This window comes from Homo sapiens, chromosome 9 (assembly GCF_000001405.40).
Source record: "Homo sapiens chromosome 9, GRCh38.p14 Primary Assembly".
Classification (NCBI taxonomy): domain Eukaryota; kingdom Metazoa; phylum Chordata; class Mammalia; order Primates; family Hominidae; genus Homo; species Homo sapiens.
Genome location: NC_000009.12, coordinates 126,851,450 through 126,920,979, shown reverse-complemented (window position 1 = coordinate 126,920,979; position 69,530 = coordinate 126,851,450). Strand labels below are relative to the sequence as shown.

The following is a 69,530-nucleotide window of genomic DNA, read 5'->3' as shown; positions in this document are numbered from 1 at the left end:
ATCAGTAAACCAAGACTCAGAGCTGGGAAGACACCTGCCCATGGTCACACAGGTTGTCTGTGACAGAGGCAGGATTTGAACCCGGGTCTGCCTGGCCCCGAGCCTGAAACTGCTTGGCCACTTCATGAGAGGTTCTCTGTTATGGCCAATCGCCTTCAGTCACCTTCTGTTTGTGGGTGACTTCTCCACTGACTGTGAGATCCCAAAGGGCAGGGACAAAGCTTCATCTGCATGTGTCCAGCATCCATTACAAGGTTGAGCCCAAAGCAAGAGCCCAGCAAGGCAGGTTAATGAATGCCCACCTGAAGAAAGTCAAGTGTATTCTCTGCCACGAAAGGAGGCCCAGAAACACTCCTCACAGAAGCCAATCCAACCAACTCTTCCCCCGAGTTAAAATCTATGAGCCACCTACTCAGCTCCTTTGGCCTGCACCTCCACAACTCCAGCCCAAGGCAAGGGAGAGCAGCCATACTTCTGTGGAAAGGAGAGGTGAGTTTCAGCAAGCATGAGCAGCTCATTCCAGACTTGTCCATTTTTCTGCTTCCTCATCTTGACTTTCAGCATCTGCAACAAATATTTCCTTCTTCCCCATCCCTAAGATTTTTTAGGACAAGTATCATCAGCCATACCCAAAGCCTACACCTAGCATATAGCACAGCACATGCCTGTCTCAGAGTCAGCACTCAAATATTTGGGGAGTGAAGAAGTAGAGTCCAGAGAATGGGTTTCACCAGAGACCTGGTGACGTATAAATAAGAATTTGCCACCACTTAGTAGTATGATTTGTCTAAGCACAGGTCCATCACACTATTCAACAAGAGCCTACCCTGTGTCAAGCTCTGGAGACCCAGCAGCAAAGAAAGCAGGAGACTTTCCCTGTGCAGAGTAGAGACACAGGCAAAAAGTCACACATGCAATAACATGATGTGTGCTCTGATCCAGGTACACACAGAATGAAAGTCAAGGGAGTACAAATAGGAGGGTGCCTGGAAAAATTAAGTAGGTTTCACAAAGGAGGGAAAATTTGAGCTGAGGAGGCATTCCAAACCACCCCAGGGAGAAGTCACTGTTCCCTGCCTCTGTGATCTCACACAATGCTCGCCTCCCACGACCTGGCCCACTATACTGTTTGGTAATCAATGGCTTGTGCGCCGATCTCCACACACAGCATGTGAGCACCTCAAAGGCAAGGACTTTAGGTATTCTCCATGGCTCACCCTTAATTGTCCAGTAAATATCTGCTCACAAAGAATAGAATCTATTTCAGATTATTAATAACATAGCAGCTCATCCTTCTTAAGCACCTACTATGACCTGCTATTGCTGTATGTACTTTGCATAGCATGATCTCCCTTCCTCCGCACAAAAACCCCCAAAGACAGATCCTATTATCATTATCTATTTTACAGATATGGAAACTAAGATGCAAAAAGATTAGATAAATTGTTCCAAGTCACACAGCCAGTAAGTGACAGAGCTGGACTTTGAATCAAGGCCTGAATGGAAAATCAGTTCTCAATTACCAGTGAACAAATCTCTTTTCCTTTCTCTTTCTGTACTCCGCCTTGCATCCAGATACATGGATTGCCCTTTAATCTACTGTTCACTGGGACCAAGGCCACTTTTTTTCCTAGGACAAAGGATGTCTCTTGTTAGTCTTCTAAACAATGACTGCTAACCAATACTGAGTAAACATCATTGGGGTGTGGGGGGTGGAGGTACAAAATTATGCTTATATCAGTCAAAAACATTTATTAAGAAGGAACTGTATATACTAACTGACACATTTTCCAATGCTAGAACAATGTCCAAAGTAAATCAAGTGGATACATGAAGCACCAATGAGTATGTATAAAATGCTATTCTTTGTGTAAGAGAAAGAATATATAATAAACAAGAAACTGGTAACAGTGGCTGCCTCTAGGGAAAAGGACTAGGAACTGTCAACTTGAGGCAAGAAAGACACTTACAACTTATTCCCTCACTAGCCTTAAAAAAAATCCATGTGTGGGCCCGGTGCGGTGGCTCACGCCTATAATCCCAGCACTTTGGGAGGCCGAGGCAGGCGGATCACCTGAGGTCTGCAGTTCAAGACCAGCCTGACCAACATGGAGAAACCCCCTCTACTAAAAATACAAAATTAGCCAGGCGTGGTGGGGCATGCCTGTAATCCCAGCTACTCTGGAGGCTGAGGCAGGAGAATGGCTTGAACCCGGGAGGCGGAGGTTGCTGTGAGCCAAGATCGCGCCATTGCACTCCAGCCTGGGCAACAAGAGTGAAACTCTGTCTCAAAAAAAAAAAAAAAATCCATGTGTGATTTTTTTTTTACTTCCTCAAAATATAAAATAAAAACTATACTTGCTAGACGTGGTGGCTCATGCCTGTAATCTCAGCACTTTGGGAGGCCGATGCGGGGATCACTTGAGCCCAGGAGTTCGAGACCAGCCTGGGCAACATAGTGAGACTCCCATCTCTACAAAAAATTTAAAAATTAGCCAGGTGTTGTGGCGCAGTACTTGGGAGGCTACGGTGGGAGGATCATTTGAGCCTGGGAGGTCAAGGCTGCAGTGAGCCGTGACTGTGCCACTGCACTCCAATCTGGCTAACAGAGGGAGACCCTGTCTCTTAAAAAAAGTTTTAAACGATATTCAAAGAAACCATTTATTACTGGGCCTTTCCCAAATGCTTACATACGTACGATTGCAACCATGAAGAATTATGTATGTTTACGAACAAAAATTGAATGAATTTAATGTGTGATGAAATGAAACCATGCAACAACTTTTGTCTTTTATGTTGAAGTTCACTAATTTTACTAATGTTACAATATTTTTGTGCAATAAATAAAATGTATGTTAAGGGTACAGAAACCATATGCATAAAAGTAGCAGGGACAACTTGCCACACCTTCTTTCCAGTCAAAGTCCTTCATCTGTTCTTTCAACAAGCATTCGGTGAGCACCTACTATGGCCAGGCAAGGTGCTAGACAGATATTTTTAAAAGAAGAACTAAACAAGAGGTCATTAGTTTCCTCCCTCCTGCCTTTGAAGAAAAGATGACGGCATGCTAACCAGAAGGCTAGAGCTCGAAGGACTCTTGGTGATCACATAGTCTAACACCCTCCTCACTCAGCTAAGAAACCCAAGGTCTGGAGACAGGAAGGGATTTGTTCAAGGTTACATAAAAAATAGAGGCCTCAGAATTCCCTGTCCTGCTCTCCTTGCATGTTACATGCTGTTCTGAGTAGCTTGTGTTGAAAGATGGGCAGGCAGTGAGAGACAGAACAGGACCCTAACCAGGTGGATCAGGTGCCTTCTCCCCTCCCGTCTCATTTATTCTTCATAACAACCTCACAAGGTGGGCATGGTTATCCTTGCTTTACAAATAAAGAAACCAAAGCTCTGTGAAGCTAAGGAAGTAGTGCTGGTTCACTCAGCAGGAGGTGGCAGCCTGCAGTTTCAAACAGACCTGACTGACTTCCAAGTCTGAGCTCTTACCCTCCATACTGAAAAGGAAAATCCATTTCAAGAGGTGGGCCATATCACAGAGCCTCACATGCAGTATTTTTCATTAATGAAGTATTTCTCTCCACCCTGAATGTTGCTAATCCCCTCATTATTCAACACATGTTCTAGGTCTTCTTTGCCACCAAGTTTGAGCTTTCCTTCTAACCCAAAGAGCATGATGGTCACTCAGACAGCAGCAGTCTCTGAGAGCCATTAACACCGCTTCTGCCAAGACAGAGTGGGAGAACTCTCACATGCTGCTTCTAGATCCTCTGGGACCTGCCACACAAGCACAGGCACCAGTAAGGGCCTAATCCCCTCAATGCTACTGGGTCACCACTGCACCAACTAGTGGTAATGAGGGAGGCCAGCACCATGGTTCCTGGCCCCTAAAGTCCCACAGCTTCTACAGTGAAAAAAAAAAAATTCAGGTTAGTAGAGAAGGCTCCACCTACCTTCACTTCTGTCCATGCAACGAAGGTAGGAGGCATTACAGTTTGGACTGGTCAACTACCAGTGAGCAGAGGCACTGGGCTTTGAAAGGTCACATATATGGGTATACAACACTCTTCTGAAATTCAGAAAAAGCCCTGTCATCCTGCTTCCTTCTCCCCGCCCCTGTGGGTACACAGTGGAGTCAGGCATTGCCTTCTTTTGGGGGTCTTCTTTTGGGGATTTTTGTGTGTTTTGAGATGGAAAAGTCTCACTCCATCGCCCAGGGTGGAGTGCAGTGGCACGATCTCGGCTCACTGCAACCTCCGCCTCCCACGTTCAAGCAATTCTCGGCCTCAGCCTCCTGAGTAGCTGAGATTACAGGTGCCCGCCACCATGCCCGGCTGACTTTTGTATTTTTTAGTAGAGAGGGGGTTTCACCATGTTGGCCAGGCTGGTCTCGGACTCCTGACCTCAAATGATCCACCCGCCTTGGCCTCCCAAAGTGCTGGGATTACAAGCGTGAGCCACCGCGCCCGACCCTCTTGGAATGTGGTAAAATCGGGGTCTGTACTTGGATGGGGGCAGAGGGACTTCCATAGCCTCAGGCCTGAGCTTTATGTTCCAGCTCAGAGTCCTCACCGGGGTTGGGGTCTAAAGGTCAGCAAACAAATGTTCTGCTGCTTCCACTTGCCACTGCTCCCTGCGTTGCAGCAGCTCCCTCAGAGGCCTCGCAGAGAGAAGCAGTCACGATCCAAGACACGGCTGAGTCTTTTGGGAACTCCCAACAAAACCTCATCCCAAACTGCGAAAAGACAGTGGTCTAGTCTCACCTCTTAACTAGAAACAAACCCTCTCTTCTTTAGACTCTCCAGTCCCTGAATCCAACCTGCCCATCGGCACAAGAAAAAGGAAACTCATAACTTTATCCAGCGATTTGCTCAGTAGGCACTGTTTCATCCTATCCTCACCAGGCCCCTGGGAGGCACACAGGCAGGTACTAACATGCTCATTTTGCAACGGAGGAAACAGGTGAAAAACTCTCCCAGGTAGCATAGTCAAAAGCTTCTGAATTCTCATCCCTGCTCTCCCCACTTAACAGGCTGCCATTTCAGTCTTTTTGAGACGCACTGCTGAGATCTACAGCAGCTTCTGGTACCAGTGGCCAGCAAGCCAGGACCCCTCCCAAGCCTCATACTACTCTTCAAGCACACACATTTTTCAACAACCGATCATCCAATGACAACCAACCCCCCGCCCCCCGCATCCTGGCAAGCCCCTTCAATAGCAACAGGAAAGCCCCTGAGGTGCGAAAAACAGCGCGCCCCACTTAGGGCGCGGCGTAGCATAGGGGAGGCAACCGGCCAGTAACCAGGGCAGCTGAGCTCCAAGCCCGAGTCAGCAGAGGCACAGGCAGGCCCGGACGGCCCTTCTAGCGGCAGCCCCGGATGCCCCCAGAATCCTCAGGGAGCCCAAAGCCCCCGCTCCCACCCAAGCACCCCTGGGCAGCGGAGAGGGCGGCCTTTCCTTCTCGGGCGACCACTCACCCTCGCCTGCTCCTCACCTGGGGCCCTGCTTCCGTACCGCAGCCACCCGGGCCCCGCCCCCCACCGCTGCAGGTCCCCGGGCCCCGCCCCCCGCACCTGTGCTTTCCTTGGGTCCAGCGCGGGCCGCACCCCACAGCCCCGCCCACGGCAGCCCCGCCGGCCCCGCCCCCCGCACCTGCAGCCGCGGCGCCCCGCCCAACTGCCCCCCCGGCCCCGCCCCCCGCGCCCGCGCCTCTTCCCCGCCGTCCTTCACGCTCCCGGGGACCAGCGCGCCCCTGGCCCCGGACCCCAGAACCCCCGGACCCCGGCCAGGCCCCGGCGCCGGGCACCCGCAGGCACGGCCCCGGCCCCGCCTCCCGCACCGAGGCCCCTCCCCGGCTTCGGCGGCCCTCGGGGTCCCGCCCCCCACACCTGCAGCTCCCTCAGGCCCGGCCTCAGGGCCCGCCCCGCCCCGCCCCGCCCCGTCGGCCGCGCCTCTCACCGCCGCTCTCCCCGCCGCCGCAGTCCCGGCCGGTCACCTTGACGCGGGCCGCAGTGGCTGCCGCCGCTTCCTCATGGCCCTGGGAGCGGCCCAGCGGCAGCGGCGCCTTCGCTTGGAGGCCGGGGCCACGCCGAGCCGGGCCGGGGCCGGGCCAGGCGCAGCTGGAGCGCGGGCAGACGCGGGAGCGGAGCCGGTGCCCAGCCGCAGTAGGAACCGTCCGCTCCAGGGCCTGAGCGGCGGGCCTCTCATCCAATCGGCGCGCGGCACCAGAACAGCCCCCCAACCAGCTCGTTGTAGGGGCGGAGACACGCAAATCGGCCGGCTGGTCGTACCAGTGCGCAGCCGCTGCATCCGCGGTCCTCCCGGGCCTCGGCCTCCGAGCTCATCTGCAGACGCCCTCCCCGCCCGCAGGGATGCTGCGCTGCCAGCACACCCGGCCCGCCGCCCGCCACGCCCATCCCCTGCCTAGAAATAGCCGCGCATCTTATTCCCCACACGGCCGTCCAGGCCTCACCCGATATCCCCCGTAAATCCCTACCTGGGATTTATCGTTTTCAACAAAAATGGTTTTGTGAGCGAGACATCGCCTTAGTGCCCATTCTTCACAGCTGGGAGGTAGGCACAGAGCCCAGAACGTCAGAGCCAGAAGAAACCTCGGAGTTCCTGGCGGGGCGGGGGGGGGGGCGGTCTCATCCATTTTACAGCTGGGCAGAGTTAGGCCCAACGAGGTGAAGGGACTTGCCCAAGACCACACAGGAGCAAAGCTGGGGAATGAGCCCGGATCCTGTCTCTCTGCTCCCACATCTTTACTCTGTGCCAGGCACGGTGAGGTGGGCACAGAGGTTAAGTCATTTAGCTAGAGTCGCAGGGATAATAAATTGCAAAGACAATTGAAGCCAGGTCTGTGAATCCCTGGAAATCTGGAACCACAGCAAAACTCCGTTCTGCCTCCCACAGACAGGAGGTACTATGACCTGCCCTACTCCGAAAGATTCTTGGACAAATAGAACATCATTCTGACAATCTTCAAAGTAATTTTGCAGTAATATGAATGAATATGGAATGATTGGTTATTATGCTTCCCAAAGCTTATGAAAGGAAAAAAGAAACAAACAAAAAAGAATATAAATAGAGTCAGTAGAAGTTAAACCACCTGTGTCTTAAAAGACCTCTGGGAGAAGTTTCTGCTATTTTGTATTAAGAAAACGGTAATCATCGAAGAAGGTGCTTAATTATTTTGCATAAAGAGAACAAGAGCCTGGCGAGTTGGCTCATGCCTGTAATCCCAGCACTTTGGGAAGCCAAAGCGGGAGGATTGCTTGAGTTCAGAAGTGTGAGACCAGCCTGGGCAACATGGCCAGACCCTGTCTCTAATAACAATACAAAAATTAGCGAGGCGTGGTGGCGCAGACTGTAGTCCCAGCTACTCAGGAGAGTGAGATGGGAGTATCACTTGAGCCCGGGAGGTCAAGGCTGCAGTGAGCCTCAAGTGATGGCGCCACTGCACTCCAGCCTGGATGACAGAGCGATACCCTGTCTCAAAAAAGAGAGAGAGACCATCCTGGCTAACATGGTGAAAACCTGTCTCTACTAAAAATACAAAAAATTAGCCGGGCGTGGTGCGGACGCCTGTAGTCCCAGCTACTCGGGAGGCTGAGGCAGGAGAACGGCGTGAACTTGGGAGGCGGTGCTTGCAGTGAGCTGAGATCGCACCACTGCACTCCAGCCTGGGCGACAGAGCGAGACTTCGTCCCAAAAAAAAAAAAGAAGAGAGAGAGAGAACAAGAGACAGTGTAGTGCAATGGTTCTGCCCTGGCTCTGCCACCAGCAAGCTGTGTACATGTGAGCAAGTTACTTAGCATATCTATGTGCCTCCGTTTCTTTCTTTTTTTTTTTTTTTTTTTTTGAGACGGAGTCTTGCTCTGTTGCCCAGGCTGGAGTGCAGTGGCACGATCTTGGCTCACTGCAACCTCCGTCTCCCAGGTTCAAGCAATTCTCCTGCCTCAGCCTCCCAAGTAGCTGGGATTACAGACGCCAGACACACCATGCTCAGCTAATTTTTGTATTTTAGTAGAGATGGGTTTTCACCATGTTAGCCAGGTTGGTCGCGAACTCCTGACCTCAGGTGATCTGCCTACCTTGGCCTCCCAAAGTGCTGGGATTACAGGCTTGAGCCACCGCGCCCAACCTGCCTCGGTTTCTTTATTGAAAGATGAGAATGATAAAAGTAGCAACCTCTTTAGACAGGCTGTTGGCAGGAATTAATGAGATGATACATGGAAGAGTGCCTGGCACCTAACAGGACCTCAATAAACATTGGCTACTATTATATTTACCTGTGTGACTTTGGGCAAGCACAGAAGTGTGTGCAATGTACGCTTGCTAAATGGCATCTATACTTTTATTATGCTTATGCATACTTTCTAAGTTTTTTCAATGAACACAGATTCTTTTGTGATATATTAGAAGTTATTATAAACCCAATTTTAAAATGAGGAAAGGTCATTTAATATTGATTCTTGATGCTTCCAGAAGGATGTATTCATTCTTTCTACAAATATCTAATGGTTCTCTGCTATGCGCCAAGTGCTACTGTAAATGCTGAGAAAACAGCAGTGAATAAAAGAGACAAAAATTCTTGTCCTCGTGGAGTTGACATTCTAGTGGGGTAAGGCAGCTATTAAAATCAATATTTACAGTAGTAGGCTAGATAGAGAAAAGTGCTATGGGAGTAAAATGAAGCAAGGAAGAAGGGAGTTCAACGTTAAAGAAGACAGAAAAGTTTAGATGGTGATAAGCGAGAAATAATAGGTTTCTTAAAGCAATAAAGCCAAGTGCAGTCTGAGAAAGAGAGAGAGAGAGAAGGATCTGAATAGACATTTCTCCAAAGAAGATACACAGTGGTCAATAAGCACATGAAAAAGTGCTCAATATCATTAGCCATTAGGAAAATGCAAATCAAAACCACAATGAGATACCACTTCACACCCATTAGGATGGCTACAACAAATAAGATAGACAATAACAAGTGTTGATGAGAAGGTGAAGAGAATAGAACCCTTGGCTGGGCGTGGTGGCTCACGCCTGTCTCCCAAGGTGGGTGGATCACCTGCGGTCAGGAGTTCAAGACCAGCCTGGCCAACATGGTGAAACCCCATCTCTACTAAAAATACAAAAAAATTAGCTGGGTGTGGTGGCAAGTGGCTATAATCCCAGCTGAGGCAAGAAAATCACTCGAACCTGGGAAGTGGAGGTTGCAGTGAGCTGAGATGGCGCCATTGCACTCCAGTCTGGAGGACAAGAGTGAAACTCCCTCTCAAAAAAAAAAAAAAAAAGAGAGAGAGAGAATGGAACCCTTATACACTGCTGGTGGAAATATAAAATGGTACAACCACTTTAGAAAACATAGAGTTAGCATATGACTCAATCACTCCACTCCTACTTACCACCCAAGAAGAAATGGACACAACATGTCTGCACAAAAACTTGTAGACAGGTGTTCACGGCAGCATCATTCACAATATCAAAAAATGTGAATAACCCAAATGTCTATCAAGTGATGAATAGATAAATAAAATATGGTTTGTCTATACAAGGAAATGAAGTACTGATGCATGCTACGACATGGATGAAACTTAAAAACATGCTAAGCGAAAGAAGCTAGACCACGTATTATATGATCCCTTTTATATGAAATGTCCGTAATAAGCAAATCTATAGAGATGGAGGGTAGACAAAGTGGCTGTCTAAGGCTGAAGGAGAGGAGGATTTAGGGGCAACAACTTAGGAGTTTCTTTGGAAGAGGATGAAAGTGTTCTAAAATTAATTGTGGTGATGGTTGTAAAACTCTGAATATACTAAAAGCCATTGAATTATACTCTCGCTCTTTTTTTTTCTTTTTTTCTCTTTCTTTTTCTTTTCTTTCTTTTTTTTTTTTTTTTTTAACAGTCTCACTCTGTTGTGCAGGCTGGAGTGCAGTGGCACGATCTCAGCTCACTGCAGCTTCTGCCTCCTGGGTTCGAGCAATTCTCCTGCCTCAGCCTCCTGAGTAGCTGGGACTGCAGGTGTATGCCACCACACCTGGCTAATTTCTGTATTTTTGTAGAGACAGGGTTTCGCCTTGTTGGCAGTCTGGTTCTGAACTCCTGACCTCAAGTGATCTGCCCGCCTCGGCCTCCCAAAATGCTGGGATTACAGGCATGAGCCACCATGTCTGGCCGAATTATACTCTCTAAGTGGGTTAATTATATCTCAATAAAGCTTTTTTTTTTTTTTTTTTTTGAGACGGAGTCTCATTCTGTTGCCCAGGCTGGAGTGAGGTGGCACAATCTCGGCTCACTGCAACCTCCGCCTCCCGGGTTCAAGTGATTCTCCTGCCTCAGCCTCCCAAGTAGCTGGGACTATAGGTGGGTGCCACCACACCCGGCTAATGTTTTGTATTTTTAGTAGAGACAGGGCCAGGGTGGTCTCGATCTCCTGACCTCATGATCCGCCCGACTCGGCCTCCTAAAGTACTGGGATTATAGGTGTGAGCTACCACACCTGGCCAATAAAGCTATTTTTTAAAGTTATTGTTGGCCAGGCGCAGTGGCTCACACCTGTAATTCCAGCACTTTGGGAGGCCAAAGCAGGCAGATCAACTGAGGTCAGAAGTTTGAAACCAGCCTGCCCAACATGGCAAAACCCCGTCTCTACTAAAAATACAAAAATTAGCTAGGTACAGTGATACATGCCTGTAGTCCCAGCTACTTGGGAGGCTGAGGCAGGAGAATCACTTGAACCCAGGAGGTGGAGGCTGCAGTGAGCCAAGATCACACACCACTGCACTCCAGCCTGGGCAATACAGTGAGACTCCATCTCAAAAAATAAATAAATAAATAAAATGAAGTTATTGTAAAGTCTGGTCAATCCCATCATTCCCATGCTTAAATATGTGTAACAGGATGTGGAGAGGATCTTAGCTGTGCCCACTAGAGTTCACTGTCAAAGTGTGATGTGCTGGTGAAATGGGCACATTCTTAGTATCTGATGTGTTTGAGTCACTCTCCATGAGGGAAAGGAACTTTTGAGCCACAGGAGGAAAGGAGGATTGGAGAAATCACCAAGGGTCAAGCCTCAACCCGGCTGTCTTTGCACAAACTTATACTTCATGGAGAGCCAAACTTGGGAAGGTTCAAGGAGTTGTTCTCATTAGAGATGCTGACCCATAAGGAAGGTGTGACAGACAGACTCTAAGGTGTCCCCATAATGCCCACCTCATTATGTCCCTGCCCTTGTGTGGGCAGGACCTGACTTGCTCCTAGCCAATAGAATGAGCCAAAGGCTTTAGGAGGTATGTGATTGCATTACAGAAAACTGTAACCCATCTTGCTAGGAGACTCTCTTGCTGGCCTTGAAGATCTAAGCCACCATGGTGTGAGCTGCCCTATAGAGAAGACCACGCAGCAAGGAACGGAGGGCAGGCTCCAGCCAACAGCCAGCAGGAAACTGGGGGGGCCTTTGGCCGAGCACGGTGGCTCACACCTGTAATCCCAGCACTTTGGGAGCCCGAGGCGGGCAGATCATGAGGTCAGAAGTTCGAGACCAGCCTGACCAACATGGTGAAACCCCATCTCTACTAAAAATACAAAAATAAGCCGGGCATTGTGGCACACACCTGTAATCCCAGCTACTCAGGAGGCTGAGTTAAGAGAATCACTCGAACTCAGGAGGCAGAGGTTGCAGTGAGCCGAGATTGTGCCACTGCACTCCAGCCTAGGCGACCCAGTGAGACTCCGTCTCAAAAAAAAAGAAAGAAAGAAAGAAAGAAAGAAAGAAAGAAAGAAAGAAAGAAACAATGAATCTGGGGCCCTCAGCCCAGCAGCCTGAAAGGAACAGAATGCTGCCAATAATCACATGAGCTCAGAAGCAGATCCTTCAACTGTTGAGCCTCAGATGTGACTGCAGCCACAGCCAACACCTTGATTATAGCCTGTGAGACTCTGAAGAAGAGGGCCTAGCAAAGCTGTCCCTAACCTATAGAAACATTGAGATAATAAATGTGTGTTATTTTAAGCTGCCACATTTGGGATAAAATTGTTACACAGCAAAAGATAACTAATACAGGCCATAACCCACTCTTTTCTGTTGCCTAAGAGGTAGCTCCTGCTCAGAGGCCATCAACACCCAGGTGTTATAAGGATTCTGGAATAAAGTATCCTCCAGATCCTGGTGGCTGGTATCTCTGGGGGCATCAGAAGACAGAAAATAGGGCGCAGGAAAGAGCACTGTCATTAGGGACACAGGTGCTTTTCCTGTGCACACAGGTACAATGGTGAGGTGCCACCAAGGGGCGTCAGGGAAAGCAGGCATCACTATGGGAAGCAGGAAGGAGGTGGAAGAATAGGGACTGAGAGTGAAATTTTGAATTTGGTCAGTTCTAGGAAACGATCTTGGCTTTTCCATTCCCATCTATGTGGCCTTGGACAAGTGTCCAAAGCTCTTTATGCCTCGGTTTTCTCATTTCTGAGAAGATAATATCCAGAGTACCTATCTTACAGGGTGCTCCTGAGGAAAAGTGAGTTAATCCTATAGTGACCATGAGTATGCACCTGGCAGACTTCCAACTATAGGGAGGTTATTTGACCAAGGGCTCAGCTTCTGCACTCTGAAATCCATCAAAGCATTGGCACCAAAGCCATGTTACCCATGGGCTGCACCCAATGACTGACCATGGCAGGAATACTAAGGCAGGCCTGGCCCCGGGTGACAATGGGAGTCCTCTGGTGATAGATAATCTTTGGCTCAAAGACAGCCCGACAGCCTTGCTGACGCTTTGTTGGACTGTGTGGCAGTATGGGATGCTTCCACACACTCCCTTCCCTCTCTCCTTTACTTGAGGTCAGACTTGATTCACAGTCTGCTGGCTCTCTCAACCCATTTCCCCCTGATAAAATCCTTGCACGTTTTTTTGTTTTTTTGAGACAGAGTCTCACTCTGTCTCCCCGACTAGAGTGCAGTGGTGCGATCTCAGCTCACTCAACCTCCGCCTCCCGGGTTCAAGCGATTCTCCTGCCTCTGCCTCCTGAGTAGCTGGGACTACAGGCGTGCACTGCCACGCCCGGCTAATTTTTGTATTTTTAGTAAAGACGGGGTTTCCCCATATTGGCCAGGCTGGTCTCGAACTCCTGACCTCGTGATCTGCCCGCCTTGGCTTCCCAAAGTGCTGGAATTACAGGCGTGAGCCACCACACTCAGCCAATCCTTGCATGTTTAATTCTGTTATGGCACCTGCTCCTTAGTGAACCTGGACAGACGCAAGAAGCCCCAGGAATAGGCAGTGAAAATAGGTGGTGAGATGTGGATTTGGGATGATTCACCCACTGCTCAATAGGCAAAGAGAATACCCTCCTGCTGGAGCACAGATAGTCCCTGGAACAAGGTGGTGGCTCACATGCTAAAGATTTCACTGACAGCAACCTGGGAAAAGACCCCCATGGAGGAGAATGCTGTGCTGGGCACATATTTTCCAGAGTCTGAAAAATATGGGGAGAACAATGTGGACAAAGACAGAGGAAGTTAGTTGACTGGCTGTGTTGCAGAAGGATAAGCAGAGACTGAGAGCTGTTCAGGGGCAGTTAAGGGCTAAGCATGAGAACCAGAGAGCTTTGATGGTAGCTTATAAAAAGGCTCTTATCACCTGTGGTGGTGAAGGATAGACACAATTGAGTTGCAGGCTGAAGAGCTAAGCTACACTCTAGAGCCCCAGAGATGTTCGAATATTCAGGCAAGGAAGGTCTATTGTGTGAAGGTCAGGATCCCCTGGTGGGGTAAACCAAGGATTCTAAAACATGGGATAAGGACATCTGGATGGGTATCCCTCAGGATGTTGACTCCACGAGATGTACCCCAGGCCTCTCTGGGCTTCCCAAGCTGAGTTAGGACTGGAGCTATTGCTGTGCTGGAAGATGCTACAGAGGCTCTTCTGCCACAGGCAACACATGCCCCCGTGGGTGCTGCCCCCACTTCCACTCCTGGCTGCCAGGCTGGAAGCTAGGATTAAATCCCAAAGTAACCTGGCTTGGGATAGACTGGCCCAAACAAGGGAGAACAGAGATCCCCTCCCTAAATCGCAAAAATTAACCAGTTTGTACTGGCACAAGCCGGGGGAGTACCCCTGGGATTGGATTTGGCGGGTACTTGATCAGGGAAGCTGGAATGTGAGATTGGATAAGCAAGAAATCATTCACTTAGGGACATTTTCTCCGGACAAGGGATTTATTTATTTATTTGAGACAAGAGTCTCGCTCTGTCGCCCAGGCTGGAGTACAGTGCTGCAATCTCGGCTCACCGCAACCTCTGCCTCCTGGGTTCAAGCGATTCTCCTGCCTCAGCCTACCGAGTAGCTGGGACTACAAGGCACACACCTCCACACCCAGCTAAATTTCTTTTTTTTTAAGAGATGGGTTTTCACCATGTTGGCCAGGCTGGTCTCGAACTCCTGACCTCAAGTGATCCACCCACCTCGGCCTCCCAAAGTGCTAGGATTACAGGTATGAGCCACCACGCCCAGCCAGGACAAGGGATTTAATACCCCAGTGAGGAATCCAGCTATTGGGGTGGCTCTCAGAAGCCTGGCAAAAACAATGGCCAATTCTCAGTGAAGTGGAAATTCTCTACCATCTTCCTCTACCCTGGCAGATGGCAGAAGTAGGCATGCTGAAACAGACATACGGTTGATCCTCATTATTCATGGATTCCAGTTCCATATTTGTGAATTAGCCTGCTCACTACAATTTATTTGTATCCCAGAATGAATACTTGCAGCACTTTTGCGGTCATTCATGGACATGCACAGAGCAGTAAAAATTTGAGTCGGTCGATATATACACTCCCGGCTAAGGTCAAACAACACTCTGTCTTCTTGTTTCCTCTTGTACTATAAATAAATATCCTTTCTCCATCTATTTAGTGCTATATGTTTCATATTTTTGTGCTTTTTCTGGGTGATTGCACTGATTAAAGTGGCCCCAGGTATAGCGCTGAAATGCTGTCTGGTGTTCCTGAGCACGAGCCGGCTGTGGCCGGACCTTATTGAGAACATATATGAGTTAGATAACGCTTCATTCAGGCATAAGTTATAGCGCTGTTGGGTGTGAGTTTCGTGCGTGTGTGTGTGTTTTTTTGTTTGCTTGTTTGTTTGAGACTGAGTCTCGCTTTGTAGCCCAGGCTGGAGTGCAGTGATGAGATCTTGGCTCACTGCAGCCTCCACCTCTTGGGTTCCAGTGATTCTCCTGCCTCAGCCTCCCAGGTAGCTGGGATTACAGGGACGCGCCACCACGCCTGGCTAATTTTTGTATTTTTAGTAGAGACAGGGTTTCACCATGTTGGCCAGAGTGGTCACAAACTCCTGACCTCAGGTGATCCACCCGTCTCAGCCTCCCAAAGTGCTAGGATTACAGGCATGAGCCACCACGCCCAGCCGAGTTTAATGTTAACAAATCAACAATGTATATTAACAAGGTATCTCTAAACAGAAACACATAAAGTACAATTATATATTGATTTTTTTTTTTTTGAGACGGAGTTTCGCTCTTGTCGCCCAGGCTGGAGTGCAATGGTGAAATCTGGCTCACTGCAACCTCTGCCTCCCAGGTTCAAGCAATTCTCCTGCCTCAGCCTCCCGAGTAGCTAGGATTACAGGCACGCACTACCACTCCCAGCTAATTTTTGTATTTTTAGCAGAGACGGAGTTTCACCATGTTGGTCAGGCTGGTCTCGAACTCCTGACCTCGTGATCTGCCCGCCTCAGCCTCCCAAAGTGTTGGGATTACAGACATGAGCCACCGCGCCCGGCCACACCATTTCCACTTGATGATGGATTGCTGCTGCCCATGCTCAACCTTACAGCTTGGTGGATCAGATAATACTCAATGCTTGATGAGCAGCTCAGTCACATAGTCACTCACTATTCCCACATTATGTGTTCAATTTCAACAAGGGCTCAGTAGCAAGACATGAAATGTTTCTCAAAAGGAGAAACTTGTCTACAGACAAGGGTATGACTTTGCAGAGGTCTGCATCCTCCTACTGGGGGCTCGGCAGAGGCTCCGTGGAGCACTCCTATTAACCATACACACTTGGAGCATCAAAGAATCTACTTAGTCATAAGGCCCAAGTGGCAGAAAACCTTGCACTGCAGTCTGGATTTCGCCAGACCTTTCTCTTGCTATAGGTCCCACTCAAAATCAGCAGCTCAACAGGTAACTGGGTCAGAGCAGCTGACTCAAATATAATATATGTTGTATCCAAAGTCCAAAAAGTCTCACCAAGCATTGTGTTTCTTTTTAATGATAAGCAGTGTATGGTGAAACATTCTTATTTCATGTTAGAAGGAATATCCCAACATTCTCCCAAACCACTGGATCCTCAGGAACTTCATTGAGGTAGTGGGCTCCTGAATCTTTGGGAGGCTTATTTCCCACTCTTTGGCTCACATGTATCTTTCTAAGACATCTAAACACTTGCTATTTCCTGCCCTGTAATCCAGTTGTAGGGGAACGGCTCCTCCATGGCACTCTGGCAACTTGCACTTATCCACAGAGGCCATGCATTAAAACCTTGAATTGCAGCTGGGCACAGTGGCTCACACCTGTAATCCCAGCACTTTGGGAGGCTGAAGTGGGTGGATCACGAGGTCAGGCGATCGAGACCAGCCTGGACAACATGGAGAAACCTCGTCTCTACTAAACTACAAAAAATGAGCCGGGTGTGGTGGCGCATGCCTGTAGTCCCAGCTACTTGGGAGGCTGAGGCAGGGGAATTGCTTGAACCCAGGAGGCAGAGGTTGCAGTGAGTTGAGATCGCGGCACTGCACTCCAGCCTGGTGATAGAGCAAGACTCTGTCTCAAATAAAAAAAATAAAAAAAAAAAAAAAGCTTGAATGGCAGCTTATCTGAATCTTGGAAGAATGCCTCGAAATCCTCCTGGAACACAAGAAGATGGAAAGCTTGTGAGGACTCACCTTCCTATCTTCCCTAGGAGGTTGTCATGAGACAGTTTCTTATTGCTCCCAGGTTCTGATGAGGTATGAGACTTCCCAGTTCAACCCCTCAGAATAGATAGAGCTACACAATCAGTCCTGCAAACTGCTTAGCAGCAGCCTAGTATCACCTTCTTGGTTGCCAAAGATATTGACTCCCCACGAGCTATTCTTCTTTTTGCTGTCTGAATAATAAACAATGTAAAAGTGGCTCATTGTAACTTTATCAGTTGTCAATCACACCTTGGCCTTGACCTTGCTTTATCCTGTAGGCTTGACACCAGTACACATGATTTATCAATGTAGTCAACCAGTGTGACGTTCTATGGGATATCAAGACAATCAAGATCTCTGTGGACTAGATTATGAAAGAGGGCAAGAGAATTGAGGAAGCCCTGAGGCGAGATGAAAAAGGTATATAGTTGACTATGTTGACTATGTTAGGTGGTCCCTGCAATTTTGCATAAAGAAAAAGGACTTTTTGGCCGGGTGTAGTGGCTCACACCTGTAATCCCAGCACTTTGGGAGGCCGAGGCAAGCGGATCACGAGGTCAGGAGTTTGAGACCAGCCTGACCAACAAGGTGAAACCCTGTCTCTACTAAAAATACAAAAATTAGCCGGGTGTGGTGGCACGCACCTGCAATCCCAGCTACTCAGGAGGCTGAGGCAGGAGAATCGCTTGAACCTGGGAGGTGGAGGTTGCAGTGAGCCGAGATCGTGCCACTGCACTCCAGCCTGGATGACAGAGTGAGACTCTGTCTCAAAGAAAAAAAGAAAAGAAAAGAAAAAGAAAAAGATAAAGAAAAAGGACTTTTTTCTAAATCACTCTCTGCATACCAAGTACCAAGGATTATGCTGATTTGCTCCAATAGATTCCATATCTGGGAGAGTAGCTGCAATTGAAGTAACCATCTTGAGATACTGCAACATAATACAAAATATATATTTGGTCTTCATCCCTGGTTCCTGGCACAGAGCTCCTAAAATCTTTGTAATTTCCTGAGTGATAGAGGTGAGAAGAGCATCTTCTGTTATTCATAATAAGCTCCTTTCAACCATACCTGCGTTTATGCTAATGAGATGACCCTTGGTGGGCCCCTAGATAGCATCGGGGTTGGGGGCTAATTGCCTGAGGAACCAACCTTGTAATTAGAGGGTTGGAACATTCAGCCCTGACCCCCAACCTCCAGACAGGAGAGAAGGGCTGGAGATTGACTTCAATCACCAGTGGCCAATGGTGTAATCAATCATGCCTAAGTAATAAAACCTCCATAAAGTCCCCTAAACTGTGGGCTTCAGAGAGCTTCTAGGTTGAACACATCAAGGTGCTGGGAGGCTGGTGTGCCCAGAGAGAGCAGGCCTTCCTGTGGCAGGACAATTCTCCTTGACAATCACATAAACAGGCCTCCATGACAGTCACACAGACAGGCTGCACAGCACTCCAGTTACACAGGCAAATTTCCACAGAGCTGCCTTAACATTGAGCAAATAATTAAACCTAGGGAAATCAGTGCCCAGACATCAAAGCTAGACATGAAACATATGGTCAGTAGGAGGCTTGCATGGGCTTCTCCCTAACTTGGAGCAAGCCAAAATAATGGAGACAGCCTTCCATTCCTAGTGCCAGGACCTGTCTCAGGTTGACGAAATCTGAGACAAGTCAAGGTAACAGAGGCAGCTGTGTGAATAGATTTATTGGACCGTCTAAGGCAGCTCTCTGGCCCAAGCTGTTAATGAGATAAGACAAAAATAATCACTCCGATACCACAGTAGACAGGCCTTGAAGGTACTGAGGCCCCTTAATTGGACTTAGCAATCATTTTTTTGGCCTCTGACCTAGTTGAAACAAAATTAGTTACCTATAGACTTAGGCAAATGCTATACGGCACATAGGCACATAACCCCAACCTGTATAAGCACTAAGAAAATTGTAACACTTTGAGTTGGTCTGGTGGAATTATCTCCAGCCTTCTCCCTGTATCCGGTTACAGCAATAAGTTCCCTTCTTTCTTAGTTTGTCTACTTCTTGCTATTGTGCCACAAGAAAATGCAGCTGGACCCGGCTTGGTTCCAGGAACATTCCCACATCCCTTACCCCATTCTCCTCCATTTGGCTGTCCCTGAGTTGTATACTTTACATTAAGGCAGTATTAATAAGCAAAGTGCCTTTCTGAGTTCTGTGAGCTATTCTAGGAAATTATCAAACATGAGAAGGGGATCGTGGGAATCTCCAATTGCTAGCTGATTGGTCAGAGGTATGGGAGGCCCAGACTTGTGACAGACATGTGGAGTATGGGCAGTATTGTGGGACTCTACCCTTAACCTGTGGGGTCTGCACTAACTCCAAGTAGTTAGTGTTGGAATAGAATCAAATCACTGGACACCCAGCTGGTGTCTAGAAAGTTGGAGAATTGGTTGTTGGTATGGAAAAACAAAAAACAAAAAACATGCATTTGGTGTCAGAAGTATGAGTAGAAATAGACCACAGTACCTCTAATCCACAGATATTCTCCAAGATCATCCCTTTTGTACAGTTCAAACAGGTAAATTAAATGGGAATGAGACAGGAATTACCACCCCCATGTATTTCAAGTCTTTCATGTCATTCTCTGCAATTCTCTCTGGGGAAATGGTATTACTTTTGGTTAAGTATCCTAGTAAAGAAGGGAAATTCCAAGGGCTTCTACTGGGCTCTACCTACCATTAACAATCTTCACTCCACAGATCAGGGAGTCAACGTGGGGGTTCTGCCAGTCATTGAGTATGTCTATTCCAATCATATATTCAAGAACTGTGGAAATGACCATAGGTGGTCTATGGATCTGCCAGGCCCACAGTGAGACAGACTTTGGCCAAAACCCCATTTTTTTTACCTACTCACCATAAGCCCCTAGTTTGTGACACATGGACCACAGTGGTACTTTGTGTGGCAGAAATTATCATCATCTATTTAGACCCTGTAACAGACTAAATGTTTATGTTCCCCCAAAATTCATATGCTGAAACCTTTTATTTTTTTCGTATTTTTTGTGTGTGTGTATGATGGAGTCTCACTCTGTCACCCAGGCTGGAGTGCAGTGGCGCAATCTCGGCTCACTGCAACCTCTGCTTCCTGGGTTCAAGTGATTCTCCTGCCTTAGCCTCCCGAGTAGCTGGCATTGCAGGTGCCCACCACCATGCCCAGCTAATTTTTGTATTTTTAGTAGAGACAGGGTTTCACCATGTTGGCCAGGCTGGTCTCAAACTCCTAACCTCAAGTGATCCGCCTGTCTCAGCCTCCCAAAGTGCTGAGATTACAGGCATGAGCCACCTCACCTGGCCATTTTTTTTGGTGGCGGGGGTGGGGTGCAGACAGAGTCTCAGTCTGTCACCCTGGAACGCAGAGGTGCAATCTTTGCTCGCTGCAACCTCTGCCTCCAGGGTTCAAGCGATCCTCATGCCTCAGCCTCCCGAGTAGCTGGGATTACAGGTGCATGCCACCACACCCAGCAAATTTTCATACTTTTAGTAGAGACGGGGTTTCTCCATGTTGGCCAGGCTGGACTCAAACTCCTGACCTCAAGTAATTAGCCTGCCTCGACCTCCCAAAGTGCTGGGATTACAGGCATAAGCCATCGTGCCTGGCCTCATATGCTGAATTTTTTTTTTTTTTTTTTTTTTTTGGAGGCAGAGTCTTGCTCTGTCACCCAGGCTAGAGTGCTGGAGTGCAGTGGCATGATCTCCGCTCACTGCAACCTCTGCCTCCCGGGTTCAAGTGATTCTCCTGCCTCAGCCTCCTGAGTAGCTGGGACTATAGGCGCATGCCACCAGGCCCAGCTAACTTTTTTTTTGTATTTTAGCAGAGATGGGGTTTCACCATGTTGCCCAGGCTGGTCTTGAACTCCTGAGCTCAGGCAATCTGCCCGCCTCGGCCTCCCAAAGTGCTAGGATTACAGACGTGAGCCAGTGAGCCCAGCCATATGCTGAAATCTTAACCCCCAAGGTGATGGCGTTTGGAAGGCCTTTGGCAGGGGATTAGGTCATGAGGGCCCTGCCCTCACCAATGGGATTAGTGTCATTATAAAAGAGACCCCCAGAAAGATGCCTTGCCTCTTTCACCACGTAAAGTTACAGTGAGAAGATGGCTGTCCATGAGGAACAGGCCCTCACCCAACACTGAATCTGCCAGCACCTTGATCTTGGACTTCCCAGCCTCCAGAACGGTGAGAAATAAATTTCTGTTGTTTATAAGCCGCCCAGTCTATGGTATTTTGTTATAGCAGCCTGAACAGACCAAGACAGAGCCAGTATCTAGTACTCCTCAAAAGATGCACAGTCACTTTAGTAAATAGTTACAGGTACCTCGGGTGCCAGTATTGCAGAATCCTTTCTCAAGGAAACCTCATCTCCTTTCCACTATGGGGCTCTAGGGCTATGAACTGGCTTAGGTCCAGAACTAGGTGAAAAGTTACAACTTCCCATTATGGGCACTTAAGTTGGCTTTCTTTTTTTTTAGACGGAGTCTTGCTCTGTCGCCAGGCTGGAGTGCAGTGGCGTGATCTCAGCTCACTGCAACCTCCGCCTCCCGGGTTCAAGCGATTCTCCTGCCTCAGCCTCCTGAGCAGCTGGGACTACAGGCTCGTGCCACCATGCCCAGCTAATTTTTGTATTTTTAGTGGAGACGGGGTTTCACCATGTTGGCCAGGATGGTCTTGATCTCTTGTTTATTTTTTTTATTTTTTTGAGACAGAGTCTCACTCTGTCCCCCAGGCTGGAGTGCAGCGGCGCAATCTCGGCTCACTGCAACCTCTGCCCCTCCAGGTTTAAGCGATTCTCTGCCTCAGCCTCTGGAGTAGCTGGGATTACAGGCGCGTGCCACCACACCCAACTGATTTTTTGTATTTTTAGCAGAGACAGGGTTTCACCATCTTGGCCAGGCTGGTCTTGAGCTTCTGACCTCGTGATCCACCCGCCTCGGCCTCCCAAAGTGCTGGGATTACAAGCGTGAGCCACTGCGCCCAGCCAAGCTGGGTTTCTGCAATTAGAAATATTTTCTATTATAATGATGAATCAAATAATATTTCAGTAGGCTGCCTGTTTCATCCCTGGAGATACCGTGATTAATTAACCACCCATGAGATCCCCTATAGTTCATAACCTTCTGATTGCCACTGTGTTCTTGCTGCCCGTGGTGGCCGTCACGCCCGCCTTCTGTCTGGTATTTTTTTTTGAAATGGAGTCTTCTTCTGTCGCCCAGGCTGGAGTGCAGTGGCGCGATCTCAGCTCACTGCAACCTCCAACTCCCAGGTTCAAGTGATTCTACTGCCTCAGCCTCCTGAGTAGCTGGGACTACAGGCGTGCTCCACCACTCCTGGCTAATTGTGTGTGTGTGTGTGTGTGTGTGTGATTTATTTATTTATTTATTTTTGAGACGGAGTCTCGCCCTGTCCCCCAGGCTGGAGTGCAATGGTGCAATCTCGGCTCACTGCAACCTCCACCTCCCAGGTTCAAGCGATTCTCCTGCCTCAGCCTCCTGAGTAGCTGGGATTACAGGCACCGCCACTACGCCTGGCTAATTTTTGTATTTTTAGTAGAGACGGGGTTTCACCATGTTAGGCTGGTCTCGAACTCCTGACCGCAGGTGATCCACTTGCCTCAGCCTCCCAAAGTGCTGGGATTACAGGTGTGAGCCACCACGCCCAGCCTTTTTTTTTTTTTTTTTGTATTTTTAGTAGAGATAGCGTTTTACCATGTTGGCCAGGCTGGTCTTGAACTCCTGACCTCAGGTGATCCGCCCACGTCGACTTCCCAAAGTGCTGGGTTTACAGGTGTGAACCACCACGCCCAGCCTCTGCCTGGTTTTTAAAGGCTGCCTGCCACTTGACTTTTGTCACCATAAGTCCCATCATCCTCAGTGAATCCAAGTTTCAGTCAAGCAACCTGGCAAACTGTGCCACTTCTAGCTACATGAGCTGGCACAATGAATCCAGGCTCTCTGGTCAGAGCACCCATATAAATAAATTCAGCCCTGTCCAGTGTTCCATTCTGTCCTCCTTGGTCTAACTACTGCCAAACACACTCCTTAGGTTTTTGTGATATAAATGGCAAAATTATTTCAATAAATGGCAAGATCATTTTGTAGTATTTACTATCTCCTTCCAGGTCACACTTTGTATTCTGAAGCATGCTGAAATCTGATGCTAGATACAATTGTAGGGGTGATTAAGTGGTAGATGGAGTGGGTCTTGGAGAGAATGGACACCTCCATACAAGGCCACTGTCCCAGGTGAGATGATTGCTGGCCTTCAAGCAAGGAAGGAATTTTCCTCTCAGACATGAGAAGGCAAGCTGTGTCCCTCCCACAGAAGGGAAGGAGGCTCACAGACATTCAGGGGTTTGGGGATTCTCAGATTTACCTGAGTCGGCCTGGATGCCCCTCTCAGGATCTCAGGCTTCCAATCTTTCTAAATCAATGCCCTAAATTTTTCATGAGAAATGTGGCAAGGCTGTGAGTTCAACTAATATTTTAATTCTGCAACCCACAAAGTTTGGGTCTGGTTTTCACTGAGGTTGACCCACACTCAAGAAAGAAGAGATGCACTCAGACCCACCATAAAAGCCCGTGGATTCTCATTTTCTTTCTGTAAGTGCTCTAGTGCAGGCAGAGAAAGCCATTCCTTTCTCAGCCCTTGAAGTTAGTATTCCTGCCTATCAGTAAAAGTGGCAGCCACATTTCATCAAAATCAACTTCAGAGGATCATTTCATGAGTCATGATGCTGCTATATGCTGTGCGTTTCCGACTTGCGCTTTCCCATTGGCAAGTGAGGCAGCAGTGCATTCAAGACCAAGAGAACAACCAAACCAGTCCCAGAGTCCCATCCGGAAGAGACCAGTCAGAGCCTAGGCAAGAGAAAGAAATCAGCCAGGTGTGGCCGGGCACGGTGGCTCACGCCTGTAATCCTAGCGCTTTGGGAGGCCGAGGCGGGTGGATCACAAGGTCAGGAGATCGAGACCATCCTGGCTAACACGGTGAAACCCCGTCTCTACTAAAAATACAAAAAATTAGCCGGGCGTGGCGGCAGGTGCCTGTAGTCCCAGCTACTCAGGAGGCTGAGGCAGGAGAATGGCGTGAACCTGGGAGGCAGAGCTTGCAGTCAGCCGAGATTATGCCACTGCACTCCAGCCTGGGTGAAAGAGGGAGACTCCATCTCAAAAAAAGAAAAGAAAAAAAAGAAATCAGTCAGGTGTGGTGGCTCACACCTGTAATCCCAGCACTTTGGGAGGCCAAGGTGGGCAGATTGCTTGAGCCAAGGAGGTGAAGACCAGTCTGGGCAACAAAGCAAGACCCCAACTCTACAAAAAATATAAAAATAAGCCAGGTGTGGTGGTGTGCACCTGTAGTCCCAGCTACTCAGGAGGGCAAGCTGGGAGGATCAGTTGAGCCCTGGAGGGTGAGGCCGCAGTGAGCCATGATTGCACCACTGCACTCCAGCCTGGGCGACAGAGTGAGACCTTTTCTCAAAAAAAAAAAAAAAAAAAAAAGAAAAAATAAACAGAAATCACACTGGTTACTTCAGCAAAGATAACTTAAGAAATGGGTTAAACATGTACTGGCAGTCTAAGAAAAAATGAAAAAGGATCACTAAACTGTGAGAGGCAATAACTGTGGAAGGAAGCTACCCTCCCTCGGGCTGGGTGAATAAAAGGGAAGCGTTTGGGGTTACTAGGATTTAGAGGTTTGAAGAAGGGACCCAGCTTAATACTAGGAAAATAGGTTGTACTTCTCTCCCAGTATTGCCATATTAACATATTTTTCTTTTTAAAATCAACTTTATTAGGGTATAATTAAAATAAAATATTCCCATTTTAAATGTATAGTTTGCTGAGTGGTTTTTTTGTTTTTTTTTTTTTGAGACGGAGTTTCGCTCTGTCACCTAGGCTGGAGTGCAGTGGTGCAATCTCAGCTCACTGCAACCTCCACCTCCGCGGTTCAAGCAATTCTCTTGCCTCAGCCTCCTGAGTAGCTGGGATTACAGGCGACCACCACCACACCTGGCTAATTTTTGTATTTTTAGTAGAGACGGGGTTTCGGCATGTTGGCCAGGCTGGTCTTGAACTCCTGACCTCAAGTGATCCACCCACCTCCTGAAGTGCTGGGATTACAAGCATGAGCTACCGCTCCAGACCCACCACCAGTCATTTTTTAAATCTAAGTTACAACTGAGGCTGTGAGCTGTTCAGGGGCAGGGACCATAAAGACTTTATGTCTGTGGCCTAGTGCCTAGCAAGCACCAAGCACTGCATTTTAGTGGGGCTAAAGAGAGACTCTTTATACAAGCCCAACTATCCAAGTGGACTCAGATACATTTGAGAAGCCTGGACCCCTGCTTCCTTCCCTTCTGTGGGAGGGATGCAGCTTGCCCTCCCATGTCTGAGAGAAAAAGTCTTTCCTTGCTTGAAGACCAGTAATAATATCGTCTGGGGCTAGAGAAAGGCACGATCCAAAAACACAACTACAAAGGAAGTCAGACTGTCTTCGGAAACTCCAACTTTAAAACCAAGTGAAGCAAGCAGAATTATGATATGCAAAGACACCTTAAAGAGACAAATTGGCCAGGAGCAGTGGCTCATGCCTGTAATCCCAGCACTTTGGGAGGCCAAGGCAGGGGCATCACTTGAGCCCAGGAGTTCAAGACCAACCTGGGCAACATAGTGAGACCCCATCTCTACAAAAAATGAAAAACATTAACCAGGTGTGGTGACACCCACCTTTAGTCCCAGCTACTTGGGAGGCTGAGGGAGATTGCTTGAGCCTGGGAGGTCAAGGCTGCTGTGAGACGTGATCACACCACTACACTCCAGCCTGGGTGACAGAGTGAGACCCTGTCTCATAAAAAAAAGAGACGAGTTGACTCTCAGGCTAAGAAAACTTGACTGTCCTCTGAAAAAGAAAAAGTTAACCACTCTAACAGAGGAGTGGATTCTTTAGAAGGCAGTTTGCAGCCGGGCGCGGTGGCTCATGCCTGTAATCCCAGCACTTTGGGAGGATGAGGTGGGCAGATCACGAGGTCAGGAGATCTAGACCATCCTGGCTAACACGGTGAAACCCCATCTCTACTAAAAATACAAAAACACAAAATTAGCCGGGCGTGGTGGCGGGCGCCTGTAGTCCCAGCCACTCGGGAGGCTGAGGCGGGAGAATGGTGTGAACCCGGGAGGCAGAGCTTGCACTGAGCCGAGATGGCGCCACTGCACTCCAGCTTGGGTGACAGAGTAAGACTCCATCTCAAAAAAAAAAAAAAAAAAGAAGGCAGGTTGCTTGGTCACAGAAGCATTGTAAGAGGGTCACCAAGGTTCACACTGGAAATGCAGAGCTGAACACCAGCAACGGGCCCTCTGTGTGTCTCATCTTGGGCCGCTCTCCTGTGCTCCATCCACTTTGGCCTTTTTCGGTTCCTTATATATGTCAGGATTCTTCCAGCCTCAAGGCCCTTGCACGTGCTGTTCCCTCTGTTTGAAATGTTTTTCCTTCCCTGCCACCCCCTTCCCTAGTAACTTACTCACCATCAGGTTTCTCTCAAGTGTCACTTCCTGTGGCTCCCACATGGGGTCAGATCCTCCTGCCATAGGCTCTCCTGTTTCCCTTGACCTTTTCTTCATTGCATTTTGTGATTATGTGCTATTCTGGCCATGTGATTAATGTGACTGATGTTTCTCCACTGCTAAACTCGAAGCTTCCATGAGGGCTGGGCTGTCAGCTTTGCTCACTACTGTGTCCCTAATGCTTAGCACAGGTTTGGGACATGATTGACATATACAGTCTAAAGTAGGGCAAGCTATGAAGGCACATCCCACTTCACACCACCTCAATATTGTACAACCCTGACCAACTGAATCTCCAGAAGTCTCAGTTTCCACTTCTGTAAAATGAATATAATAATAGTATCTGCCTCAGAGTTGTTCTGAGGATGCAAGGAAATAATGCATGAAAAGTGCTTAGTATATTGTTGGGCCAGGCACAGTGGCTCATGCCTGTAATCCCAGCATTTTGGGAGGCCAAGGCGGGTGGATCACTTGAGGTCAGGATTTCGAGACTAGCCTAGACAACATGGTGAAACCCTGTCTCTACTAAAAATACAAAAATTAGCTGGGCATTGGGGTGGCGTAATCCCAGCTACTTGGGAGGCTGAGGCAGGAGAATCACTTGAACCCAGCAGGTGGAGGTTGCAGTGAGCCGAGATCACACCACTGTACTCCAGCCTGGGCAACAGAGCGAGACTCAATCTCAAAAAAAAAAAAAAAAGTGCTTAGTATATTGTCCAGCGCTCGTTAAATGTCTAAGAAATGGCAGCCCTCCACGTTAGTATTACTAGAAGTGGCTGAAAATAATGTGGCAATATGTCTGATTATTGCATTCTACTAGGTCTCTGAAATTTAACACGGTGGCATTCTAATTCTACATGTCAGTTTTACACGTAGTGACTATAAGTCAGTGACAGATTCAGATCCACTTTCCCTGTGTCTCAAAGATAGATTTCTAGGTCTGCAAGGCTGAGGACTAGCCTCAGACCCTGATGAAGTTCCCAAGGCAATCTACCTTGGAGAGCCAATTTATTGACCTTGCCTTGATACAAATGGCATTCTCTGCAGCAATATTCTCCATAAAAAGACCTTTTTAACGTAGACGTTTCTACAGTAGACGCTCCATAAATGTTCGTTGAATTGAGTTCTACTGCCTCCCCATGGCCACAGGGTAAAATCCAAATTTCTCAGCTTGAAATAAAATACACCTTAATATCTGTCTCCAACCACCCTATCCACCCTCATTTCCTAATTGCCAGCATTTACAAAGTATTTACTACATTTTGTCTCGTGAAGTATACTATCTCATTATCTCATTCAACAAAAATACATATCTATATGCCAGGAGCAGTGGCTCACACCTGTAATGCCAGCATTTTGGGAGGCCAAGGCAGGTGGATCATCTGATGTCACGAGTTTGAGGCCAGCCTGGCCAACAATGTGAAACCCCGTCTCTACTAAAAATACAAAAATTATCCATGTGTGGTGGTGCGTGCCTGTAATCCCAGCTACTCAGGAAGGTGAGGCAGTGGAATCACTTGAATCCGGGAGGCAGAGGTTGCAGTGAGTCGAGATCACTCCACTGCACTCCAGTGTGGGCAACAGAGCGAGACTCGGTCTCCAAAAGAAAAAAAAAGATGCCCATAGGTATCCAATATAGAGACCATTATTTATACATTATGTAATATAACATCATATCTTGCATATACATGTGTATACTTTATTTATTTTTTATTTTTTTGAGATGGAGTCTCACTCTGTCACCAGGCTGGAGCGCAGTGGTGCGATCTCGGCTCACTGCAACCTCTGACTGCCTGGTTCAAGCGATTCTCCTGCCTCAGCCTCCCGAGTAGCTGGGACTACAGGTGTGCACCACCACGCCCAGCTAATTTTTGTATTTTTAGTAGAGATAGTGTTTCACCATGTTGGCCAGGCTGGTCTTGAAATCTTGACCTCAAGTAATCCATGCACCTTGGCCTCCCAAAGTGCTGGGATCACAGGCATAAGCCACTGCACCTGACCACATGTGTATGCTTTGACTTAAATAGTCTCACACAACACAGGTTCTTTTTTAAGTTGCTTTTCCACACTCAACAGTGCATCATGGATATTTCCCCATGCCATACAAGTTTATTTACACATGTATAAGTCATTTTATTATCATGATTATTAATTGTAGACATGGGGTCTTGCTATGTTGCCCAGGCTGGTCTCAAACTCCTGGGTTCAAGTGATCCTCCAACCTTGGTCTCACAAAGTGCTGAGATTACAGACATGAGCCACGTGCCGAGCTTACAACATTATTTTTAATGACTCCCTACTATAGCATTGTAGGAATGTACCAGATTTATAGATAGACATTATAGTGGCTTCCAACTTTTCAATATTATAATCAACACTAGGATGAATACATTTGTACATCTTCAGTTACTTAGAGTATCTTCCTAGATTGAATTCTTAAAAGTAGTACTGCTATATCAAGGGAGTGATACATTTACAATTTTGAAACATGATACGAAATTACCTTCCAGAACTCGTTATACCAGCTTATATTTCCAACAGCAGGATAAGAATGTCCCATTTTCCCCTACCCTTGTCAATGCTGGGTATTGCCAACTGAATGGGTAGGAAAACTGGCTTTCATTGCTGCTTTGTTTTCTAGTGAGGTAAAACACCTTTACCACGGATTATATTTATTAGCCTTCAGTATTTCTTTTGTGGATTGCTTCATGTTCTTTCCCCTTTTAAATGGGAGTATTCATCTTTTTTCTTATTAATTTTACAAACTCTTTGTTCTATATGTTGCAAAGTTTTTTTTTTCTTAAATGTGTAGTTTTCATTTCAATTATGTGGGGTTTTTTTGCTTTGCTTTTACTAAACACATTTTACATTGTATATAGTCAAATCTATTTTTCCCCTTAGGATTTCTTCTTTTTGGTCTTATCCTTAATAATATCTTCCCTACTGCAAAAGCAAGTAAATCTTCAACTCCTTTAAAAAAATAAAATAAATAAAAAAAAACTAGGCCGGGAGTAGTGGCTTACGCCTGTAATCCCAGCACTTTGGGAGGCCGAAGTGGGCAGATCAAAAGGTTAGGAGTTCGAGACCAACCTGGCCAACATGGTGAAACCCCACCTTTACTAAAAATACAAAAAAAAAAAAAAAAAAAAATTAGCCAGGCATGGTGGTGCGCACCTGTAGTCCCAGCTACTTGGGAGGCTGAGGCAGGAGAATCACTTGAACTGGGGAGGTGGAGGTTGCAGTGAGCCGAGATCATGCCACTGCACTCCAGCTTGGGTGACAAAGCAAGACTCCAACTCCAAAAAATAAAAATAAAAAATAGGCCGGGCACTGTGGCTCACACCTGTAATCGCAGCACTTTGGGAGGCTGAGGCAGGTGGATCACGAGGTCAGGAGATCAAGACCATCCGGCCAACATGGTGAGACCCCATCTCTACTAAAAATACGAAAATTAGCCTGGCATGGTGGTGCACTCCTATAGTCCCAGCTATTCGGAAAGCTGAGGCAGGAGAATCTCTTGAACCCAGGAGGTGGAAGTTTCAGTGAGCCGAGATCGCACCACTGCACTCCAGCATGGCGACAGAGCGAGACTCCATCTCAAAACATAAAAATAAAAATACATAAATAAAATGTTTTAAAAACTAGTTTATGGCTTCATTTTTCTATAATTAACAGTTTAATTCACCAGAATTTTGTTTCACGGGCCTGTTCTCTCTTCACCTAGCGGGGCCTCCTCCCTCAGACTAGGCCTCTTCTGGTCCCTCCTCCCTCCAGCAGGATATAAGTTCTCAAGGGACCTCCAAACTAGCCCCAGGCAATCTCAGCCCTAGGCTGAGGCCTCCACTTACAGGAGGTGTGCACTGGCTCTCCCTGTATTCTGCCCTCCAGGACCCAAGTGAGTGGTCATCTTTGTGCCCAGGGCAAGTCCCAGGTGCAGAATACCCTGTTCCTGAATCCTCTGCCCTCTTGAGATCTCTCAGGGTTGCCAGGCCTTTGCCAGCCCTGTGGGGGCAGTTGATGAGGTTCTGTGGACCTTATCTTCCACACAGAGCCCCCAGGAAGGGAACGACTCAACCCTTTCCAGCTGGGCCAGACCATTCTATTCACATAATGCCTGACACTTCATAGGGGTGCTGGCCTGGGAACCACTTCCACAGGTACAATCACAGAGAGTTGCGGCTTTATCTTCACGGTGGAAGGCTTTAATACTCACAGGGCCTGCAGCTGGCCATCCCCTGACCACTGTCGGAAGTGGGGCCTTTCAACAGAGCCTGGTGGCAGAAGGTTCCTGGAGGCCCGTTCTGGGGGAAGGTCGGGGGAGGGACACACAGTGGAAGAAAAGAAGGGAACTAGTAGTTTAGCTATTGAACCTAGTAACATTCCCATTTTACCACCAGCCTGATCAGGGCACAGCGGGCAAGAAGGAGAGAGAGAGGCCAGAACGTGGAAAAGCCACTATGATGAACAGGCAAAGAGGAGGAGGGTGAGACTAGCAACTGGCCCAAGTGCCTTCCCTCTGCAAAGGTGATAACCAGGCAAGGCAGGAAACCCTTTTCCCAGCCTTGGTGCCAACCTGAGGTGGCACCAGCGCCTGGGATCTGAGACCCAGCTCCCCGAGGAAGCCAGAGCGCCCTGGAGAGCAGGTAGAATCAGTGATCGAAGCGGGAGGAAGCTCTCAAAGGGAATGGATGGCATGAGAGGCCTGGGGGAAATTCAGATGCAAGACGCTCAGAGCCCAGATTTCTCAAAGTAAAGGTGATGGCTGGCTTCTGATTCTCACCTGAATATCTGGAGAGGGAAGGGGAGAGAGGGAATGGGCTGAAGAGGGAAAAAAGGATTTAGAAAAACCCCTGAAAACAGCACCTGGGCCCCAGATGTGTGATGAATAGATCATCTGGCAGAGACAGGCTAGTTAAAATAACAGTCACATAAAAGTAATTTGCTGGCCAAAAAGTGTTCCTCCAAGTTATGGGTTCCACCACCTTGGTTCCAAGAAAATTCTGTTGGAAACAGGTCCCTAAACTGGAGGGTGGGGGGCGGTGGGCAGAGAGAAAGGGCAAATCTGTCCCCAAGCCTGGACTCCAGGGAAAAGGCGATAGCCCAGAGACACATTTTGCCTAGGGAAGCCCAAAGAGAGGGCTGGACAGACTGGATATTGTCACTGAAGATTTTTTTGTTTGTTTGTTTTTGTTTTTGTTTTTTTAGATGGAGTCTCGCTCTGTCGCCAGGCTGGAGTACAGTGGCGCAATCTCGGCTCACTGCAACCTCCGCCTCCCTGGTTCAAGCGTCCTGCCTCAGCCTCCTGAGTAGCTGGGACTACAGGCGCACGCCACCACGCCAGCTAATTTTTGTATTTGTAGTAGAGATGGGGTTTCACCATGTTGGCCAGGATGGTCTTGATCTCTTGACCTCGTGATCCGCCCGCCTCGGCCTCCAAAAGTGCTGGGATTACAGGTGTGAGCCACCGTGCCCAGCCATCACTGAAGATTTAAAACATACTGTGGTCCCATGGAGTAGAACAGAGAGCAGGGGTGCAAGCTCCAGGGAGGCTGATTTGGGGCTCATCCAAAGCTGTCAAATTTGCAGAGTCCCTTGGGAGGCAGCTGGTTTCCATAACTGGAGATTACTTATGTGGACAACTATAGGAGCCCCAGTACTGGCAGGCCAGGTAGTAGCTCACCCGTGAGGTCCTTCTCCCACTGTTAGGAAACTGCAAAGGTCTTCCCCTTCTACTTCTAGCACTCCGGGAAAGGGAACAGAATTCAAAATGACCTTCACTCTCATTTGTACACCTAAAATACACACATAAGCGGGGCACTTTGGGAGGCTGAGGTAGGAGGATCACTTGAGCACAGGAGTTCAAGACCAGCCTAGGCAACATGGCAAAACCCTGTCTCTACAAAAAAATTAAAACATTAGCGAGGTGAGGTGGTCTGTGCCCACACTCCCAGCTACTTGGGAGGCTGAGGTGGGAGGATCAATTGAGCAAGGGAGGTCAAGGCTGCAGTGAGCCACAATCATACCACTGCACTCCAGCCTGAATGACACAGATCTTGTCTCAAAAAATAAAACACACATACACCAGTGTTGCAGGCACCAGTGAGTGCTAGAGCAGTGAGCTTTATTGTACATCTTTGGCCAGGCAAAGCACAGCAACCACACAGCACAGGGTCCATGCATGATCCCAAGTTGATGTGGTCTGTAATGCCTTTCCTTCACCGTCGCCTCTCTGCCATTTCTTTTGTGTTCTGAAGTTGTGAGCCCCATATGCTGACAAAAGATGTGCAAGGTTGGTCTGCTGTGAAAAACCAAAGGAAAACCTCATAGGAGATGTTTAATAAGTGCCATTGAGCCAGGCAAGGTGGCTCACACCTATAATCCCAACACTTTGGGAGGCCAAGGCAGGAGGATTGCTTGAGCCCAGGAGTTTGAGACCAGCTTGGGCAACATAGCGAGACCCCATCTCTACGAAAATTAAAAATTAATCAGGCTGGGCATGGTGGCTCACGCATGTAATCCCAGCACTTTGGGAGGCCGAAGCAGGCGGATCATGAGGTCAGGAGATTGAGACCATCCTGGCTAACACGGTGAAACCCCATCTCTACTAAAAATACAAAAACTTAGCTGGGCGTGGTGGCGGGCACCTGTAGTCCCAGCTACTCGGGAGGCTGAGGCAGGAGAATGGCATGAACCCAGGAGGCGGAATTTGCAGTGAGCCGAGATCGCGCCACTGCACTCCAGCCTGGGTGACAGAGCGAGACTCCGTCTAAAAACAACAACAACAAAAAAAATTAGGCAACGTGGCTCACACCTATAATCCCAACACTTTGGGAGGCTGAGGCAGGAGGATCGCTTGAGCCCAGGAGTTTGAGACCAGCTTGGGCAACGTTATGAGACCCCATTTCTACGAAAATTAAAAATTAGACATGGTGGCGTGCACCTGTAGTCTCAGCTACTCAAGAGGCTGAAGTGGAAGGATTGCTTGAGCCCGGGAGGTGGAGGCTGCAGAAAGCTGTGACCGCACTACTGCACTCCAGCCCGGGTGACAGAGCAAGACCCTGTCTCAGGAAAAAAAAAAACAAAAAAACAGCCACTGAGGATTGAGGAGCTTGAGGGAAATGGTCCAGGAAACAGAGGTGAAGACTAGCAGACAATTGGGGATTAGTGGTTGTCCTGTGACATTATAATATTAATAAGCATCCCTGAAGCCACCCAGGCTTGGCCAACAATTGTATGAATTATAATTGGAAGAAACCAGAGTAAAGATAGGTCTGACATCAGGACAAATGAAAGATGAGCCAACGACTGCCAATGGCCTTTGCCAGCAATGCTGTTCAGTGCGGTCTACACAACATCTGCTCCGACTCAGTGCGTTGGCCTCAGTTGATGCTCCTATTTCCAGGACCCCACGCCCTTGGGATATTCCTCGAACCCTGCTGGAGAAGAAGCTCGCCCGTTTCTTGATGTGGCGCTACTTTTCCGGCCTTAGGGAGTAAGCAAATTCATCAGAAGCCATTGCCTCACATTTCAGAGTCACCAGAGTCAAACTGGGGCTAACGAAGGTAGGTGGCTTGCTAAAAGTCACAGTCAAAGGCAGGGATGACAGCCAGGCCTTCAGTTATGCTAGCCCATGCACTTTCTCCAGCATTCCCTTGCCTCCCTCAGGAATCCCCGGGCCCCTAGCTAGCAGGTGAAGCTGGTTCCTGTACGGACCTTTCCTGCTGTGCACCATCACCGCCCATCTCACCCTAGAGGAGGCCTGCTGAGCATTTGCTTTAACAGCAGCCGTTACTCACGGGTAAGGAGCAGGTCACCTCGCAGCCCCACAGGAGCTGAGGTCAATCTTGCCTGCATCCCAGCCACACTGCCTCGTGCGACCTTCGGGAGACACGCATTAGCTCATTCACTCAACGAACACTGCCGAGTGCCTACTGTGGTGCCGGGTCCTGTGCTGAGGATACTTGAGGGAGAGAAAAGAGTTTGTAATCCCTGCTGTCAGGGCGCCTCCAGGTTAGAGGCAGAAATACTAACTGAATCATCTCGCTAATGAATATCCTATTACAAACTGAAATAGGTGCTCCAAAGAGCAGGAACACAGTTCAACAAATGCTATGTTAGAGGGGCCTGACCTGGAGGGCTGCTGGTGGGAAGAGGGGTCCCTGGGCTGGAACCTGGAGGAGGAGGGGGAGTTAACTGGCTGAGTGGAGACAGAAGAGCCTGGGCAACCCCACCCTTTGTGGACGACTGAGCAAGAGATATTCTCTGCAGGCGCGAGGGGCAGGGATTCACGATTTGTTCTGGGGGTGCCTGGGTGCAGACCGAGGCCGACAATTCAGTCGCCACACAAGAGGTCAGAAATATACTCGCTTCTTTCTCTTCTTTTCAGCACGATGGTGGCACAAGAGCTTCTTAGGAAACCCTCACCTTTCAAAAACAGTGATTACAGAAACTATGACACTGCAGATGTTTGTCAGAGCCACTGACACTCACCGAAGCTCAGGGGGCCCACGCAGAGGGAGACCACAGCACATTTGCTCTAGCAGCATTTTTATTTACAAACAGCAATGTCCATTGACTTTATTTATACCATAAAAAAGCCATTTACAAGCAAGAAACAAGAATTCAGAACAAAATTAAGCAGCACTGAAATATTCATGTCACAAATCTAAAACAAAGTGAATACAAGAGTAAAATATCATTTGAATAAATAGTCTTAAATTCATGCTATAAAATAATCCTTAATGGCAAGTTACTAGTTGATACAGCATCCGCTTAGCTAGCTTCATTTACTTCATATGGTGATGAAGTGTGGAGTTGTGAGGTTACCAGTTTATATTGCAAGATAATGACACTGTGTTAAGTCATTCAAATTGCTCAACCATTTATAACGGAAAAAAATGTTAGCCCTACTAATAAAAGTGGTGAGAGAGATGGTTTTCACATTAGGAAAATGGTCATTCTCAAACAAACCAGGTAAGTTTACCTCTTACAATAGTCAGGGCAGCAACCAAAGGCTTGGGCAGCAAGTCCAAAGGTTGAATTCACAGCATACTTGTCACTGAGGGGCAGCAAGAGGTCTGTGGACTGAATCTGCTACAAGGAGAGCCAGGCAAGGCTGACTCCAGGACTTGATCAAGAACTACAATAGCCCCGTCTGTGCCAGACTCAGGAAGGAAACCAGAGAAAGCAGGTTCTCTTCCGGGCCGAGAAGTCAAGCACTGGGCAGAAACAGTGGGAACACTCTGGCACTTACTGAAAAAGACGCATGTGACATGTGACAACCATTACAAATTTGGAACAATGTGAATGACTTTTCTGAACTTTTAGTTCAGTTGCACTGAGTAATATGAAATCTATGATTTATGAACTAGATAGTTTCATATAAAGAATTTACATAATTCCCCAATACTTTCATATATAAAATTTAATAAATAACCCTGACCAGTCTAGAAGCACCATTCAAGGGGCATGTGCCCTTGGAAAATAGTTTAGGTGTTGCATATTTGAGTCCCTTTCAGTGGAGGCTTCACAGGAAACCATTACAGAATTTAACAATAACGAGGACAACAACAACAAAAATCACAGTAACTAAGAGAAAAAGTTGATAAAATAAAATACATTGATCTCTTTAAAGTAAAGCTCATTCACATAGATGATTTTCCCCCCAGCCCTTGTTTCGTGTTCCTGCAAATTTTTCCTAGGGTCTAGGCTGTAAGAACAAAAATAAAAACAAAACCACACACAAAATACGCAGGTCTATATGGTCTGGGCTAAGGGAAAAACAAAGAGTTGGTTATATTTGCTATCATTAGAAAAGACATTTACTCATGCTCTGGAAGATTTAAAAATTATCATTTTCGTTCTACAGTATATTCTGCTCAACAGTGAACCGACAGTATCCTTTCTGCTGTTTAAAAAAAAAAACTAAACTAAAACAACAACAACAACAACAAAAAACACAACTGCCAAGGCAGGGCCAATTGGTTGGGAGGCTTTTTCCACTGACCAAAAAATTAACTTGTCTCCATATACTGTATTTACAAATATAATTTCTAAATGTATTTACAGCTTTAGTAGAAATTAGAGGGTAGAGAACTGATTAGAATGAAAATAACTGTTTAAAACCACAAACATTAGTAAAAGTATAAAATTCTTTGTCTTCACAGTTTGTAATAACAGGCTAAATATCTCTAGAAAAGGACGCTGTCACTGTCTTCACATTGTCTAATATTGAAAAGGTAGCTCAAGAAGAGACTCAATTATGAACAAGCCTATATGAATTCAGGATATATTTTACTGTAAAAGATTTCTTCACATATCACTTTATCTTAATTGATTTCTGCATCTGTTATAAATGAAACACCTAACCTAAAACTGTACAGAAATAGGGACTTTGCTTTCCAAAAAGAGTTGCTCTAAGGAGTTACACAGCGTACTTCGTCTGCGGAGACGTGAAGTGAACTTCAGGGAGAGAATGTTTCGGTTCTGTGGTCATGTTAATCCTCCTGACACATCCTCATGCGGCAAGGCACAATTAATTGCTGCTGCCCGATCTGAATGGAGTTAATCTCTCACCAGTCACACCCCTGGGAAGCATGACAGTGCGAACGCTCAGAGAGGCTACACAGCTCCGTGCTGGCCTAGGCGCTGCCTCCCTCGAAGCCCTGCGGAACTTTACAGTACTGTGTTATGGCTTGAGAATTCATTCTTAACACTGCGAGCAGTGGAAAGGGTAAAGTGTTAGCAACACGAATGGGAGCAAGTGGAACTTGCAAAATGTGGAATCATGATTCTTAGAGAGAAACTCAATCAATTTTCTGCCCCTTAACAGTCCCATTACAATGTTTGAACCTGAACTGTACAATCAAAGCAATGGATATTTTTGTCAAAGACAATTTTGGATAAGTCACTCTTTGGTAAACTCAAACCAGTTAAACAGATTCACAAATACAAAGAACTCCATGTAAATAAGGTTAAGACGGACAATGCCAAGAGCCAGGACGCTGGAAGTGCCCGCGCCAGGTGCCCTCCCTCCTCACTGTCTCTCATACCATGGAATGCTCTGGAAACCTCGCTGGAGGCCCCAAGCCTGAGTGAAAAGGAGGTTCCTTCCCTGAGCTTGACCTCTTATGTCCTTGGATTTGGGCATTTCTTGTCACAAACTTAATTTGTATCACAACACAAATTTTTTGCATTCAATTAAAAAAAAATCAAAACCAAACTTATTCATGTAAGGAAAAAAAAACCCACAAACATTTACCTGAAACCCCAGAACATATTTAAGTGGGTAAACACTTGGGGTCCAGCCTCCCCTTGAGGCACGCGGCTTTAACAGGAGTTGAACAAGTGCTTCAGGGAGAGAACGAACCCCTACTTAGGCAGTTTGACGAGGAAAAAGGCATATACTATATACCCGATTTAGCAAAGCCGCTCCTCGGGAGCAGCGGGATTAGAGTGTAATCTGTAGGGAGTTAACACTGATGTGTAGCGCAGCAGTTCACACGTGAACAGATCCTGTGTGCCAAAGAGATGCGACTGCACAGCTGCCACCCCTGGGGGCTATTACACACAAAGGGCTTGAATGACTTTTTATTTCTCAAAACAAAAAACAAAAACAAAAACAAATCCACCATTGGTATTTTAGGAGCCAAAAAAGCACAGAAAACCAGCAAACATCTAATTCTGTATTCCTTTAACTTCTAGCCTCTGAGGCTGGTCCTTCGTTCGTTTTTCTTTTAGGTGGCTGCACTGTTCTCCTATGGAGGTGCACTGGTTGTGCGTCTCAGAGCCCAGGTTCTCAGGCAGATACCAGAACGCTGACATCCCACAGGCAGCCTGCAGCACAAACTCACCACCAAACTGCCTACAAAATTACTCTCTGCCAGAGTTTACAGTACCGAAGCAATCTTGTAAAGCCTGTTTGTGTATGTGAACACAATACAGAACTGAAGACATTTCCGAAAGTACTAATAAAACATTATTCAAATGGACTCAGGTATGTTTTCATACAGTAACGTGTTTGCCAGCACATGCTTTTGAGGTCTCTTTTCAAGCTATGAACTCAAGAGAGGAAAACAATTATAATTCATTATTACCATCAGATTTCACATTTTCTACAACTATACTGACCTAAAAAGACACTTAACAAAAATAGCACCACATGACCAAAAAATGGTGACACACAGATTTGGTGACACACAGAGTATCTTAGAGGGCTTTTAAACTGTTGGTTCTTTAAGCAGGAAACACTGAGAGAGTGGGGGAGCCACTGAGGCTCTCATTAGCACACACAATACTAAGATAGATATATTGCTTGCAATTCCCATAGAGTATAGCTTTACAAAAAGTACAAATTCTAAGTTCTGCAGTTTCCCTGGGAACTGCATGTAGAAAAAGTTGCTGTGCACCTGAACTGGCTGTTTGAAAAGAGAAAGAAAAAAAACAAAAACAAAAAAAACCACAACACTGCTTGGAGAATTTTGTAGACAGAACTACAAATCCCTTTCCTTAAGTGCGAGTGAGTACTAACTCATGATAGAGAGTGATTCGATTTAGTTACCTGGTATGTATGTTTCTACAGTACGGAATGAAGGTAGATTTGTAGGCCAGTAAAAACCTTGAAAACCACTGCTCCTTTGGGGTTGGCTAATATAACACTACACTATGTAAAAAGGTCAGCACCACAGGTCATCCAGCTTACCTGCTGGACAACTAACAAAAATTCCAAACGGTTTCCAACTAGAGTTGAAGAAATTTTATGGCATTTGGTTTATGTATTTGTTATGAAGCAGAGCTGTGAACACTGTGATTTGCTTTGCTTGCTTTTGGACACAATGATTAATATAAACCTACTAACATTCTTTTGTAAGGGAAATGAAGGGGCAAAACCCTAACATATTAGGTAGGGATGAGATAGACTCAGAAGCCCTGTTCACATTGTATTAAATTATATATTCCTCTTACATTCACCTCAACCAGAATAAAATCAAATTTGAAAATGTATATATACTATATATATAATAATAGTTTTATTATATATATATATAAATTGTCTAACTACCCCCTAAAAGGAATTTTAAATTAGAAAAGGTTACCCATTTGTATCAGCTGACGGCATCCTAATCTCCCTCCGTGGAAGTGCACTGCTGCCAGCGCACACAATGAGAAAGAGTATGCCTCTTGGCAGAGAATGGAGGGTCAACCAGTTGGCATAGCTAAATCACTGGCAGATTTTGGATTAAGAGTTCAGCCAAAGAGGAATACTGTCAGCCTGTGTTTTCCCTGGATGCGTTGCCCTTCATGCTTTGAGCTCCTTCGGGGAGGGAGGGCAGGGGAAAGGATAAACACAACGAAGTGTTCCATCCAGAAACTTTAGAAAAACTGCCAAGAGACCAAGAGATTTCCAGATGGTTGGGAAAACCAAAGATTACAACAAAGCAAATCACAAATATGCATTGATTAATGTGCTTTGTTTGGGTGCACTTCTTTACCATCTTAATCGGGAGCATCAGACACTGTGTGAATTTCCATCCGGGAATCTAGGCCCATCTCTGAGGCCGATGCGTCATTTTCTAGTTTCTGTTCCACGTACACATCTGTTCTCTCGGGGGACTCAATGCGACTCCTGACTTCAGCAACGCCTGGGTGGTTTTTCCGCAAGTGCTGGTTGAGGGTACCTTGGAATGGAAAGCACTTCCCGCAGATCTCACAGCGGAATGGTTTATCATCTGTATGGCCCCGGATGTGGTACTCCAGTTGGTCCTTCCGTGTGTACTTCTTCCCACAGAACTTGCACACAAAGGGGGTGATTCCCATATGGAGTCGCATGTGCCTATCAAGGCTTCCTTTCTGGTTGAAGGACTTTCCACAGTAAATACAGATCAACCTCTCATTGTACGGGTACCAATGCCCTCTCGCACTCCTCTCCCGGGGACTGCTCTCATACCCGGGGTTGTTCATCATGGCTTCACTGTCAGAGCCCTGCACCAGGCCCTGCAGGTCACTGTGCAGGTGGACAGACAAAGCCCGCTTCTGGCGGGCACGCCCTCCTCGGAAACAGCTCAGCATGGACCTGGATGGGCTGGAATTACTCAAACTTCCAAAAGCTTCTGATACATTGGTTGGCTGTGAGGCTGCTTGGGAATAGGAGTATGCGTGCTGGAGCACAGAACCATAGGAGCCCACATTCACTGCCACAACTTGTTCCCCATCAACCATCTCGGTGTGGTACCCATCGTCACCCAGGGAGGAGCTGTCGGAACAGCTGGGCCGGTCGGACTTCTCCATCTTCACTTTCACCTCGGTGATCTGGCTCTCCCTCACCAATAGGTCTCCTTGCTCATGGTCTCCCTCTATCTGAATCTCATATTCAGAAACGCTCCCACTGCTCCCGCGGTCTGAGTGCCCCTCCTCCTGTAAGCGGCTGCGCAAAGCTTTGCTGGGGGTCGTCTCCATCCGGAGGTCACTGCTTGCGGTGGGCTGCCGTCCCTGAGAGCAATATGGAGGAGAGATCTCCACTGGGTTGGCAAAGAAGCTGCTGTCTTTCACTCCGTTTCGACTCTCGGGATTCTCTTCAGCACCGACGGTAACAGAGTCAACATCTCCAACGCTGATTTTGGAATGGATGCTCTCTAGGATCTGCGTGCACTTGTCAATGACACACTGCATCTGAAGAAAGCTGGCTGCAGTCAGAAAACTGACAACATCCTTCAGCTGCAAGGACATTCTTCCAGTGTAACAAAAAGAAAGCAACTGCTCAAACACATTGGGATTTTTAATCACTGATATTGACAAGCCACTCATGGTACTTAACGCTGAATGGTCCCGGAAATATGGGGAGCTGGCAGCAAGGACTGCTTTGTGGGCTCGGAATGGCTGACCCTGAATGTGTACAATGATGTCACATAGTTTCCCCTGCAGGCGGAGTTCGTTTAGCTGGCTCAGAACGGTGCTGCTGTACTCGGGCACATCAAACTGAATAAAACTGCTGCTGTCCATTTCTACTGACATGAAGCGTACTCTGCGGAGAGAGAGAGTTTGCATCATTCACCAATGACTCCTCACTAAGTACAAGTGGCATAAACACAAGCTTACAACAACAATACCATTGTGGCTATCATACCTCCTAAAATCTACCTGAAGCATTCTTCCCCTTGTTTTAGTCTTTCATGTTTTGGTTAATTCACCTAAAGCCAAATAAACTAATGATCAATTAGCCTAATGTCATAATTGCCTAATATTCATCTTGATCAAAAGTAAAATATTTTACACATAGTAGGACTATTTTGGCTCTGACTGAGAAATTGGTCTCCTTTTAGGAAAAATATTTCCCCATTTCAAGTACTTTTGAGGGTTTGAAGTACTTTGTGAAAAATAACTAAATTCAGGCCAGGCGCAGTGGCTTACACCTATAATCCCAGCACTTTGGGAGGCTGAGGGAGGCGGATCACTTGAGGTCAGGAGTTTGAAACCAACCTGGCCAACATGGTAAAACCCCATCTGTACTAAAAATACAAAAATTAGCCTGGTGTGGTGTTGTGCACCTGTAATTCCAGCTACTTGGGAGGCTGCAGCAGGGGAATCGCTTGACCTCAGAAGGCAGAGGTTGCAGTGAGCCGAGAGCACACCACTGCATCCCAGCCTAGCGGACAGAGTGAGACTCCTTCTAAAAAAAAAAAAAAAACAAAACAAAAACAAAACTAAATTCATCTAAAAATGTTCTACCTTACTTGTGTATTTCTGATTGGTATTTTTCAACTCTGTAGCACACTGGATACAATAAATGGAGCTAAACCCTTTTCAGTATTATTGTCTTGATTTGTGTGTTTGCCCTTCAGCTCTGTACACCTTTATATCTCTTTTGGGTTGGGTTGCTTTGGCTGAGACTTACCATGCTCAGTCTCCTTCAGTGAAGAGTTATTATTACTTTTTTTTTTTTTTGAGACAGAATCTTGCTCTGTTGCACAGGCTGGAGTGCAGTGGCGTGATCTCGGCTCACTGAAACCTCCGCCTCCTAGGTTCAAGCAATTCTCATGCCTCAGCCTCCTGAATAGCTGGGATTACAGGCATGCGCTACCATGCCCAGTTAATTTTTGTATTTTTAGAAGAGACGGGATTTCACCATGTTGTCCAGGCTGGTCTCGAACTCCTGACCTCAGGTGATCTGCTCCCCTCGGCCTCCCAAAGTCCTGGGATTACAGGCAAGAGTCACCACACCGGCCTATTATTACTATTTTTTATTAGAGATGAGGTCTCATTATGTTGCCCAGGCTGGTCTTGAACTCCTGAGCTCGTGATCCTCCCACCTCAGCTTCCCAAAGTGCTAGGATTGCAAGTGTGAGCTGCCACACCCGACCAGTGAAGAGTTATTTTAGACAATATTTTATTTTATTTATTTTTATTTTATTTTTACAGATGGAGTCTCGCTCTGTCGTCCGGAGTGCAATGGCATGATCTTGGCTCACTGCAACATCTGCCTCCTGGGTTCAAGTGATCCTCCTGCCTCAGCCTCCTGAGTAGCTGGACTACAGGCGTGCACCACCACACCCAGCTAGTTTTTGTATTTTCAGTAGAGATGGGGTTTCACCATGTTAGCCAGGCTGGTCTCGAACTCCTGACCTCAAGTGATCTGCCTGCCACGGCCTCCCAAAGTGCTGAGATAACAGGCGTGAGCCACCGCGCTCTGCCAAGACAGTGTTTTTAAACAGTAGTTATTTTAGACAACAAGAGTGAAAGGGTGATGGACACATCAAAAGGAATCACCTTCTACTAGCGCTCACAGCTGCGGCACACCTACAACAGGTTTCCTTCCTGTGGCCTAAAATCTGCAGCGCCAGACTGCTCAGAACTACTTAAGTATATATAGCCCCGGCTCCATCCTCTGACAGAAACATAACAAAACCAGATCTAACAATTATATTTTAAAACCTGACCAACAGAAATGTAAACACCTCCTAAGTATTAGATCAGAAAAAAATCTAAATGGAATAAAACTACTTAGACAATGAGAAAACACGTAAAATCTGGGTTTAGGAGTGAAGTTTACTCATGTCTTCAACTTGAGAATGTATCTCCAAAAAAGAGATGGACAGATATGTGATAAAGCAAACACAGTAAAATGTTAACAATTGTAGAGTCTACATGGTGGATATCTGGGCACTTATTGTGAAATTTTCTCACCTTTTCTGTTTGAGGTTTTTCAAAATGAAATGTTGGGAGTTTCGAAAAACAACAACAACAACAAAAAGCTGTAACAGGAAAAGTCAGTGCCTTAAGAGTTTTTATCATTAAACAATAAATACTAAAAACAAGTGAAATGACTGAACTCAGGAGGTCAGAAAAGGAAAAACAAATGATGCCCAAAGACAGTAGGAAAATAACTAATACAGAAAAACAGCACATAATCACAGACGGAATTTTTAAATTTTAAGACAAGACAACGTGCAACTAAATCTAAGGCTCTCACAGGAAAGGATCAGTTAAATGTGCCTAGATCATGTCCGAATTTTTTTTTATCACATCGAAATTTGAGTTAAAACATTTTAGTCGAAGAGGAATACTGTGCCCTTATTTATCCTAGATTTATGATTGAAATCAATTTGAAATCTGTATGAAATGAACATATTTTTAGGATAACATAAATTGGCAGAACTAAATAAGAAACAGAAGTGCCAAGGCACAAATGATCTTCAGGCCGTTCACACTGTTCTAGATGCATGTAAAAACATTTAAAGCATCTCAGTTCATATGGCACAAATCTGATACCAGAAGATGACAAATAGCAGAAAGAAGAAAACTGTCTACTTCATCTAAATAAATAGATTTTAAAGTCCTAACAGAAATGCTAGCAAATACAACCTATTAAAATAATATATTATGACCAAGAACAGCTGCTTCACAAATGTAAGGATGTCTACATCTTCAGAAATAAATAGATGAATATAATTTGCAACATCAGTAAGTACAGGAGAAAACCCATATGACCAAATCAATACTATGTCAAAAATGCATGTGAGAAAAAGTTAAATGCCCTTTCAGCGTAAGGCAAAAATAATAGGCTAGAAACAGAACAATACTTTCTTAATACAATAAAGTGTATCTACTACAAACCAATAGCAACATCATCCTTAAAAAGGAAACACTGCATATGTTGGTATACTTAACAGGGAAAAGAAGGAAGGAAGGGGAAGGGGGGAAGGGGGAAAGGGGGGGAAAGGAGGGAAGGGGGAAAGGGGGGAAGGGGGGAAGGACGGAAGGGAAAAAAAAAAAAAGGAAACATGATGTCTGCATTTCCCAAAATGCATTTAGTAGAACCCAAGCCCAATAGCTAGCCCCAATATCCTCACCTCCTAGGGATTAAAACACACATTAGCATAATATCCCATCAGAAAAGTCCTGCGGACAAGAATCCTGCTTAACTCAGCAGTTTGCAAACTCATTTAATGGTGGAACTGTTCTCTCAAGGTACACATATTAATATTCCCAAGAATGAGTGTTCCCTGGAGCACACTTTGGTAAAACTTTAGTGCAGTCATTCCCATCAGTGCCTGGGAAGATATACAAGGTTATCTGCCATCACGACTCTCACTTAACATTATTTCAGAACTTCTAGCCAAAGTAACATTAAGGCAAGTAGCCATTAAAAAAGAGACAAAATTACTATTACATGCAGATATAATATGCAAATTATTTAGAGAAAACCCAAGAGAATCACTTGGAAAATGTCAGAATAGGCATCTACTAAGTAGAGGGTTTCAAAAAATTATACATAAAAACAGGTAAGATAATGACAATAAGGTGCAACCAACAATATAGCAACAGGAACCAGAAAATACCTAGGGGTGGGGGAAGATAAGCAAAAAACAGGGTCAACAAGAAAAATACAACTCATTTTAATATGGACAAAAGCCTGTATAAATGAAGAGAGAGAACATGCTTCTGGCAGGATGATTCAATACCATAAAGAGAGACACTCTCCCCCAAAATTAATTTATAAATATAACATAGCCTGATGAAATCTTTTCTTAGAAATCCGAAAAAATGATTTTAAAATTCATCTAGAACATTGTGGTCCAACATAAATATAAGACACTGCATGTGTAATTTAATGCTTTCTAGTAGTTACATTTTTTAAAAGTTAAAAAAATAAATTGTAGTAATATTTTATATAACCCAATACATCACTGCAGCATGTAATCAATATCAGAAAGTTGAGACATTTTACATTCTTTTCACACTAAGTCTCTGAAATCTGATGTGTATTTTACACACAGCATGGCTCGGTTTGGACTAACCACATTCCATGCGCTCAACAGTCGCCTGTGGTCAGTGGCCACCAAACTGGATAGTGCAGATCTAGAATACTAAAGAAATTTTAGAAATAGACAAATACAACCAAACTTATAGATGTCAAAATGTGTGATTGGGCTATAATTCATTGGCTAAGTATGTATTAAGTGTCAGGCACTAGGGATCCATCAGTTTTAATTCTCTCATCATAAACCATGATAAAAGCTATGAGATCTTTCACGATGGGGGAGTGGTCAGAGAAGCCTATGTGAACAACTGCTATTTTAAATAAGAACTAAAGGACAAGTAAAGGTTAGTCAGATACATGTGGGCATCGGGGTGCTGCAGGGAAACTGTCCAGACAGAAGGAATCACACGTACAAAGGGTTGGGGAGGAAGGACGTGCTGGAAGTGTGTGCACAGCTGGAACAAGGCGCAAGGGGCAGGACAGAAGCCACTTGAGATTGTCAAGGTAGAAATCAGACTGAGATGGCCTCACGGGCCATTTCAAGTAAGTAAAAAGGGGAGAATTACTGAAATAGATGCTGCTTAGAGAATTTGAATTAATAATAAATTTAGATCCTTCTTCACAGCATACCCCAAAATAACCTCTAGAGGTTTTTCTAAGCACACAAAGATACCAGAACAAACGTAGTAACTACAGAAGAAATACAACTTTTATATATCTAAAAAATACTTTTCAGCAAAAAACAAAACAAAACAAAACACCGAGGTAGAAAACAATAAAAATACCTAGAACATACATAGCAGAGGCCGGGCGTGGTGGCTCACGCCTGTAATCCCAGCACTTTGGGAGGCCGGGGCGGGCAGATCACCAGGTCAGGAGATTGAGACCATCCTGGCGAACACGGTGAAACCCCATCTCTACTAAAAATACAAAAAAAAAAAAAAATTAGCCGGGCATGGTGGCGGGCGCCTGTAGTCCCAGCTACTCGGGAGGCTGAGGCAGGAGACTGGCGTGAACCTGGAGGACGGAGCTTGCAGTGAGCCAAGATCGCACCACTGCACTCCAGCCTAGGAGACAGCAAGACTCTGTCTCAAAAAAAAAAAAAAAAAAAAAAAAAGAACATACACAGCAGAGTCTCTCACAAATCAATAAAAGCCAAATGTAACAACTGAAAAACGCGACTATGTATGAACAGAGGCTTTTAAAAAGAAATAAAAATAGCCTTTACATGTAGAGAAAAAATGCTTAGGCCAGGCACAGTGGCTCACACCTGTAATCTCAGCACTTTGGGAGGCTGAGGCGGGTGAAATCACCTGCGGTCAGGAGTTCCAGAACAGCCTGATCGACCTGGTGCAACCCTGTCTCTACTAAAAATACAAAAATTAGCTGGGCGTGGTGGCGGGAGCCTGTAATTCCAGCTACTCGGGAGGCCGAGGCAGGAGAATCGCTTGAACCCGGGAGGCGGAGGTTGCAGTGAGCCGAGATCGCACCATTGCACTCCAGCCTGGGCGACAGAGCAAGACTCCGTCTCAAAAAAAGAAAAGAAAAAAAATGCTTAACAACTTCATCAGTAAACAAACATCAATATGAGGCCAGGAACGGTGGTTCATGCCTGTAATCCCAGCACTTTGGGAGGCCGAGTTAGGCGTATCGTTTGAGCTCAGGAGTTCGAGACCAGCCTGGCCAACGTGGTGAAACCCTGTCTCTACTAAAAATACAAAAATTAGTCAGGCAAGATGGTGGGCGCCTGTAGTCCCAGGTACTCGGGGGGCTGAGGTGGGAGCATGGCTTGAGTCCTGGAGGTCAAGGTTACAATGAGCTGAGATTGTGCCACTACCCTCCAGCCTGGGTGATAGAGTGAGACATTGTCTCAAAAATAAATAAATGCATAAACATGAGACAAAATACTTCTTTCTCAAATTGGCAAAACTTATAAAAATGCAACTCAGCTGGCACCTAACAAATAGGCAAATGTTACCTACTCATCATAGCATTCTCATGACACGGGGTGCGTAAATAGTGACTTTTGGAATGCAAGGACAAAAGGAAGGTGGGTTCAGGCTTTTTAAAGGTGTGGACTGCAGGGCAAAAACCAGTACAGAAAGGAATGCAACAGAGCATTTCTGAAATAGAATGTACAACTGAAAGCGGCTTCCCAATGAGGCTTCCCCCTCCTGTTTTTTCCTTAACTACTTCTCAGAAGAAAGGTGGAGAACTACACTTGAAAGATAATCACTGAGAAAAACGGAACGCCATGATTAACACCTAAGAGTGGGATTCCATTTTTCTGCAATATGAGAAAGGAAGTGCTTTGCTCTCCTCTCCCTTACATTAACACTTCCTTTCCACAGTGACAATGAGATTCAAAGATTCCCCCCTAGAGCTGCTAACAAGCCACACTCTTGAACAAGAAGCTTCTAAATGACTGGCACATAGTGAACTTACAGTTAATTTCAGTCTGAGCCATATGACCAGACTAAAGGAAGAGAAACTCATCATCGATCACAAGTTCTACACTCCATGTGTAGATTTATCAGGTCCAGTGATCCCAGGATAGAGGAGGTCAGAGCCTCTTACGTAGGCACAATTCAAGTTCAAATATGATCCTCTATCCCTCTGTACTAGCAGCTTTACAACATGGGCTACTCACTGGTTTCTTGAAGCTCTTGATTTTCTCCCCTGTGTGGAATGTCAGTGGGCCTACACCTAAGTTAGATCAATTTTGAATTACATTTTCTTAGAGACAGGATCTCACTCTGTCACCCAGGCTGGAGTAGAGTGGCAAAATCTTGGCTCACTGCAGCCTCAACCTCCTAGGCCCAAGCTATCCTCCCTATAGCTATAGCTCCCTATAGACTATAGGCACGCACCACCGTGCCCAGCTTTTAAAAAAGTTTTTTGTAGGCCGGGCGCGGTGGCTCACGCCTGTAATCCCAGCACTTTGGGAGGCCGAGGCGGGTGGAGCACCTCAGGTTGGGAGGTCGAGACCAGCCTGGCCAACATGGCAAAACCCCGTCTCTACTGAAAATACAAAAAAAAATTAGGCGGGCATGGTAGCAGGCGTCTGTAATCCCAGCTACTCGGGAGGCTGAGTATCGCTTGAACCCGGGAGGCGGAAGTTGCAGTGAGCCGAGATCGTGCCATTGTACTCCAGCCTGGGCAACAAGAGCGAATCTCCATTTCAAAAAAAAAAAAAAATTTGTAGAGACAGGGTCTCACTATGTTGCCCAGGCTGGTCTCGAATTCTTGGCCTCAAGGGATCCTCCCACCTCAGCATCCCAAAGTCCTGGAATTACAGACATGAGCCACTGCACCTGGCCAATTTTTAATTAATTTTATCTTTAAAATACAATATATGCATATGGTAGAACTTCAGATCACAGAACAGAAATAATAAAACTTTCCCCCAGCCCCTCTTCCCAAAGATAATCACTGGTAGGAGTTTTGGGGTATTCTTTCAGAGAAAATTTTCAACATCTATCAGCATAAACTGTTCTGTACCCTACTTTAAAGAAATCTATTTAATATAGCTTAAAATCTTTCCGCCTGTAATCTCAGCACTTTGGGAGGCCGAGGTGGGCAGATCACATGGTCAAGAGATCAAGATTACTAAAAATACAAAAATTAGCTGGGTGTGGTGGCACGCGCCTGTAATTCCAGCTACTCGGGAGGCTGAGGAAGGAGAATTGCTTGAACCTGGGAGGGGGAGGTTGCAGTGAGCCGAGATCGCGCCACTGCACTCCAGCCTGGCGACAGAGCGAGACTCCATCTCAAAAAAAAAAAAAAAGAAAAAAAATCTTTCCATAGCAGCACATACACGCTGACCTATTTTTTTCTAACTTCATAGTATTCCATGGATGGCTATATCACAACGTACTTAACCAGTTCCCAGTTGATACTAAGAAAGCCATTACAAACACAGAATGTCACCCCCACTCCACACACACACACACACACACACACACACACACCCCCCTCACTTACATCTTGGCTTTCTTATGTAAGTAAATCTGTAGCCTCAACTTCTAGCAGAATTGTGGTAAATTTTTCATTTCAGTTGATAATGCCAAATTACCCTCTAAGAGGTAGCAGCAATTATCTGTTCACAGGGAAGGGCCTCCTTCCCCATAGTGGCCAGCAATGGGTATCGAACCCTTTCACTTTTTCAGCCAAACTGATAGGTGAAAGATGTACCTCATTGTTTTGATGTGCTGCTTTTTTTTTTTTGAGACAGAGTCTCACTCTGTGGCCCAGGCTGGAGTGCAGTGGTGCAACCTCCACTCAAGGCAACCTCCGCCTCCCAGGCTCAAGTGATTCTCTTGCCTCAGCCTCCCTAGTAACTCAGGCCACAGGTGCAAGCCACCACGCTTGGCTAATTTTTGTATTTTTAGTAGAGACGGGGTTTCACCATGTTGGCCAGGCTGTTCTTGAACTCCTGACCTCAGATGATCCACCCACCTCGGCCTCCCAAAGTGCTGGGATTACAGGCGTGAGCCACTGCGCCCGGCTGCATTTGTTTAATTATAAATGAGGTTGATATCTTTTCTCATGTTTAATGGCAATTTGTCTAAGTTTGTCTTTGAACTGCCTACTCATATCCTTTGCCCTTATTTGCCTTTTTTATTGATTTGTCAGAGCTCTTCGCAAATTAAGGAAATTAGCCTTTTGTCATGCGCTGCAAGTATTAGATTTAATTGCAATCACTAAATGGCACACTGACTGGGAATTTAAATTATTTTTCCTACATTTATAGGAAATATTCACTCAATATCAATCTCTTACATACAGAAAACCAAAGGGAATTCAAAGATGAATACAAGTCCCAGTCTTGCAGTTTGATAGAGGCTTAATGCAGATTCCTCCCCACTCAGAGAGAGATGGGAATGGAATTCATTTTTGATAATGCAGAGTAGTGATTTATATTAGTTTTTCATTTAGATTAAGTTTGCAGCTGCCTCAGAAAACAAAAATGAATTTGATTATTCCACTCACTAAAACCATCAGAACCAGAACTCTTTAATTCAGGAGATTAATCATAGGTGTTTCTGTCACATTATTCTAGGCAAAAAAACCACACCCAAATTAGACATTTACACTGCTATTATTTTAATTTAAAAAACAAGCACATACAAGCTGGATTTATTTTCAGTATCGATACGTATTTTAACAAAAATTCTGTTTTTGTTTATAAAAACTATACTCTGGAAAAAGAATGTGAGATACTTCTTTTAAAAAATACACATGGATAGAACTTTGTTGAAATGGTTTTTTGGTAAGTTCAAAATTGTCACCTCCTCAACTTCTTCACAGGTCTCTTCTGTTCACTCAATCAATGGAAAGACAATCTTTCTGCTCTTTCAATTTCTTTAATTTCTTACTTCCAAAATCTTACTTTCTTACAAAGAAAGAGAATAATTTCACACCTGTGGAATAGCTTTCACCTCACACACAGCCTCTGCCGTGACCACACAAGGCCACCACTGGTCTCCCAGGTAGCTTCTGGGAAGGACCACCTCTGATGTGGGCAGGACCGACATTCTCCTACTTCCAGGCACCCAGCCGCCCCCACACCAGCCTGGGCTGCTGTGAAAGGGGATGACTGCCCCTGCTGCCACACCCCTCAGCCTCCCCCTCTACTTGGCAGAGTCACTCCACCACCGTCATCATCCGTGACCAGCTTTTATTGAATGTGTAATACATGCCAGGCATGTCGTAAGTAAGGCTTAGGACGCAGTATGTCTCTGAATCCTCCCAACCTGCCCCTTAAGGCAGGTACAATGACTCCCATTTTAAAGATGAGGAAACCAAGGATCCAAGCAGCTGACTTTCCCAGGACCCTTCTGAAGTGTGCGTATCTAGGTCCCTATACAACAACCCCTTATCCCTAGCGAGCTGGACCTGTGTTACATTCCTGCCCTAGGACAGTGTCAAGGAAAGGGATGGAGATGGGGTGGGGGGTGGGGGTGGGCAAACATCCTCCCTATTGCTGCCCAGAATAGAGAAGGGCAAATGAGGGCATTTTAGTAATATCCATCAAGATTACATCTGCATATTCGCTGTGACCAAGCAATTTCAGCTGTAGGAGTTTAGTGAAGCACCCTCTTTGTAGAGCAAAATCTCCCTCTTTTCTAGACCAGAATCACTAGCAGAAGGGTTATGAGGAGAAGAATGTTCCAGGTGGGCCCCGCGGCCACCGTGTATCATGCCCTCCATATTCACAGCTTTGATCCCCCTTTCCTCCTCAGAGCCCCGGACCCTGGCTCACTCTACTTGCTTTAAATAAAAAGCTATCTTTACATGCGAAAGCCTCAATTAATTAGAAACCACAGATCTAGGGCTCAAGTAAACCGGTCCTTTTGGTGTTTGAAGGTGAAAGTCACAGAGAGCAGATGCTGCCAAGAAGACACAGGGTTCAGCCCAAGTTCAACAGAATTCAAAGCAGCATTGAGACCGGCGCCCTGAAAGCAACAGCAAACTGTGAGGGGCCCTCCAGGACTGACCAAGCAGTGACGAAGCCAAGTCTGAAAGCACCAGAGGACGGCAGACATGGAAGCCACACTGCAAAGGTGAGCACAGCTGAAGGCGAGCAGCTTTGGGAGAAATGAACACACGCTGTGGAGTGATGGCCGGCTGGGCAACCAGAGCAGGAGGACACTCACACAGTGAGGCACTGTGGGTACAAGCCACAGGGAGAGCGGCACTGCCTGGAAATGACCGCACGAGCCATCCTGGGACACTCCTCCCACAGACCTGAAGTCCAAAGCCAAAGCGGGGGCTCTGGAAATAAGCAGGCATGGATGCGCTGAAAAGAAAATTAAGGTCTGATGCGAGACCATATGACGACAGGCTTGGTAAGTAATGCTGCTTGACATCTTCGCAAGATCCCACTCAAAAAAGCTACAGAATCCATCACTGCGCCCATGCATCAGGACAGCAAGAGGCTGCTCTGCAACAACACACAAGGGAGAGACACCCCCCAATCCAGGTTAACGCATTTTACCCAAAGGGGCTTAAGAACAAAAAGCCACTCGACAAAAACAGGAAGAGCAAGCGACCATCATGTCACATTCACGGCTGAGGCTGAGAAGGGTGAACAGAAACCAGTAACTCAAGCCCCTGCTCTTCCATTCAGCTCCCCACCCTCACTGAGTTAGTAAAAGAGGCAAAAAGGCAATAACTGCCCTTATATGTAACATTAGAGGGTCACATAAAATACCGTGGCCCACCAATGGCAAACACAGCTCCTTTGAATTTTCAAAGGTGTCACATGTCAACCAATTTCTTATAAAGCACCAAGGAATGTATGGAGGATCTTATTACTTTCCATTTAATGCCACTCTATTCCTATGCCAGTATTTTAAAAAGACTTATCACCAAAAAAAAAAAAACAAAAAAATGAAAGACAACATGGGTGAATTTATTTATAACACTGACACAAAGGCCTTTCCAAGCATGACATAAATCTCAGACGCCACAAAGGCAAAGACAAATACATTCGACAACGTAAAAGTACATGACAAAAAAAATACCCCTTTTCGCCAAAAGCCAAAAGATAAATGATATATTGAGGAAAAATATATGCATATTTGACAAAGAACTACTTTCCAAATTCCTTAATTTACAAATCAAATTAGGTGACATACACAAAAAAAACCCCTATGGGAGAATGGGCAAAGGATACAAACAGCTCAAAAAAAAAAAAAAAAGAAAAATGACAAAAAAAGAAGCAAAGATGCTAAAATTTACTTCTGATTAAAGACGTTTGAAATACAAAAAGAAAAAATAATGAGATACCATTTTTAACCCATCAGCCTTGCACACAGTTTAAAAGAGCTGGCAAGTGTAGTCCTCAGGAATGAATAATTTGGTAATATCTATCAAAATGTAAAAGGCATTTACCTTTTGGTCCACAAGTAACGGGGAGGAATTAAGCCTACTAATATATAGGACCTACAAAAGTGTAAGAGAGACATATGAGAACAACCACTAAGAATTTTTCTTTGCTATAGCAAAAAAAAAAAAAAAAAGGAACCCCCAAAGGAAACTGGTTTCAAAAAATATAATCAACAATGAAATACTACGCAGCTATTAAGAAGAGTGGGTAGATCTGTATGCTTTGATATGGAAGGAGTGCTAAGATTTAGCCAAAAACAGCAAGATGTAGACTAATATGTATGCATATATGTCATTCCCTTCATGTACGTTTTGTAAAGGAATTATATTACGTTGCTTGCTGTATCCATTTTGGAAGGAACCACGTGGTACTATTAATGGTGGTCACTGTGGGGAAGGACTAAGGAGAGGGAAGGGAAACAGACTTTATTTTATACCTTTGCATTTAAAAAATCACATAACTATTATTCTCACTAAAATTTTTTTTTAAGCCATGTAGGTTAGTACCTACAAATATATAATTTTTTAAACCAAGGAATCTAGAGTAGAAAGATGGGCTGCAAATGGATAATTATTACATCAAGCAGACAGTTATAAAGGCAGAAACGAAGAACTACAAGGAACAATACAAGGCTGATTACTTTTGACCAAAAAGATTTTTAAAAAATCAAAATAGAACAAAAGAAAACTTCATGGAGGAAGATATTTTTGAACAAGGCCTTGCATTTCAAAGGGAAAAAAAAGAACACTCCAGACAGAAGGAAAAGCAGGAACAGGGCACAGGGGAATGCAAACAGCGTCTGGGGTAGAGCAGGCAGCATGCAGTGGCCCCAGCTCAGGGACAAGGAAGGCCATGGAAGGAGAAGGCCACAGTCAGAAGGTGGAGGGCCTTGAATACTCAGAGAACTCAAACAGAATTCTGGCGGCAGCACCTGGAGACTGAGGCATGGTGTCTACTCGGAGGCCACGTAGCTCAGCCAGGACAAGCTGGGCTCAGGTTTTTCACGGGGTCGTGGGAAATATGGGGCTGGAGCTAGAGAGAAATATTAGACCCGAAGATACTGATTTGGGAGTGACTGTGTACTGACTGAGGATCGTTTTGGTAAAATGAGGTTACTCGGGGAGGGAAAAAAAAAAGAGAGAAGGCTGAGAATAGAAAGGGTGTTTGCTCCTAGAAAAGAGGAATGGAAACACAGCACCTGATGAAGGGGGTAACATCCTCACCTAGCCCTCTCCTCAAGCCTTTCCACTGACTAGTTTTGTTTTTGTTTTGTTTTGAGACAGAGTCTTGCTCTGTGCCCAGGCTGGAGTGCAGTGGTGCAATCTCGGCTCACTGTAACCTCCGCCACCCAGGTTCAAGTGATTCTCATGCCTCAGCCTCCTGAGTAGCTGGGATTACAGGCATGTGCCACCACATTCAGCTAATTTTTGTGTTTTTAGTAGAGACAGGGTTTTACCATGTTGACCAGTCTGGTCTCGAACTCCTGGCCTCAAGGGATCCGCCTGCCTCAGCCTCCCAAAGTGCTGGGATTACAGGAATGAGCTACTGCGCCCGGCCCCATTGGCTAGTATCTTTAAGTAAAATTCTGCACCACGTATTCTGTTAAGCTGTGAGGAAATGCAACAATGGAAAACTAATGACATCCTCTCACACTGCTGACCCATTCTGCAGAGAACCTAAAAATAAGAAGGGACTCTCAGATGCCATCTGGGCAAAACACCCACCTGGGCCTTAAAATCTCCTCTACAACTTTCTTGGATAAAGCCTTGGAACTGTCTCCACATATCAACAACCAGAACAAAAGTAAAAATGTAAAAGCTGAACAATTAGAAATGTGCTGATTCTGTGAGACTCCTCACTGCTGAGCTTCCACTCCTGGCGGTGAGCTCTCTGAGGGCAGGGACTGCGTGCCCAGAGCCCAGCAGTGTGTCTGGGGCAGAGAGGCTCTCAGTACATGTCAACTAAAACAAGCTGGTGGCTCAAGATCCATGGACTGCCACTACAGCCGCACCCTCAGCTCTGAACTTTTCCTTCTGGAGACCCCAGAGATGCGGGATCGTCTCTGCCCACAGCAAAATCTAGCACGGTGGCTTATTCCAACCTAACCCATAAACAGTCTAATTTGCTCCACAAGATGCTACACTTTGTTTAAAAATATCCAGTTACACTTCCAAGAAAAGAAAGGAAAGTTACAAATTTGGAAGTTGTTTAAGGCACCAGGAGGTACCCATTATTCTCAATCAAGATGCTCATGATTCCAAACCCAGATTTGCACCTGCTGGCTTCAGTCATTTGCTGATACCTGAGACACAGCTCAAACGAGGCTTTCTCTGGCAGGCACTGGAAACCTGAAGATCCCTAATTTTCATTTTCATACAAAGTCATTAAAAAGACCACAGACTGAAGCACCGCAGACAAAAGGCATGGTAACAGAAGTAACAATTATATAAAAATAACTTTTCTAGGTATTTCTGCCTGGGTCTAGATTAAAACCAAAATTGAGCTGTCATGAGCTACAATCTAATCTTTTAGAAAGCAGCAGTCAAATAACACCAGGGCTGTGTGAAACATTCTGGTGCTACTGAAACCCAATGCAAGAAAAAAAAAATAAATAAAATGGCATTCTGTGATGGATATTCATGAAGCACTCATCCTAATTTAAAAGAAAACAAGTTTAGAGTTCTTACTGCATTAATTCATGTGAGCCTGAAAGAACATTTTTATCCAAACTGTTACATTTCCTACCAAGGCGTTAACATTCTCCAGGTCTGCTCAGATACACTAATTCCAAGAGGGTGCGATTTGTCTTTTAGTCAATGCAAAACATCATCAGAAGCTTCTTCTGAGCTTTCCAAGCAGGAGAGGAATGGCCTCTTTAATTTTACTAGCAATGACAAGGACTAACGGTCAGTAGGCTCCTACTGTGTACAGTATGGTAAGTAAGCTCTTAGACGACACTAAGAGGCTGCAGTTATCCCCATTCTACAGACGAGGAAGCAAACCCAGAGAGGCTGAGAAACTTACCCAAGGTCACTCAGCTAATGACTGGCTGAGCCAGGATTTGGACCTAGATTTGTCAGTCTCAGACTCAGAACTCTTATCTCTTATAAGAGTAAGATTTTAATCCAGGCATACTGGTGAGATGCAGGATTTTTATTGGTGCTGGATTCTTACTGATCAACTCCGAGTAGAAAGAGAATTCTCATTTAAGGATGTTCCACCACACAGACAAAGTCAGGCTGGGTCTGACACTGTGATGATTAAGGGGTCACAATATGTTGTACTTCAAGTGGTTTGCAGTCATTTCTTTGCAAAATGTCCCTTATTTTTACTTCTGTCAGTGAAGTAGGAAAAAAGATGTTTCATATTTTAATCATTAATTGAGAGGATTTGTTTCAGATAAAATAAGCTTTCTTAAGGCAAATAACTAAAAAATAGTAAGGCACAGCATCTTATCTGCTTACTGCTGGCTAGCATTTCAGGGGCACTGGCCCTGGAAAATACATTAAGTCCTGCCTCTTATGACAAAAGGATTAGAAAAGCTCACCTTGACTTGCATTCTTCCATGAGGTTTTCCTTGCCATCAACATCAACCAGAAAATAACCATTAGAAATTTAACTGCGTTCAGTTGATGACCTTCACTAAGCTAAATTCAGCAGTTTGTCAGCTACAAAACATTAAATAGACACAATTAAGAAGTTTGAAAAACATTAAGCAGAATTTAAACTAAAGTAACATGAACATTAACGGGAATAAAACGTAACTAGATTCATGGTACTGACATTTTAGACAAGTGCTTCAAATGGAAGGCAAAAGTGGGGGGACACAGCGGTGCAGAAATCCAAAACTCAGTAGGTACACAGTTCAGCAGCTTATCATTTCTCCACCTTGATAAATGTACACCCAATAATGACAATAACAATAATGAAAATGTACTAAGCAGTTACTAGGTGCTGCACATTTTTCTACTTCGTTCCATTTTCGTTTACAGTTCATTGGATTTTATTATCCTCCACACTGCAAATAAGAAACGGAGGCTCAGAGGCATTAGATAAATTGCTCAACTTCACAGAGCTGGTAAGCAGACTTGCTAGGATTCAAACCCAGGTCTCTGATTCCAAAGCTGCTGTTCTTTCCCCACAGCCTCCGAATGAAGAATCACATGACTTTTACCTTTTCCCATGATCAGAGGGAAACGTTTCAAAGTTTCAAAGATTCGTTTTGTGCTTTCTGCACCCTAAGAGAGCAAGCTGAAAACATCCACCTTGAATGGTAGCATTACATATCACTTATCTATGACACAGAAAGCTGATAAAAACAGATTCTCCTTAAAAAAAAAAAAAGGCAAATTACAAAACAAAACAAAAAGTTGTTTACCAACAAAAATCAGGAAGTATTTGAGTACCTATTATAGAAGTCCAGCCCCAGTATTAGATACTATAAGGTCTCCGAGAGGAGTATTAAGACACAATGCCCTTAAAAAAACTCCCACTCCAGTTGGGACAAGAACAAGTTCAACAGCCAAGGAACAAGTGCTGAATCCGAGTGCCACAAAGCCATGGGGGCAGGGAAGTCAGGGAACACCCTCTGGAGGAAGTATATCTGCAGCAGGGGCTTGAAGGAAGTGAAATGGAGAATTTGCACAGAAAAGAAAAAGGAGGCCAGTGCTTCAGAAGGGGGAACAACAGAAGCAAAACCCAAGAAGCCGTAACTAACTCAGTTCTGCAGGGGACAGACTTGGAGAAGCAGAGAATAAGGTTCAGGTAGGTGGGGTGGGGCCAAACCACGGAGAGTCTTGAAAAGACAGGGTGGGCGGTGGCTGGACATACCGTGGCAGGCAAGAGGCCACTACTCAGCTTTGAACAGTGGTATAACTGCCGTGGCCTCTTAACTGATCTCCTGGCCTCTAGCTTCTTCACCAATGCCTTCAGTAGTTTCAACTTTGACCTAGTGTTTGAGTTGAGGAACTAGCCGCGGCCCACCTCTCCTCCTACTTCCCTCCTATATGAACCCTTCTCTGCCAGGAGACTGGTCTATTCACTAACTCCATAGGATCACTGGGCCTGATTCCTCTTTTCCTATCTGAATGCTACTCATCCTTTAACACCCGGCTCAAATCCCGCCCCTCACTAAACCCTCCCTAACCACTCGGCCTACAGTGACCTCCATCTCTCCTTCTTAATTCTACAGCACACAGCCTTGTCTCATCAAAATTACCTTTTCATAAGTAATGTCTCAGCACCCTGTGTAAAGCTGCCTGGAGACTGTAAGTGTGCCTTCTACTACTTTCCCACCACATGGAACAGCATCTTGCCATTTAATAAGCAAGCAAGCACTCAACTATTTTTTGACTTCCTATAGTAAGTTTGGCTTTAGCATAAAGGAAGGATGGGGGAGGGGGGAACCTCTGGAGTCAGCGACCAGCTTAGAAGCTGTTGCAATAATCCAGATGTGAAGCAAAGAGGGCCTGGACTAGGGAACAAAGAGAAAATGGGCAAATATAAACAACAAAAAATTCTGCATGCAAAAACTCGGCGGAATGTGATTAACTACTACTAGGGACAAAAGCAAGGGATGAATGAGGATTAAGGTGAGGTTTAGAAAACGCTTCTTGAAATCATTTTAAAGCCTGTCTGAAACAAAATGCAGTAAGTGGCTTAAAAAGTCCACACTGACAAAGTCTTCAGCGAAACTGCCCAGTATCTTGAATCAGGGACAGCCCTTCCAATTTGAGACATACACGGAATGGCAGAGCCAGAAGGGTTCTTAGAGAGTTAAATGAAACCCTCAATGATCACATGGGGAAACTGAGTCCTAGCATGGAAGGGGCTTGCGGAAGGCCTCAAGACAGAGACTCCCAGACGAGTGCCGCCCTGAAAGCACAGCCACTTGGCCTAGAAGGGCACTGTTTACAACCCCGGTCAGCCCCAGCCCAGCCCTCCGCAATGGCAGGACCAACTGAGCGCGAGTGGCCACGGAGACGTCTGGGGCCAAGCGCAACCCGTCGCCGCCGCCTGTTTACCTGGAGGAAGGCGGTGGCGTGAGGCAGCGGCTCCGTGGCAGCCACCCGAAGGGCCGACCCCTGGCCCGGCCGGCTCTCCAGGGAACTCAACCATCTGCCCTCCCTCCCCGTACAAAAGGGAGCGCCCCCAGGGCTAGGGGCCCGGAAGCTGGGGATCCCGAGACGCCCCGGGCGGAGGCTGGGAGCCCAGGGCAGCTGCCCGAGCGCGACCCTCAGCCGGGCCAGCGGCGCCGGGACTCCAGGACCGAGCACAGCTGGCCCCTCGGGGACGCGCGCCTGACCCCAGCAGGTGCCCGGGGCCTCCGGACCCCGCCCGGCCTCGGCTCCCGCCCGCGCCGGCCGCCTGCCCGCGGGACTGACCAGGCGCGGAGGCTCCCGCCCCGCCGCGCCCAGAGGGAGCCGGACAGCGGCCCGGGGACTGCCCCCCGCCCCGCCTGCCCCGCCTGCCCCGCCCGCGCCTAGCCCGCTGCTCGCCGCCCCCGGCCAGCGTGCCTCACCTGTCCAGAGCGCCGCGCTCACATCGCCCGCCCGCGGCGCCCCCTCCGCCGCCGCCGGCGCCAGGCCAGTCCCCGCCGCTCCGGCTGCCGCCCCAGCCCGCGCCCCCCGCCCCCGGAAGCGCTTCCCGGCCCCGCCCCCTGGACGCCCGCGCTTCCGGGCAGGCGCCAACCCGGGTGGTGGCGTTGCGCGGCGGACCTCTAGCCAGGGCCCGGGGTCCTGAGTCCCGCCCGGTTGTCGTCCCAGAGCCTCGCCGCGGGCTAGCGGCAGCCTTGGTCTGGACCCCGGAGTCCCGACTCCGGGAAGCGGCGTCGGCTCTGCCTTCAGCCCGCGCTCTCCTCGGCGCCCCCTGCTGGCGGGAGAAGGGCGGTGCAGTGGGGCGCGTTTCAGGGGCTCCCGGAATCGAACGGGTGGGAGAGAGCCCAGGACCCTCGACCCCCCCAGCACTGGGGGGCCTGCCCCCAGCCCAGCCCTCCCTTCCAAGACCCTCCCTCCTGCATCTCTTCAGGCGCATGCCACGCACCCGAGCTGCTCCTGGCAGGGCAGCTGAAGGCAGCAAGGTGCAGTGGTTAGCAGCAGGGCTCTGGGGACCTGTCATAGGGGGTCTCTTGACTTACCACCTTGGGCAGGTTTTCTCTCTCTCAAAACGGAGGTGGCTCCCGCCTGTAATCCCAGCACTTTGGGAGGGCGAGGCGGGAGGATCACTTGATCCTAGGAGTTTGAGACCAGCCTGGGCAACATAGGGAGGCCCCATTTAAATTTTTAAAACTTAGCCAGGCTTGGTGGCACATGCCTGTAGTTCCAGCTATTGGGGAGGCTGAGGTGGGAGGGTCGCTTGAGTCCGGGAGGTCGAGGCTGCGATGAGCCATGATCGTGTCACTGTACTTCAGCAGTGGTGAAAGAGCAAGACCCTGTCTCAAAAACAAAACGGAGGTGAAAATTCCCAACTCACTGTTATAAAACCCATGTCACAGAGCATGCCTCAAAAAATGTGCATTTCCAGACCCTTGGGGACACCCCAGTCTTCAAACCGTTGGGTGGGAGTGGGAGCCTCACCCAGCGTTTTCCTCCCAGCATTAGACCAATGTAACACTCTTTGAAGAGCTTCCCTTTGCATTTTGGTGGAGTCAGTAGTTGTGGCAGAGGTTTATTTTCCTTTTTCTGGCTTTGTAATAAAAATAAACTAGGAGGCAAAGATACCAGCTCCTCTTCAGGATAGAAAGCTGCTGAGACTTCCTGATGTTACTTCATCCTTTGCAAGCAGGAACTGTCTCTCCAGGATCTGTCCAGTGGTCATCCTCCAATAGCAACAGCTACCCTTTGTCAAACACTCCATGCAGGGCACTGTGTAGACACTTGACAGCCATGACCTCATTTAACACAACCTAAGGAGGTGGCGATCTATTCCCATTTTAATCCAAGAGGGAACTGAGGCTCAGAGAGGTTGAGTGACTTATCCAAAGTCACACAGCTAGTAAATGGCAGACTTGGGATGAACTCCCTTGTCTCTCTGACTTCTTATAGCAACAGAACATCCAAGCATAGGATTTTAGGCAACCTGCCTATAACTGCAGGCACCTGGGCAGACAGGTAGTCTCGCTCTTGAATTGCTATTGCACTTGAGTTGTTTTCTTGAGATCTGTCCCCAAGGGTGAGATACGTGTGCACCCAGGGCACAGGAATACATCATCTTGTCAGGTTTCCTCCGGACTGCTGAGCTGATTCTTATGCCCAGAGGTTTTCCTACAGATCAGCCTTGGGCCTCATCATTTTAACTGATTTTTGCTAAATTCGTTGATAAGAGTTAGGGTCTTCTTGGCTGTGACACAATATTTGCATATCATTAAGTACTATAAAGACTAAAATAGTTCCTGAGTTTTTGACCCTCCTCTGCCAAGTGTCTCAAAGTTGTTGGCCCTCTGTCTGTCCATTGGATGCTGGGTATTTCCCTCATAGTTTATATTTACTCTCCCACCTAACTGGGTCACCAAACTCATCATTTATATATTTTTCCAGCCCCTTGCTTTTTTCGTTCTTGTTGTTTAGCTGATTGTCATGGTCTCTACTAATTTTAGTTAAAAAACTGTCACTCCTCCACAGTTGAGGTGCATATGTGTTTCTGTTTTCCCATAATCTTTGTGGCAGTTTTAAATGATTTAACTCGTTAGCTCCCTTGAAATCAAGAAGTCTAGGGAGTGATGTACAAGTCTCATTTTAATTTATTCCACACTTACCCATTTTCCTCAGCAGCATTTATGAAATGATCCAATTCACATTTTGTTGAAGTTTGGGGTTGCCCTTCAATCCACAGTTAAGAAGGAGTTTTCTGGCCAGGTGGGGTGGCTCATGCCTGTAATCCCAAACACTTTGGGAGGTTGAGACAGGAGGATCACTTGAGTCCAGGAGTGTGAGACCAGCCTGGGCAATATAGTGAAACCTCATCTCTACAAAAAAGAAAAAAAAAAAAGCTGAGTGTGGTGCCACGTGGCTGTGGTCTCGGCTACTTGGGAGGCTGAGGTGGAGGATCGCGTGAGCCCTGGAGGTCAAGGCTGCAGTGAGCCATGATCACCACACTGCACTCCCGCCTGGGCATCAGTGTAAGACCCTCTCTTAAAAAAAAAAAAAAAGGTGTGGGGCTTCCCATCGTGGGGGTCAGCCTATGTGAGGGTGATGGCTGATAGCTTACCAATACTTGTGTTCTGCCTTTTCTTCTTCCACAGCACATGGCTAAAACACATCTCCAGCCTCCTCGCCATGTCATGTGTTAATTGAGGTAGCCTGTGAAGTGCTTGGCATGTGTGAGTCTGCCGTAAAAGTTAATTCCCTTCCCATTCTTTCCTCTTCTCCCCCTCCTTGGACAGATACGGCCTGAATCTCCGCTTCTCATTGATTCCAGATTCCTGAGCACTTGGAGAGCCAAGATAGCCAGGTTATAACTGGTCCCAGCTTCTCCTTCTGGCCTCCACAAGGGACCCTTTCTGCCAGAAGTCCAGCTGCAGGACTTGGCTCTGGTCCACCTGGCAATCCTCAGAGTTTGGCAAAACCTGTTGACTGTTGGCACCTGTTAGTCTTTATACACACACATAACTCATGTGTCTCCCTTAAACAAAATATATGAATTATTTGCGGTTTCCTCATTCTTCCTCCTCTAATCAGGACCCACTAGTGTGTCCCTTCCACATGCCTCACTACCTGAACAGTACCGTCGAAGGGGGAGCCTGTCTCTCCAAACAGTCCCAAGATGTCCACTGACTTCCAGATCATTCCAGTAGGTCAGGGTTCCTTCTACCTGGCTGCCTCTGCAGAGGAGGGTGAACATTCCTCATGGGTCAGGGAGAGCACTTCCTTGGAGAACCCTCAGACACTCACCACCTTTACAATGGGGACCAGGTAGTTGGTTTACCCCTCGGAGCTTCTCTTCTTCACCTGTTAGATGATGGTGAGGCTGAGGGGTGTGATCTGAAGAGCTTCTTTTCCGTGATCAAGACCGGGCAGTAGAGAATCCTGTGGCTAAGCAATAAGGCAGATCCAGGTCTAAACCCCAGCTCAGCCACACAAGACCTCTGTGACCTGAGATGGGGCAAGACATTTGACCCTACTGAGCCTTGGCCTCCTTGTCTGTGTAGCAACGGGGATGGTACCTACCTCAGTGGGCAAATAAGATAATAATTTAATGTTTTCAGAATGGCATACTCAATAAATATTTTTGATCAGCAAGAAAGCAAGGGAAGGCCGGGTGCAGTGGCTCACGCCTGTAATCCCAGCACTTTGGGAGGCTGAGGTGGGAGGATTGCTTGAGCACAGGAGCTCAAGACCAGCCTGGGCAACATGGCAAGACCCCTTCTCTACAAAAATTAGTCAGGCATGGTGGTGTGCACCTACAGGCTTAGCTACTCTGGGATGCTGAGATGGGAGGTGGGAAGATCACTTGAGCCTGGGAGATTGAGGCTACAGTAAGCTCTGATGGCACCGCCGCATTCCAGCTTGGGCAACAGAGTAAGACCCTGTCTCAAAAAAAAAAAAAAAGAAAGGAAGAAAGGAAAGGAAAAAGGAAAGGAGGAAGGGAAGGAAGGAAAGGGAGGAAAGAAAGGGAGAAAGGATGGTCTCAAGAGCCGCCACCCATTTCCATGAGGCCACTCCTCACTTCCTGCAGAGATGACTTGCTCTCTACTCTCCGCCTGCCTCCCCTGTTCAGCTTCCATGCAGGTCCTGCCTCTCTCTGACCTGAGCCCTGCTGACACCCGCTGGGCCCAGGTGCTGCCTCTGGAGTTCTTCCCCTCTGTAATTTTCTTCTTGGTCTGCGCCCTCCTGGTTTCCTGCTGGTTCTCCAGCACTCTTAACTGACTCTCCTGGCACTCTGCACTTCTTTGTAGTAATCACAATGGCAATTAATTACCTGTATAATTATGTGTTTAATAGCTGTGTCTCCTACCACTAGCCTGTAAACTCCATGAGGATGAGAACTTGTCTGACTTCTTCCCTGCTATTTCTTCAGTGCTTGATACTTAATAAATATTTTTTGGATTAACAGAAAATGAGAGGCTACCTGTTTTTCTTCTAAGTCTATATTCCCTGAGGGCAAGGACTGCTTTATTGTTCCATTTTCCCTGTACCTTACAGAGAACCTGGTGCTGAATGGGCAACAACGTTTGCTGAATGAATGAATGAAGAGACTGAAGCCCCATTTCTCTTCCCCTTTTACCTGTATCATGCCTTAAGACTGGTTCTCCCCTCACTGTAAGTGCTTTCTTGGTCCTAACCAGCCCCTACCTGGAAGCTTCCCTTGACCCATAAGGATAATAGGTGAGAAGAGAGAGAAATGCCTTCCACATTTGTAGGGAATCCTCATTAGAAAAATAGGATTTTCAGGCCGGGTGCAGTGGCTCACGCCTGTAATCCCAGCACTTTGGGAAGCCAAGAGGGGCGGATCACGAGGTCAGGAGATCGAGACCATCCGGCTAACACGGTGAAACTACGTGTCTACTAAAAATACAAAAATTAGCCAGGTGTGGTGGCATGTGCCTGTAGTTCCAGCTACTCAGGAGGCTGAGGCAGGAGAATCGTTTGAACCCGGGAGATGGAGGTTGCAGTGAGCCAAGATCGCGCCATTGCACTCCAACCTGGGTGACAGAGTGAGACTCCGTCTCAAAAAAAATAAAAAATAAAAAATAAGATTTTCAAGAAATCTGCACGGACCTCTCCACCCCAGTTCCTGCAGAGGACACACCTACCTGGTCAAAAAGCGTGCCTTCAACAGGACCCACTTTTTCAACACAGTGCAATTGCCTCTCAATTTTCATCAGAGCCATCAATTGCAAAGTTTCATAACCACACTCACAGTACTGTGGTAGGCAGTGTTGTGTGCTGGTTAAGAGAATGGAGGGGCCTTTAAAGTGGCCTTGAGTGCATCACTTAATCTTTTTTACTTTTTCTTACTCATCTGAAAACAGGGACTAATGTCACTGAATTTCTGTTCTGGAATCAGAGGACAACTTACAATCGATGCATATATTTAATATGGTTGTGTGTTTTTTGCCCCAGAGGCAGTCATTACATCCAGAGTATAGCTCAGAATCAATGGCATTCTTGAAAGCTATGTCTCAGGGTGGACTGATGTAACTCACATTGCATTTTCTCACAGGCAGTCAGAAAAGTGAAGACATCTTCAAAGATCTAGCCTGGTTTAAAGAGGTGACTTTGTGCTGTAAGTGTTAGAAACCAGGCAGAAACCTGCTGAGCACAACCTGGATTTCAGTGAAGGGAGCCAGCCGCACGTGAAGAGCATTCACGCCGCCACATGTGTTTAATCTAAAGCCAACATCCTGTCCGTCAAACATGAGACCAGAAACATTGCTCGCCTTCGCTCAGAAGTCAGAGGGCTTTGCAGGATGACTTTGATGACCAAGGCTTTTTAAATAGATACCTGGGAAGATGGAACCTTTTCCCTCTAAGTAAATTTCCCTAGAGCAAATAGTTCCACTGACCTTAGACATGACTTCAGGGCTTTCTTCAGAGTTGAGAGCTATTTAAAAATAAAAGTTATGGAATCTGATTGCTTGAAGACCTCACTAAAGATTTCAAATGTGGGGATCTGGAGAGTAGGAGGGGAGGGAGTCTCTCTTTAATCTCTTTCCTTTTTTTTTTTTTTTTTTTCTTCTGCCAGTCCTTTATTCCCTTCCTCCTTACAAGAGAATCAGAATGGAGAGGAGCCCTTTGGGGATAAAAATCCCGGGGGGCTATGAGATCATTGTCCCAAGCACTGTGGAGGAGGGAGAGTCTGTCTTTGCTTTTTTTCTTTTAATAAACTTTAATGAGGTATGATGAGTCTTGGCCAATGTACACATTTGTTCATTGTCACCATGACCTTGCTTTTTTTTTTTTTTTTTTTTTTGAGACAGAGTCTCACTCTGTTGCCCAGGCTGGAGTGCAGTGGTGTGATCTCGGTTCACTGCAACCTCCGCCTCCCAGATTCAAGCGATTCTCATGCCTCAGCCTCCTGAATAGCTGGGATTACAGGCATGCGCTACCATGCCTGGTAAATTTTTGTATTTTTAGTAGAGACGGGATTTTATCATGTTGGCCAGGATGGTCTCGAACTCCTGACCTCAGGTGATCTGCTCGCCTTGGCCTCCCAAAGTGCTGGGATTACAGGTGTGAGCCACCACACCTGGCTGACCTTGCTTTTTTGACTTTTGCCTTTCTTCCTGGCTGAACATGAACAGAGTGCTCAGCATCTGTTTTAACTCTGCTTCCTAGAGTCCCCATGCATCCTTGCCTTGCTTGTTCAGGCTGTGAAATAGTCACTGAAGGAGTCCCAATCAGGTGAGATCACCATGATGCACGCAGACCCAGCTGCACAAGGGAGGCCCACGGTGCCAGGGAGAGCCTGTCATGAAAACTACTGTTGCATACTTATTCATTCAACAAATATGTATTGAACTCTTACAAAGTGCCAAGCATTGCTCTAGAAGGAATGTGAATATAGAAGTAGACACGGGAGGCCGGTGCAGTGGCTCACACCTGTAAATCCTAGCACTTTGGGAGGCCAAGGCAGGCGGATCACCTGAGGTCAGGAGTTGGAGACCAGCCTAGCCAACATGGTGAAACCCCATCTCTACTAAAAATGCAAAAATTACCCAGGCATGGTAGTGCACGCCTGTAATCTCAGCAACTCGGGAGGCTGAGGCAGGAGAATTGCTTGAACATGAGAGGCGGAGGTTGCAGTGAGCAGAGATTGTGCCATTGCACATTGCCAGACTGGGCAACAGAGCAAGACTCCATCTCACCAAAAAAAAAAAGAAAAAAAAAAAAAGAACTAGATAGGGGAAAAAGTCCATACTCTTAAGCTTACATGCTATCTCATGCTTTCATGGGAAGGAGAGGCATAGAGTAACCATGTGTGATATGCTAGATGGTGAGAAGGGGTGTGGGAAAGGGGAACAGGAGAAGAAATACATTACCAACGAGGGTGTTTTAATACTAGTTGGAATTCTTACTTTTCTTCTAGTCTTGCCTTACTCTATGAAACAAGAGGAGGCTCATGGATGTCAGGGGAGCAGGGACCCCTGGTACCATTACCTGCCTTCCTGACCATCTTCCTCTCTGCTGATGTTGACCCAGGGTTTACTTGAGCCCTGTTTACTTGTCCTGCTCTGATCAGTCCTCTTCTGTTGGCTCCTCTGGGATCTGCTCCTCCTCAGCTCCTGGGTCCCCTTTGTCTCCTGGTTCCAGCTCTGTAGTCCTGCTCCCCATCCCTGGCCCAGAGCTTCACTGGCCTTGTTTTCACATTCAGTGCTTCCGCTGTTACTGGGCAGTTGACTTCTTTCACTGCATTTCCAAGATTGGGCACACATGGTAAAAACCATGAGCCTTTGGGCAAGTTAATCAGACTCTCTGAACCTCAGGTTTCTCCTCTGTAAAATGGGCATCGTCACAGTACCTGTCCTAGCTCGTTGTTAGAAGAATCCCAGGAGATAGCAGAGGTAAAGTGGTCTGCAGAACATTGCACTTAGTTGGTGGTGGGTCAATAGGAGCTGTGGGCATATGAGGGGCAGAGCAGATGGTAGCAATGCAGGGGGCAGTGAGGGAGCAGCACGGTGTGGAGGTGCACCCTGGCTTTGTTTCCCCCTGCCCTCCTTCAAGCCTCCCCCTCCCTCACTCCACCCCTGACTTGCTGTCATTCTGGGCTCCCCTTTCATCATGGAGCTTAGCTCTGTGGAATCTTTGCCTCTGGCCACTTAAAGAGAAAACTCTTCAACTGATCTGCTCCCTCCCTCCCTTCCACCTCATAGCCTGAAGAGCTGTCTCTGTTCAAAGGGGAGGATGTCTTCCTTGTCAATCAAGACTCCGGAAGACTGAGGTATCTTGGCTGTTCCTTTATTTCTAATTCCCTGGCTTGCAAGATACCGTTTTTCTCCCTGAGAGTAAGTAGCTTTTAGAACTTCCAGAAACCTTGGTGTTCACTGCCAAACTAGTCAGTAGGTTAAATTCATCCAGATGACTTTTTTTTGCACAGAGAGAATCTCAGTATCTCTGCTTCAATCCCTCCTCCTGGCTGGAACCAAAGCAGGTTTTTAATTTCCAAGCCCAGAAGCCTGGCTTAGCTGACAAAAATATACTAAAAGACTTTCCCTATAACCTGCCTCCAGTACTCATAGGACATTCAGATAAGTGGGTAACCTGCACCCATTCTCTTCAACAGAACTTTCAGACCTGAAGTCTAGTTAGGGGTGGCTCAACTTCTGGTCAAGCAATAAATTAAGGACACAGTTTCCATTGTCAAAACTCACTGAACAAAGGAGATGCTTTTCTGAGCTTCTGTTTCCTCATCTATAGAATGGAGATACTTGTTTAATCCCACAGGGTTGCTGGGAGCAGTCCTAGGAGATAATGATTGTATAGTGCTTTACAAAGTGCCTAGTATGTGATAGACATGCAATAGATAGTAGTTCTTACATCCAGGCTGGGGTTTGTTGAGATGAGGTCTTATTTTCCTGCAGCTTCTCTATCACGCCCAACTTACCTGGGAACTATCACACTGAGCCTGGACATCTGCTGACTGTCAGACATAAGCAGCTTAACAACAGGGACCTTGTCTTGCTCTCTCGTGGTTCTTAGAAGTTACCAGAATCTCCTATTGTCACGGGCATCCTGCGATTGGAGGACAGGGACTGTCTTATTTCCCACTGTGGTCCCTGAGCATAGCACCAAGCTGGGCACAGGCAAGTGCTCAATAAATGTTTTAAAATAAGGAACAAAGGAAGGACAAAAAGAGGTCAGGCTCCTGCTAGAA

At 46.5% G+C, this 69,530-nt stretch overlaps 2 protein-coding genes across 56 annotated transcripts in view, besides 12 other annotated features; both read right to left on the bottom strand.

Moving 5' to 3' along the window:
- Positions 1–6,198, bottom strand: part of RALGPS1 (Ral GEF with PH domain and SH3 binding motif 1) — a 308,385-nt gene extending 302,187 nt beyond the window's left edge. For 39 of the 52 annotated variants that reach the window (XM_011519233.2, XM_047424120.1, NM_001322321.2 and 36 more), the window contains exon 1: positions 5,968–6,198. The gene's annotated coding sequence lies outside the window, so the exon portion shown is untranslated. Of the gene's footprint in view, positions 1–5,486; positions 5,542–5,967 lie in introns of those variants that run through there. The other 13 variants (XM_047424119.1, XM_047424121.1, XM_047424134.1 and 10 more) reach the window with 3 other exon arrangements.
- Positions 3,894–3,943: an enhancer, noted in NCBI's record as "active region_29025". NCBI's record gives its function as "activates an Ori minimal core promoter by ATAC-STARR-seq in GM12878 lymphoblastoid cells {active_cell/tissue: GM12878}" and the evidence as "EXISTENCE:reporter gene assay evidence [ECO:0000049][PMID:35858748]".
- Positions 5,237–5,306: an enhancer, noted in NCBI's record as "active region_29024". NCBI's record gives its function as "activates an Ori minimal core promoter by ATAC-STARR-seq in GM12878 lymphoblastoid cells {active_cell/tissue: GM12878}" and the evidence as "EXISTENCE:reporter gene assay evidence [ECO:0000049][PMID:35858748]".
- Positions 5,797–6,226: a silencer, noted in NCBI's record as "silent region_20297". NCBI's record gives its function as "represses an Ori minimal core promoter by ATAC-STARR-seq in GM12878 lymphoblastoid cells {active_cell/tissue: GM12878}" and the evidence as "EXISTENCE:reporter gene assay evidence [ECO:0000049][PMID:35858748]".
- Positions 34,092–34,592: an enhancer, noted in NCBI's record as "H3K4me1 hESC enhancer chr9:129648667-129649167 (GRCh37/hg19 assembly coordinates)". NCBI's record gives its function as "activates a minimal SCP1, AML or CMV promoter by ChIP-STARR-seq in naive H9 embryonic stem cells {active_cell/tissue: H9 hESC(naive)}" and the evidence as "EXISTENCE:reporter gene assay evidence [ECO:0000049][PMID:30033119]".
- Positions 35,102–60,341, bottom strand: ZBTB34 (zinc finger and BTB domain containing 34). 4 transcript variants are annotated; one of them, NM_001395198.1, is made up of 3 exons: positions 60,241–60,341; positions 57,268–57,388; positions 35,102–41,590 (listed from the first exon to the last, which is right to left on the bottom strand). In NM_001395198.1, exons 2-3 carry the CDS (start codon positions 57,285–57,287, stop codon positions 40,066–40,068), a joined length of 1,545 nt encoding a protein of 514 aa, NP_001382127.1. In that variant the 5' UTR covers positions 57,288–57,388; positions 60,241–60,341; the 3' UTR covers positions 35,102–40,065. The 4 variants fall into 4 exon arrangements, with proteins under 4 accessions (NP_001382127.1, XP_047279358.1, NP_001092740.2 ...); XM_047423402.1 differs by lacking the exon at positions 60,241–60,341 and adding an exon at positions 59,744–59,760; NM_001099270.4 differs by lacking the exon at positions 57,268–57,388.
- Positions 36,830–37,405: an enhancer, noted in NCBI's record as "NANOG hESC enhancer chr9:129645854-129646429 (GRCh37/hg19 assembly coordinates)". NCBI's record gives its function as "activates a minimal SCP1, AML or CMV promoter by ChIP-STARR-seq in naive H9 embryonic stem cells {active_cell/tissue: H9 hESC(naive)}" and the evidence as "EXISTENCE:reporter gene assay evidence [ECO:0000049][PMID:30033119]".
- Positions 51,927–52,508: an enhancer, noted in NCBI's record as "H3K27ac-H3K4me1 hESC enhancer chr9:129630751-129631332 (GRCh37/hg19 assembly coordinates)". NCBI's record gives its function as "activates a minimal SCP1, AML or CMV promoter by ChIP-STARR-seq in primed H9 embryonic stem cells {active_cell/tissue: H9 hESC(primed)}" and the evidence as "EXISTENCE:reporter gene assay evidence [ECO:0000049][PMID:30033119]".
- Positions 59,401–60,198: an enhancer, noted in NCBI's record as "H3K27ac hESC enhancer chr9:129623061-129623858 (GRCh37/hg19 assembly coordinates)". NCBI's record gives its function as "activates a minimal SCP1, AML or CMV promoter by ChIP-STARR-seq in primed H9 embryonic stem cells {active_cell/tissue: H9 hESC(primed)}" and the evidence as "EXISTENCE:reporter gene assay evidence [ECO:0000049][PMID:30033119]".
- Positions 59,401–60,202: a biological region, named in NCBI's record as "H3K27ac hESC enhancer GRCh37_chr9:129623061-129623858".
- Positions 59,823–60,042: a silencer, noted in NCBI's record as "silent region_20296". NCBI's record gives its function as "represses an Ori minimal core promoter by ATAC-STARR-seq in GM12878 lymphoblastoid cells {active_cell/tissue: GM12878}" and the evidence as "EXISTENCE:reporter gene assay evidence [ECO:0000049][PMID:35858748]".
- Positions 60,153–60,202: a silencer, noted in NCBI's record as "silent region_20295". NCBI's record gives its function as "represses an Ori minimal core promoter by ATAC-STARR-seq in GM12878 lymphoblastoid cells {active_cell/tissue: GM12878}" and the evidence as "EXISTENCE:reporter gene assay evidence [ECO:0000049][PMID:35858748]".
- Positions 60,213–60,292: a silencer, noted in NCBI's record as "silent region_20294". NCBI's record gives its function as "represses an Ori minimal core promoter by ATAC-STARR-seq in GM12878 lymphoblastoid cells {active_cell/tissue: GM12878}" and the evidence as "EXISTENCE:reporter gene assay evidence [ECO:0000049][PMID:35858748]".
- Positions 60,323–60,722: a silencer, noted in NCBI's record as "silent region_20293". NCBI's record gives its function as "represses an Ori minimal core promoter by ATAC-STARR-seq in GM12878 lymphoblastoid cells {active_cell/tissue: GM12878}" and the evidence as "EXISTENCE:reporter gene assay evidence [ECO:0000049][PMID:35858748]".

Bases quoted from the DNA above. Each gene is read 5' to 3' on its own strand.
- ZBTB34 (NM_001395198.1), bottom strand. From the start codon at position 57,287: ATGGAAGAATGCAAGTCAAG. The intron at 41,591-57,267 runs GTGAGCTTTTCT...CTCTCTCCGCAG, and splicing joins ATGGAAGAATGCAAGTCAAG to AGTACGCTTCATGTCAGTAG.